The 72089-nt window shown below is 41.3% G+C and overlaps 1 protein-coding gene and 4 pseudogenes across 1 annotated transcript; 3 read left to right on the top strand and 2 right to left on the bottom strand.

Moving 5' to 3' along the window:
• Window positions 1-7983: 7983 nt before the first annotated feature.
• LOC141141178 (exostosin-1 pseudogene) lies at window positions 7984-9890 on the bottom strand (annotated as a pseudogene).
• A 1257-nt stretch (window positions 9891-11147) lies between these two features.
• Window positions 11148-19163, bottom strand: LOC141141179 (exostosin-1-like; annotated as a pseudogene).
• Window positions 19164-19823: 660 nt separating this feature from the next.
• LOC141141180 (serine/threonine-protein kinase SBK1-like) lies at window positions 19824-22692 on the top strand (annotated as a pseudogene).
• Window positions 22693-34538: 11846 nt separating this feature from the next.
• Window positions 34539-37012, top strand: LOC141141181 (serine/threonine-protein kinase SBK1-like; annotated as a pseudogene).
• Window positions 37013-47471: 10459 nt separating this feature from the next.
• Window positions 47472-50875, top strand: LOC141141182 (serine/threonine-protein kinase SBK1-like). Its single transcript, XM_073628878.1, has 3 exons — window positions 47472-47589; window positions 49165-49367; window positions 50036-50875. Exons 1-3 carry the CDS (start codon window positions 47472-47474, stop codon window positions 50873-50875), a joined length of 1161 nt encoding a protein of 386 aa, XP_073484979.1.
• The last annotated feature ends 21214 nt before the right edge of the window (window positions 50876-72089 follow it).

Raw genomic sequence — 72089 nt, forward strand, 5'->3', positions numbered from 1 at the left:
CCTCAGTCTGGCCCCTCGAGTCTGAAGGATAATAAATTGGTCCTTTGTTTAGAAATTTTGAAGACCCCTGGTTTAGATAGCTTCTACCCTTTTGTTTTAAAGCACACAGCTAATGCTGGCCATACATTATACAATTTTCTTGATCAATTTCCTTTAGATTTACCTTTAGCTATGTAGTGCAAGGGCCTGCCCGATTGCATACAAATTTAACAGGTTTATATTTGACGTTATATGGTTTTGGTAAATCTAAAATAAAAAAAATAAAAAAATTGTACAAGAAAAATTGGATATTGTTTGGCTGCCTTGAAAAAACAAAAAGCAAAAATTAGCTGCTCCCCAGTTAAGACAAAGCTGAGACAGTTTGACTCATATTTGTCTCCGCTTTGCCTCAACTGAAGTGCAGCCAGGCAACTTTTCCATTCCTGAGAGGTGTGAAAGAGAATAAAAAATTAAAGATAGAAGCTGATTGCTTGATGTGGGTAATGGTATCAGTTGAGAGGGAACATCTCAAACTGCCCCCAAATTTGTATCTATATATAATCTGAGGTATAGTATATCAACGGTTTGGAAACAAGCTGAATAATCAGATCCAGCTTTAACAGAACTCAAAGCCATTCATGGCCCAAATTTCAAAGTTACTTTTCCCATTTTTGTTGACATGGAGAAGGTTTTTCAAAGTTAGTAGAAGACCTCCATCTTCATGCTACCTACAATGGAACCTACCTTCACAACTGGGTACACTGAGGAAATCCCTGATCAAAGTCAATCAAGAGGCTGGGCCAAGGTACTTTAGGTAAAGTCCTACTCATAAAGGACAAGGTCACAGGTATGTCAAAGCAATTTTTTATTTTTTCTCCATGAAAATACGTGGTCAGCAGCTACAAATATTGTAGGACACTTACTGGTCCAGGGATCCGACGATGTTGGCACCCCTAGCCGGTTCGTCAATCAGCTTTGGGTTCACACTTTGGCATCTGTTGCGGCTTCACATCCTGTTTCCTACTTTGCAAGGGCGAGTCGCACTGCGCTTTCTGAATGGTCTTCTGAGAATTCTGTCGCAGAAGGCAGTGTGGGGCGGAAATTATGTAGATTGCCATGCGGATATCTCACCCAGAAGTGGGAAGGTGTACCTGTCAGAACCAGGTTCTCGCTCCCCCCAAAAAGTGCCTAACATGGCAGTGGAGGGGGGGTGCGAACGAGGAGCGTCCCCTTTTGGATGAAGTAATAAAACAATGCAAAAAAATTATTTTTTTTTAAGTGGGCAAAACAAAATATTACATTCGCTTTTTTTTTTTATTAACCAATTGCAGCCAACTAGTGGCGAGCTCCAAGCACAATATGAGCTTTCTGTAATTCTGCTAATAGCAGGCACCACATTTGTTTCTCTTTAGGTTTCCAGCACAGTATTTTAGAATAGAAGGGTAAAGTGTTTAAAGCCATCATACAAAAAAAAAAAAAAAAAAAAAAAAAGTTTGCTTATAGCAAATAGCCCCTGTCAGTTGTGAATGGAGTTTATCTGCTGCACAGAATTGCAGTCAATAAGGCAAATGGGTGGCAGGGGGAGGTTTGTAGCAGGATGCAGGGGGGGTTAGCCAAGGTCTTTGGCCCTGCTGCCTTCCTGGATAGGGGATAACCTAGTAGTCACAGAAAAGATAAAAGAAAAGGGTGCACCAGCCTTGTGCATTATCCCAAGATAATAAAAAAATTCAGTAATACTACTCAAACATGTGGTGAATAAAAAGCTTGTGAAGACTACTTGGATGTGGCAATCAGAGCTGACAGTCTCCAGAAAGCAGGAGGACCTCAGAAGCAATGCTGGCTGACGTGTTTCGAAGGAGTACCTTCTTCCTCAGAGTCTTCCCCAGAGGCCGAGGAAGAAGGTACTCCTTTGAAATGTGTCAGCCAGCTGTGGTTCTAAGGTCCTCTCTGATTTCTGGAAACTGTCGGCTCTAGGATTGCCACATCCAAGTGGTCTTCACAAGCTTTTTATTCACATGTTTGAGTAGTCTTTTACTGAATTTTATTTTTATGCACAAGGCTGGTGCGCCCACACCTTATACACACCACCTGAAATATAATTCTTTCCGTGTTCAAGTGCCCCTGTGGAAGACTTGTTAGTCGAAACGTGTCGGACCAGCACCTCCTGCTTCCCATATTGCCATTATATATTTTTATACTTCTTGTGATCACCTTTTTTTTTATGTATGGTATTTTATCTTCAATAAACCTACCTTGGTTCACTTACGCCATGTGGAGTAAATTTTTCTCTTTCCTCATGCTGGAGTATTAATGACCATCTTTGGACCACCTTCATTGTTGGACCGGTTTGGCAGCCGTTAAGCCTTGGAAAAACTCTCGTTTCAACTACCACCCAACCTCGTGCAGATTGGAGTTTGCAGCCTGCAGGAGACCGTCCAGTTTGGCATCACTACTGGGGATCTAGTACCCCAAAGCCTTATAGATGCACTGCCGTATGGTACGTGTGTCCAACTGATCCGGAAAGAGTACCCATTCTTCTATCAAAATGTCTTCCCCTGTTCATTGGTGCATTTTCTATTTCGGTTAAAGATTGAGGAGAAAGTTCCCTCACCATTGGACACTATACATGTGGACTTCTTTTTCCCCCCCTTTTTATGTTCATTGCTATTATTTCACAACACTGGGGTTTATTTTGACACTGGGGTTTATTTTGAAGTTATATAATATTGTTAATTTTTTGCACCCATCCAGCCTTCGTGATTGAGGCGTTTTGGATGCATACAGGTTTTGCACTTGTTTATTTTTTCATCAATTTTTAGTGGTACACTTATTGTTTGCACATGTATTAACTGCTTACAGCCAATTTGATTCAATCAAAACTTCTACAGACTTTCTGCAGTAATCGTGGGGGGGGCTCCGATTATGATTTTTAGAAGAGAAGTTCCTATTGAAGCTAGTGTGAAAAGTGTGCTGCCCTGATAACTGGCTCAGTCCAGAATAAGGGCAGTAGATGAAAGATTAATTCATTTAAGAGGCAATGGTCATAGTTTTAGTAGATACAAAATATAAAGACTTTGAAGTCAGCTAAAGTTTGAGGCCCCTTTTTATACCCATCTGCCCTTAAATTCGATCCACCTAAACAGAAGGGGAAGAATCCTTGTTTAGGGGATTGGATATGATTGATTGGAGGTAGGCAGTGAAAACAGACACAAGTCAGTTTATATCTACTGGTCCATAGAAATATGGACCATCTGATTAGGTCTGCCTGAAAAACCTGACAGGTGGACCTGAACAAAATGCCCATGTGAAAGGGCCTTAGCAACCAAGAGGGCATACAAAGTGGAGTTAGAGATTGCTCTGCAGGGTTTTATCCATTAGTCCTGTTCTAGTTTTCTAGCTCACTGGGGGACATTCACAAAAGCAGCCCCTCTCTAGCAACCCCCCAATGTGTACTATGGATAGATTCATGCATTACATGAATCTATCCACGGCTGCTGTAGCCACCCCATTCAGGCGTCCAGCCCCTTTTCAGGCACAAGGCGCCTGAAATACAGCAGCAGGGGGGTGTTTTTAAAGCACCTGATTAGAGCCATAGACCAATAGGCTTCAACAAAAGTGCACTGCGAGTGCAAACCATTGCGCTTGCAGTACACCCAGGTGTGTTAGCAAAGCAAATATTCATTTGGTTTGCTAACACAGAACCTCCTCTTAGCCAATCAGGAGGCTCGGATGTAATACCGGGCATGCGATTGGCTGAAGGTAGAGGCGATCATCCTACAGCTTGCCGCCTGACCCACCACAATGATGGGGTGAGTGCTGGGCAGACAGCGGGTGGGGGTGCACAGTGGCTGCATACTATGGGCACAGAGGTTGCAATTGATGGGGCACAAGAGTCTGCATATGATGTTTTTGTTTCAGTATTTTTCAGTTTGCCCCCCCCCCCCCCCCCCCAAAAAAAAATTTTGAGCACCAGTCGCCACTAGTAATACTGCATTTGATTCTTGCATTAGCAACATCAGAAAAATCCTTTGTGATATAGGCAGTATGATACGATACTTCTAAGGTTTCTGCACAGATGAAATGTAAAGAAGACTTGTTCACACTAGCAACAAGGACCATGGCTCCTCTGAAAAGTGATCCATGTTTTTCAAGGTGGGAGATTAGATATATCCATCTCTCACCGCCTCACCTCGTTTTAACCCCCTAAAAGCCAAACACATCCCTGCAACTATGTGCAAGTGGTGCAGTTGCAGCACAGCCCCATTCACCGAATAGTTTTATCAGTCATGACAGGGGCATGTGTATACCCCCAGCTGCTGCCTTTATAGCTAAAATGGTCATGTTTGAGGGGCAGTAAAACAGGCTCAACCATGGGATTTTACCACCTGACTACATGTGAAGCCCTTAAAAACATAAAACATGCAGTAACACTTGAGGAAAAAAAACCCTGATTTTGCTGTGCATGGTGCAGATCTGAGACCATACCCAATTTTCCAGAAGTAGGTTACCTGCTACTGTAGTGTGGTCTTTATAGAGACATATTGACATTAGCGGCAGATGTACACAGCAGAGTTGATTCATTTGAATTATTTCTGCTCTATGTGTATGCCCACCTTATGGTATAATGTAGCCTGTGACTTGGACCACATCATAATATGCCAACAATCACAGCTGCACAAATGTATCTCATAGTACAGTGGTCCCCAACCTTTTTGGCACCGGGTACCGGCTGCGTGGAAGAAAATTGTGGCAAGGCTTGGGGATGTAGGCACACGCGCGGGGGGGGGGGGGGGGGCTAAGCGAATTTCGCTGGCAATTTATCGGGGCAATAGCTGGTGTTCTGCTGTTGGTACTTCAATCATCATGGCACCATGGTTGGTATGGTGTCAGAATGAATGAAGCTCATTATTTCTTATATTACATTGTAATATAAATGAAATAGTTTAACTCATCTTAATGCAGAATCAGTTGGAGCCCTGAATGTGTCACTTTCCACGTCGCCTGCCACCAGATGAGGAATGCCACTTGCCACATCACCTGCCTGTGCCACCAGTTGGGGAATGCCATGTCACCTGCCTGTGCCACCGGTTGAGGAATGCCACTTGCCACGCTGCCTGCCACCAGATGAGGAATGCCACTTGCCACGCTTGCCTGCCACCAGTTGAGGAATGCCACTTGCCATGTCACCTGCCTGTGCCACCAGTTGAGGAATGCCACTTGCCATGTCACCTGCCTGTGCCACCAGATGAGGATTTTCACTGCATTGGTGACACTGGTTCAGTGATCGTTCTTGAGCGAGGGCAGGAGAGCAGAAATGCGGGGCAGGCAGTGAGAGGATGTCAAATGCCGCACCTCCGACATTCAGTATGCTGTGAAGGCAGAAGAGCGGTAATGCTAGGCGGGCAGGGAGAGATTACATCTCTCTAATCCCCGCCGACATTCCCCACGTTGTGAGGGCAGAAGAGCAGTGATGCTAGGTGGGCTGAGAGATGTCATCTCTGCTCGCCAGCCTGCTTCTCTCATTTGCCCGCCCGCTTTCGTCACCGATCCACCGGTGCCTTAAATGTCATGCCAGCGCCCGCGGCCCGTCTGCAAAGACGCTGTGGCCTGTAGTGAGCCACGGCCCAGGGTTTGACGACCCCTGCCATAGTAAACAGAGTTCACGCTGCTAAATAGACTTTTTTTTAACACTAATAGCTCCAATGTCCATACAAGTTGTCATCTGCCCCTGTCACCATATACCAGAGATTTGGGATTCTGAATGAGAGTAGTGCAAAGCTGCCAACACATAGGCTTAACCACCTTTGCAACCACATAACACGTGCAGCATCCAGGAAGTGTAATTTTATCATGGGCACCACTTGTGTTCCTCAGTTGCTGCTGGAAGAGCACTCCCAGCACAGAGCTGGCCGTTTGTGTCAGGCCTGGGTCTTCTACTAAAGAATGTATTTTGCAAGTTTTTTGGTGGTGGGTCATGTTGATTAGAAAAAAAAAAAAAAAAAAAAAAAAAAAAAAAAAAAACACAACCACTTCATAAATGAAACACACCACAGTGAACAGATTATTGCTTTACAAGTTATCAAAAATTAACTAATTTAGCAAAATGCATTAAGGTCTGAAAAGAAAAATTGAGGCCATTGATAAGTTTGAAGGGTCCCTCATAAGCATCACCAGGCCCGAATTGGCCATAGGGCAAATCAGGCACTTGACCAGTGGGCCGCACCTGCCAGGCTGCAAGTCCTTGCAGGGTCCAAGGCAGCTGGGCTGCTCTTTGAGCCCGCGCCGCTCATCCAGCCTCTCTGCAGCTGCAAGTTAAGCTCAGCTAATCGGCGCCAGGGGGAGGAGCTAGACACCTTTGGCTGCTCCACGGCCACATGGCGCCCGTATAGGTCAGCCGTCAGTGCTGGGGGGCGTGACTGCAAAGGGGGAGGAGCCAGAGCAGACACCTGTGACCTGCTGCAGACACCTTGGGGCAGGATAAACAGAAAATGTGAGTGCGGCCCCCCTGTAACCTGGATAGGAGGAGCAGCTGCATATAGAACAATCTTCCTCTTCATCTTCCTCCTGCAGTATTGGAATGTCTGCGAAAAGTAGAGTAGAAGCAGGCATTCCGAGACTGCAGGAGGAAGATGGAGAAAGATTGTTCTATATGCAGCCGCCCCCACTGCTCCTCTCCTGCTTTTCTCTGCTGCCCCTCGGGCTCTCCACCTCCCCATGCTCTCCACCTCGCCCCCCATGCTCTCAGCCCCCCAATACTCTCCGCTGCCCACCTGTGCTCTTGCCCCACCCCATGTTCTTAAGGTTCTTCCCTGTGCTCTCCATCCCCCCCCCCCCCATGCCCTTTCCTGGTCGTCCCACCACACACACAGCTGGGTTCCCCCCCCTCAGGGGATCTGTCAGGGTGGAGAGTGGGGAAGGTGCCAGTTAACATGTCATGGGCTGCTCAACCCAAAACGCCCAGGCCTATTTTTTGTCCCAGTCCGGGTCTGCTTGCCATAATCTGTGTGCTTTTACTGGTGAGATTACTTCCTGTCAAGGTAGATATCTCCTCAATGGAGGACTTAACACCCAAAGCAAGGTTCTAACACTTCCACACTCGCTATTTAAAAAACTAAATACACTTTGGATTGCATTGGGTTTTAATAGCTGGTTTCCATGGAGACCCATGATGCTCATACCTGGTAGTTCATTGTTGCTCTGCAAATAAAAAATGGTGGAATTCACCCTTGCAACTTATGTCAATCAAAAAAGGCACGTGGGTAAAAATGGTCAAAGTACCTGGGCTTGATTCAGCTATTATATATTTGTAACTGTGTTCTTAAGATGGCATTAAGCCTATATGTTTGCACCTTGATTGTTCAAACCTTCAGAATCTCAAATTTCTGGTATATGGCGAGAAGGATAGACCTAGGTTTTGTATAGTTAGTACTGTAAAGAGACGGAATCTGTAACATCTCATTTTCCAGTCCCATCATTGCTACTCAAGCACATGGCATGTAACTGAGTTTATCCCTAGCTGAGCAAATCCCAACTTTTGGGCTGGTGAAACATTGTTATTTGTCTTTTATTGTGTCTGGTAATGGCCCCCTGCTGCCATTTCTAGAGCTTTTAAGCCCCATACACACTGGCAAAACAGGAGACACTTAGCATATATATATATATATATATATATATATATATATATATATATATATATATACATACATACATATACATATACATATACATACACACACATATATATATATCCAACTTTCTGCCCATATGTATGTTGGACATGCATGCTGGAAAACCACGATCAGTGTTCTGGCAGGCAGGGTGCATCCCCCCACCCCCCCGTAGAACACAACAGCTCAGTGGGGGAGATCTCTTTACTAACCTTGCATGGTTAATACAGCGGCTCCGACTGCGTGTTTTTGTTTTTGTGCAACCCACGGAGTTAAAAGGGAAAATGAATAGTGTGCACCCGGCATTAACTTAAAATAAAAAAAGGGGGGGGGGGGGGGGAATAGAGGAGATCACACACCTTTTTTTAAAGAAAGATCTGAATAGTTTTTTTGTTTTATGAACAAAAATTTTAAACCTGCATACCAATCATTTCAAAAATTAAAATTAATGTTCCATAATTAAACTGTACACAGCCTAGTTTGAGACGTCAAAGATTGATTTTTTTTTTTTTTTTTATATATAAAAAGTCCAGTGCAGTGGATTCCGGTTGGCCAAAGTTTTGATTGTGAATGCTCTGCATTTCCTGGGTGGCTGGGGTTGTGTGCGTTAGCGGCGTGAGAACCGGCATCAAGAGCGGTGTGTTGGTGTGCTCTGGGCTGATGGCTCCCTCCGGTGGCAGTAGGTCTCAGAGTCATTCAATGTCCCAATATTTCTTTCAAAAAGAATGGACACCTGATCCTTAAAAAGCACTGGATCCAGTCTCATCTATGAGTGAATGAGCAGCATATAGCCAAACCAGCTGGCAAACTTATTCATACAAGTCTGTCTCTGGGCAAAGTGGTCAGGGTCGGCCCAACGAGAAGCTTTGGAGGTCTGTCCCATCATTGTTTCCTTGTACTACTTCTTCTGTGTCACTTTGATTGGTGGCAGCTTGGTGACGGCAGACACAAGAAAGTTTAAGATATCTTCACAATTAGCCAATTGGGCCACCATGTTTTTCAGACTGGCAGGCAGGTAATTACTGTAAAGATAGCGATAGTACCATGGAGTAGTCATCTATCACAAGTACTAACAGGAGCTGCCATTAGTCCACTTGGAAGTGTAACCCCACCGCTCCTTAGTGCGGTCACATAAGAGACTGCAAGCAGGATATCCCACAATCCTTTTTGGAAAGCTCTACCAAAAACTGTAAAGGCAAAATCCACCTCTGTTGTGGAAAGTAGTGTCTTCGTCAAGGCTGAGAACGGCGTCAGTCACTATGTTATCGTACGGCAGAAAATGGCTGCTCATCACCTTGCTCTCCCCTTCAATAACGATGACTGGCACGGCAGTGGCAGGCCAGCGGTGCTTGGCAGGGAGCGGCTTGTCAGTTCCACAAGACTATGATCTGAAGACATTACTGAGACTTGGCTACGGTGACCATCCGCTTTAAGATTGGCTGAGACTGAGAAACCAATGGTGTCAGTGTGGATGACTGTAGTAAACGTGGTAGAGGGTTTAATACCTAGATTAGCATAATAGGGGAAATCTCCCAGATGTGAGTACTGGGGCAGCACAAAAAGCCCTCCAGGATGCTTGTTCCATATTAGACTGTTGCGTGATATGTGCTTGAAGATTCTGTCCTGAATGATCTAGTGTTGTCAATACAATCTTCTCAGAGGAAAAATAGGCTTTCCCACAAAAACTGTCTGATGTCTAAGTGCAAGGATCCTATCGTGATGGATAAACCTGATTGTAGAAGGAATCTGTAATAACCTCTCATCCCCGATGACTGCCACCTGGCTCACCGATCACCGCCTGTCGCACCCACTGCCAGGCTAAAATAAATAAATAAATATATATAAATATATATATATAAATATATATATATAAATATATATATATAAATATATATATATAAATATATATATATATATATATAAATATATATATATATATATATATATAAATATATATATATATATATATATATATATATATATATATATATATATATATATATATATATATATATATATATATATATATATATATATATATATATTATGAGTGTGGTTTACTATATTCTTATACTTCACAGGAATCGGTCGCATCTGCTCCTGATGAGTGGAGAAACATCCACGAAATGGGCTGAGCTATACTTGATGCTACAGTGATATCCATTAAGTCCTGATGATGTCATCAATGTCAATTTAGTATTAAATAGTTCATACAATGTGATCACAGACCCAGTTACCGGGCATGTTGCCTTTGGCACTTGTAGTTTTACTCAGCATCAATTGCTCATTATGTATTTATCTTAACTAATGCGTTTTATATATACTCTTGCATCATCATAGGCGTGCCCAGGCACACCCTAACCGCCACGCACGCATATCACTGTGTGGTGGCGTCAGGCTTTTCTTTCAACTACCTCAGGTACTGCCCTGCACTTGCCGCGTTCTCCTGTCATCTGTAAACACAGAAGCAAGGTTTCTGTGTCAACAAATGACAGCGCTCCTCTCCCGGCAGCTGCCTGCACTGTACCCTTCACGTTCCCTGTCCCATGCCAGCGATAGCAGAAGATTGGGCTGAGGTTGTGCACATAAACGTTAGCCCGGCAGCAGCACCTTGTGAAGCCTGTGTCCTCCCTGCAGCCTGAACTCACCTATGGAACATGGCCGGATCTAGGGGGATGCTGGGGTGGGCTAGACACCCCCAGATTTCAGTTGTGCCTCCAGGCAATTTTCCTCTCTCATGGATGCTGTGTTCAGACAGGGTTTCGCATCGTCAATACCAGCAGAAGCTAGAACTACAGAAGCTATCACTCACAATGCCCAGCTTTTAGCCAGCACACGTGCCCTGCCGCCACCTCTCCGCTCCAACGTAGGAAAAGAGAGGGTTCAGTCTGCTCCGCCTCCTGCTCATATCTTTGTCTGCCCTGCCCACATCGAAATCCCCTGTGTGCAGCCAGTGTTGTGTGCCAGAGAAAGGGATGTGTGGGCGGGAGATTGGAACTGCAGCAGCTTCAGCTAGATTGTGGCTGCATGAATGATGTCTGAGCCTGCAGAGACCAGCCTATGATGAGTATTTCACTGAACTCTCCACATCACCCCCCTCCCCATCTGTGCCCCCTTCTCCCTGTCTCCCCCCTCCTCCCCCTCTTACCTGAACTCTGCACTCTATAGAAACTCTGCTCTCTATGCGCAACGCACACCTGCTCTCTGCACTCACAGCACACACCTAAACTCTGTAATTTATATGCAGCATACACCAGAAAGCGGCACTCGTGTGTTTGAGCTTTGGGGTGCACACCCTAATGCAACAGGCTGCGCACACCTATGATCATAATGAAATTAACTTTTCTATTTAATGAATTTAATAAAACATTTATACTCTTACTTTCACATTTCAACTGCTTCATCTAAAGTCCCAAATCTCCTGTTCATGTACTTGATATACAGGGATGGAGGCGCCTTACTGTGCCTCATTTAAAGTCCCAAACCCCCTCTTATCCTGGTTCAAATCACTTCAGAGAATGGTAATTCCCATCCATTACTTAGCATCACTGGAACACCTGCAGTCTGCAGAAATCTGAAGGATCCAAGCCTGCGGCCACGGGGGACCAGATAGAAAGTGCCATTGTGCAGCATTTCACAATAATCACACTTCTCATATTCAGCATTCATTGTCACAACGTGTGCCTTTGTGCTTCTGCCTGTCTTTTTCATGCTTGCAAGTAGTCAAGAGTACCATATCCTCCCCATTATGAACATGATATAAGGCATTCCTGGTGTCTGACCCTATCCCCGTCAAGTATCTTTTCCCTTTGAAGACCAACATGTACTTCCAAATCGGAGGGAGTGTTAAATCACAGAAACCCCCGTTCACCCCGTCCTGGGATGATCCTTAGAAAATAAGGGGATGGAAACATCAAAGTTGGGGCGGACGTTATCTGTGCTGATGCTGGCCTTGGCAAGCATGGCCTGGCCGATGTCGAAGTCCAAGTCTTCGGTGTAGTCTGGCCAGGTCCCAGAGTATAAATTAAAAATTAAATGGTTTCTACCGTTCCACAGGTTCAAGTTCTGGATCTTGGAGCAGAGGTTGTGGACGTACTGCGGGGACAGCTGGTCCCAGTCCAAGGTGTCCAGGCAAGCCTGGCTGGGGTCTGAGGTGTAGTACCTGGAGCCCTCCATGGCCGACAAGATGTTTTGGTAGCTCTCTGAAATCTTGTCCCCCTTCTGCTGTGGGTAGATGAACACCTTGAAGCCTTTCTGCTGGCACAGCGAACAGTTGAAGCAGGACTCCATGCGGCACTTTTTGCCCTTGTAGACGCTGGAGTTAGCGTCCCACTTCTGTCAGGGCAAGCCCTGGCTGTTGGAATCCTCGCCCTCCACCTGATCCCACTGGATGAAGGGCAGCAAGGGGTCCGGGAAGCATGGCCACAGATGGTAGTCGGCGCCCTTCCTGAGGTGGTCCCTTTTCTTCTGGCTCCTGGACGCCCTAAACTGCAACCCGCCGAGGTAGAAGAGTAGGACGGCACAGGTGCCGGCCGAGAGCAGGGTGAAGTAGCATTTTTTTGGCCTGTATATGTCCGGTATTGTGCCGAGAATGGTTTCCCTGTCTAAATCTGTTTCCCCTGGCTTAGTTGAAATTGGTACTCCGCCTCTCCAGCCCTCTGTACTGCTGCTCCTCCTACTACTTTACCACCGAATGCTTATCATCCTACCGCCCCCAAACCTATTTCGGTATAGACACTGGAATCTCTCTCAAAAAATATTGTGTAATCTAAAAATGTGGAAAACCTTTTAGTGGGCATTTTGTGGTACAACAGCAAATGACCAGATAATTAAATCGCTTCTAACTTTTTGCCAAAATCTCTGGATTTTTACAAAAGGCATTGAAGTCAGAGGGTAGATAAAAATGAAGGTGGCTTTAAATAGGGTTAAAGGGGCCCTCATTAGCCAAACTACTTCAGGAGTTCTTTCCTGCAGGTTTGTCCTTCTATAAAAAAAAGTTGTTTAGCATTAAGTGGGAGCACACAAATAAAAATCAGAACATAAATTGATAAGCTATAGGGAAAAAAACAGAAATCTTAATCTTATTCGTGACCCGCTATAGTTTTCCTGGGTCTATATAATGCAAATAAAGTGCTGTATGGAAGATTTACTAAACCAATCATAACTGGACATATAGGTTACTATAATAGTCATTTGTGCCTTGGAAACTACAAAGTATAGTACTCTCAATGCATCTTAGACATAGAAGCTCTGGAGCCAAATCCTCGAAATATCCTGTATAAAATATAAATTTACTGAAATGTATAGCCATTGATGAGACATCTAGTAAGCAGATAAATTTAGGTCTTCTCAATCAAGTTCAGTTTGCGATAGAAGGGCATGGGTGCGGCCACTAAGCATGTGGTCATTTCCCCTATTCCTTTAGGTCACAAATCTGTACCAAGCCCAGCTAGCTATTCAGATAATCACTGGTGTGTACACCATCTTCTTTGACACTTGTATTTAGACATTAAGTTCCCTCAGTTCATTAGAATTTCACAGCTTCCTCAATAATAGATCTGGTTTCACATACAGAAAACCCTCCCATCATTTACTTTTGTAATGGCAGATGGATAGCCTTTTACTATGATAAGATTGGGTTGGCAATATTCTCTGTACTAGCATCCCCCCCCAAATCTTACCCTTCACTCCCTCCCTCCCTCCCTCCCCCCCCCCCCCCCCCCCATGTAGAAGATTGGAAAATCAGAAGTAATGGGTCATTGACAGGTACTAGGACTGTCATGTGTAGGTAGGCATCTCCCCAATCATGCAAGGAAAGTGGTTACCAGCCATGTCCAGCCCCAAATAACGGTGGCCGGATATTGTAACTAAGTTTACAAAAGTTCGAGGGCTACCACTATGCTCTTGCAATGTGGAGTGTCACTAGGTTTAAATAGCATCTCATTTTTCTATAGCAGGGGAAAGAATTAAGTCTGCTCTTATAGGAGATATGGCTTTGGGCCAGAGATACTCACTATTGCCACTTAAAGTGGATGTAAACCCATGTCATCCTTTCTAAACTGCTGCGATAGGGGTTATCTATAAGGATATACATGCCTCCTGCATGTATCTTTACCTGTCAAATGTCTCCCCTCTGTTATTAGACCCGAAAAACTGCATATTCTGTGGGTGGGTCTGTTGTCTGGAGCTCGGTGGATGGAGTTATTATGTCAGTAGACTCCCCTCCCACCTCTACACTCCTTGTCAATATGCATTTTCTCCTGTGTATTTCTTATAAATAAAGGCAATAATAAAAGTCTTAAATAAATAGTTCCTTTAAATATTGCAGCAGCGCTTCATGTCCAAAACTCAAGGACACGCTTTCATATATAGTTCTTATGAGAAATTTTGCAGCAGTAGTGGGGATCAACAATAGCTTCAGCTGTGTTCTGTAAAGGGGGGGTCTTCCACCAAAAACTTTACCACGTGAGGGGAACCTCCCCAATGGGAATGCACTCACCAGAAATACAGCAATCAAGAGCCTTGGATAATAGTAGTTCTCCACCACTCCTAAACGACCACCAGATGTCAGGAACGCTCTATAGCTCCAGTAAAACATATGGGAGGAATTGAATGTCCACAGTGTAATATTGCTTAAAACGTTAATTCAACTAAAACATCCAAAACAACCCCCCATATGGATATGCGTACCAGAGAGTAATAAAATAGAGCAAATTGTAAAGTGCACTGTGCCTGTAAAATCTCAGTCCCCGGAAAGCCGTCAGGAGCGTTTGCTGTGTGCAACTACAGCGATATGCTTCCTGGCTCCTCCCTGGTCCGTGGAGCACACACACGTCACTTCCAATAGATCATGTCCCTTAGGGGGCGGGATGTGATCTACCGGAAGTGACGTGTGCGCTCCACGGACCAGGGAGGAACCAGGAAGCATATTACTGTAGTTGCACACAGCGAACGCTCCCGACGGCTTTCCGGGGACTGGGAGATTTCACAGGCACAGTGCACTTTACAATTTGCTCCATTTTATTACTCTGGTACGCATATCCATATGGGGGGTTGTTTTGGATGTTTTAGTTAAATAAACGTTTTAAGCAATATTACACTGTGGACATTCAATTCCTCCCATATGTTTTACTGGAGCTATAGAGAGCGTTACTGACATCTGGTGGTCGTTTAGGAGTGATGGAGAACTACTACCATTATCCAAGGCTCTTGATTGCTGCATTTCTGGTGAGTGCATTCCCATTGGGGAGGTTCCCCTCACGTGGTGAAGTTTTTGGTGGAAGACCCCCCCCTTTACAGAAAACAGCTGAAGCTATTGTTGATCTTCACTACTGCTGCAAAATTTCTCATAAGAACTATATATGAAAGCGTGTCCTTGAGTTTTGGACATGAAGCGCTGCTGCAATATTTAAAAGGAACTATTTAAGACTTTTATTATTGCCTTTATTTATATCTAAACCATTGAAGTAGCTGCTTTATTTGTTTAGACTACATCAATACCATTTGTGATTTAGTCCAGGGCGCAGAGTGATGTTTTGGTAGGCGGGCAATAGGAACATCTTTTATTCATATTTGTGTATTTCTTACACTGAACTTCTGCTATGATCTCTAACATCCAGTGAAAAGACAGGAAAGTAACCACATGACTTCAGCATGCCAAATCATGCTGAGGTGTGAAACAGCCAATCCTTGCAGAGCTGCTGAAGAAAGGAGTGGGGGAGGGAATTTAAAAATAATGCATGTCTCTTAGGCTAATGCACGAGATATGTAAATCGCCTGTCACTCACAGCAAGGGGGAGGATTTGACAAAGTTTCTCAAGATTTATCTCACGGAAAAAAAAAAAAAAAAAAAAAAAAAAAAAAAAAAACACACAACACATTTTCGGGTTTACATCGACTTTAAAAGGCAGGGGGTTCCTAAATGGGGCTATCCTTACATCTTTTGGCAATCAAGTGACAGGTTAAAGAAGCATGATTTTATTTGTTTAATTTTATTTAATATAAAAACTGTTTGATTCACTTTTGACTATCACCATTTTTAATAAGGTTTGAGCAGAGGTCACAACCCTCAACATGGAACTCTGCAAGTTAAAGTATTACCAGTTCATATGTTGGAGCTAGACAGCGTATTTGGGATACTTTTTCTCTCATAAACTTAATAAAACCCTTAATTTTATTTCCAGCTGCCCTGTAGAAGTAAATCCAAGGAAATCTCTTTTGAAGATGCCCCCCAATAGGAGAGATGCTTTTGAACCCCCCCCCCCCCCATATGAAAGGAATACTTGCAATTATCACTGCTAGTACATATGTAAAATCTATTACATTGTTTTGTTAAACTCTGCTTGCTAGTGGTTTCCATTTTGGATAGAACGGCAAGGAGTAGAAAATAAAAAACGCGATTAAGGAGAGTTCATTTGTTAAACCACACAGGAACCTCCCTGCATGGGCTTATTTATATCCAATGCAAAGCACAACTCAACCTCAGAATGGTCAAGGTCTAGATCGCATCATAGAAGAGTCCTGGGTACATATCTCTGGATAAGGTGTGACCTCACACCACTCTGAACCCTTCTATAAAGTCTGATGCTCTCCTGTACCCTCAGTCAATGGAAAAAACCTGTCGTAATGAGAAGGTAGCCTGGATCCTACAAGAGCCATTTTTCACAACCATGATAGAGATCTATCCATCCATCCATCCATCCAGTGTTGCCAACCCACTGAAGTGAAATTTACAAACGGCACCACTTTTTTACTGGCAAAAATCATGAAAATTACTGACAGATCCGCATTTTTTACTGGCGGTGCAAAAAAGTGCCTAAAGTTACTATTTTCAGTGCTAAACAGTGCAAGGATACATATTTGAACTATAAACATATAGCTAGTGCTATTAGCAATGTGTTTAAGCTAAACAAAAGTTAAAAAACATTTCTCCATTGACATGAAGGTTAGGTTACGTTACTATAACCCAGCTAGCACTAGGTTCCCTCCTTACATCAGAGTCTGCAGGGATCCCCCTTACAGTGAAAGGGAACTCTTATGTAAAGGGGAACGCTGCAGATCATGATCTAAGGGGGAACTCTGATGTAAGGGGAGGCTCTGGTGACCAGAGACCACCTTATATCAGAGTCCACTGTGTTCCCTTTACATCAGAGTTCCCAATTACATCAGGGTCCGCAGATTGAGTTCCCCTTTGCACTGTAAGGGGCAATCCTGCAGACTTTGATTTAAAGGGGAATGCCAGGAACTCTGATGTGGTGGGCACTCTGGTGACCAGAGGCCACCTTCCGCAGAGTGAATACACTAATGTAAGGGGAAACCTTTTTATCAGTGCCCCTTACATTATTGTATTCACTCCCCCTTATATCAGCAACCCCCCTAGACTGACTTGTCGGTGCTGTCACTGACCTCTCAGGTGCATCGTGCAGGGCTCAGTCAGATGGCTCCAGCTTGGTGGTTCTGGTTTTCCTATGGTCTCCTCTCCACAGTCCACACACAACTGACTTCTCCCGTGACCCCATGATCCCGGCGGCGCTCCCACTCGACTCCTTTCCCGACTCCCCCTCAGAGACTGCAGACATGATGTAGGAATAGGTCAGAGCACAGGCTGTGCTGTGGGCACAGGAGATGGTCAGAGCACAGGCTGTGCTGTGGGCACAGGAGATGGTCAGAGCACAGGCTGTGCTGTGGGCACAGGAGATGGTCAGAGCACAGGCTGTGCTGTGGGCACAGGAGATGGTCAGAGCAGAGGCTGTGCTGTGGGCACAGGAGATGGTCAGAGCAGAGGCTGTGCTGTGGGCACAGGAGATGGTCAGAGCAGAGGCTGTGCTGTGGGCACAGGAGATGGTCAGAGCAGAGGCTGTGCTGTGGGCACAGGAGATGGTCAGAGCAGAGGCTGTGCTGTGGGCACAGGAGATGGTCAGAGCAGAGGCTGTGCTGTGGGCACAGGAGATGGTCAGAGCAGAGGCTGTGCTGTGGGCACAGGAGATGGTCAGAGCAGAGGCTGTGCTGTGGGCACAGGAGATGGTCAGAGCAGAGGCTGTGCTGTGGGCACAGGAGATGGTCAGAGCAGAGGCTGTGCTGTGGGCACAGGAGATGGTCAGAGCAGAGGCTGTGCTGTGGGCACAGGAGATGGTCAGAGCAGAGGCTGTGCTGTGGGCACAGGAGATGGTCAGAGCAGAGGCTGTGCTGTGGGCACAGGAGATGGTCAGAGCAGAGGCTGTGCTGTGGGCACAGGAGATGGTCAGAGCAGAGGCTGTGCTGTGGGCACAGGAGATGGTCAGAGCAGAGGCTGTGCTGTGGGCACAGGAGATGGTCAGAGCAGAGGCTGTGCTGTGGGCACAGGAGATGGTCAGAGCAGAGGCTGCGCTGTGGGCACAGGAGATGGTCAGAGCAGAGGCTGCGCTGTGGGCACAGGAGATGGTCAGAGGCTGTCACTTCTGTCCCTCACTGACGTCCTGCCGTGGCCGGACCCGGTAACATGGCTCCTCCTGCTCGCCCCGCTGAACCGCCGAGAACTGAAGAACGAGCGGCGGCCGGCGGCTTCTGTTTAAAAATGGCGCCAGGCGGCGTCATTACATTACTGCGCATGCGCCGGCCTGCCGAGCTCGTACGATCTCTCCCGAGTCCTGCAGGCTTTGGAACAGCGCATGCGCAGTTGCATGGCCGGCCCACAGCCATATTTTTTACGGGCACCGGCTGCCCGTAACGGGCATTCACGGGCGCCCCGAAAATGGGGTGCTTTTTACAGGCTGCCCGTAAATTAACGGGCGGTTGGCAACACTGCATCCATCCATCCATCGTTTTGGACAGAGTGGGGAAAAAAGCCACACACTTTAGAACCACTGTCAGTCTGTTATTGCTGTCTGCACCCTGTCGGGAAGATTTCCCTTCAGCTCTTTGTGTAAGATTAACCATCAATTGATCTGGTGACAGCTGTACGATTTTAGCCATTTTTTTAATAAGACAACCAAAGAGGACTATCCCCTGCAGGATTCAGACAAATACCTGATAGGAGTTCAAATATACACAAAAATTGAGGTTTTAAATTGTATTTACATTTGCTATAAAGCCAAAGTACAGCTATCTCATCAGCCATTTTCAGCCAAAGATGTTTTCTTCAAACCTGATAAAGATCCACAAACCACTTTCTCTGAAAAAAAAAAAAAAAAAAAAAATTATGTCTCCATTTTAAATCAACCAACCCAACAATTGCGATTGAAAATTGAAACCTGTACTAAAAGATTTGTAGACTGAAATTTTTGCTCCAAGAATTATTTCCTGGGCACTGACCCCTGAACAAGCATGCAGAAAGCCAAAGTCAAGTCTGAACTCTTGATATGCATACTTGTTCTGCCTCAAACTAGGAAAGCCAATGGGTTACCAGCCTTTACTAGCATATTCTAGAGTGGATGGCAGACACTCTTTAGGTCCAAGCTTGTGGAATGCTTGATTTGGGCATATACCAAAATTGCCATCATGGGTTAATGAGTGTTTTGCCCCAAAGAAACATTTGACCATGGTTTATAAAAGGTGCTTTACCCTCTTCACAACCAAACTATAAAAAAAATAAAAAATTAAAATTAAAGCAATCCTAGACCTCCACAAAATGACAAATTATGCATAGCAATAAAAATACAAAGTAAAATTCAGGTTAACCATAGCAACCAATATTTTCCATTATCCCATCAAGGGCAGGGACCGAGCCATTTAGTGGGACTGGACTAGTTAGTGTTAATATAAATTGGTTTTCTGTTGAGTCTGTGGTCATCTTTGATCTCTTAAAATGGACAATTCAGAACATGGTTTCTTTATACATAGTGGATTTGGATACTGTTGGAAGTAAACATCCCTAGAAATTTAGTTTTCTGCAACTTGCCCACTGCTGTTTTTAACTTGCTGCAATACTGGGACTAGTTATGTGACATGGGCACCTAGGGCTGTAGGATGTAAAAGTTGGGAGCATTTCCCTGCTCCAAACAAGTTGCTACATATAGCATCCCTTACAATTACAGTACATGGGAACATGCGCTTGCAGTCAGCATTTTTTTAACATATCTTAGAAAATTTAAAGCAGTTTGTCAGTTTTGTCTCCTGGAGAACAGCCAAAGTTGGTCTCTGCTTGTCTCAGCTACAGAGCAGCCAGCTTTTATATTTTAAATTTCTAAGCTGTGTAAAAATAAGATAAAGAAAAGGAGCCGATAACTGGTGCCATTACCCACAGCAAGCTGAGAAAGCTCATCAGTGACCCCCATTCTTTTTTACCAAGGTATAGCATAAAAAGGGTTTAAGAGTTTTCATTTAAGGCTGAACATCCAGACCCAGCTTCAATAAAACTCAGATGGCCATATTTTAAAGTTTCATTTTCAATTTTTCATTGACACTTGAAAATGTGTTTTCAAAAAGGTAGAAGACCACCACCCTCCTGCACCCTACAATGGAACCTACCTTCACAAAGGTTTACGCCGAGGAAATCCCTGATCAATATCAAGTTATCAAGAGGCTGGTTCAAAGGTACTTTTGGTGAAGTCCTACTCATCCAGGACAAGAACACAGGTATGTAAAAAAGCAAAATTATAACATTTTCATGAATAGGAAAAATGTTACAGGTTTAATTTTCCTTATAATGTTCAGTTCTTAAATATAAACATTTTGTTTACCTGATACAAAACTTATTTTAGCATCTTAGATAAATCACTTGCAGTCAGCTAGTGATAGGTCAAGCAAAAGGTTTCCTTTTAGACAAGGACATGACGTATGTAAACTAGCTTCCTAGAAAGCTTAGCACAGCAAGCCTTCTAAGTAGAAAGTTGAACTTGTGTTGCATATTTCTAGATGCACCATATAGTAAACCTGTCTTCAGTGAACATTTGACTGATCTAAACCATCAATTTATAAGCTTTCAAATTTTCCAAAAAAAAAAAAAAAAAAAAAAAAATTGATCAAGACACTAGGCTCAATAGGAAATTTATTGGACTTGGATTACCCATAGTATCCAGCAATCTTGAAGTTCAGTGATATGGGGCTGGTTTGAACATTGAAGAATACAAACTGGAACATAAAAACTGATCTTTCAGACCCTGCATTACCCCACTTATTTTAGCCCCCCGCCAAAAGAGCAAAAAAAAAAAAAAACAAAAAAAACAAAAAAAAAAAAACCTATATATATTTATCCTTCTCATTTGTAGCATAGTATGGCAGAATAGAGCAGTAAAGCATTCGCCATGGACAGCAAAAACCATTTATACGATGTTCCTTCAAGTCCGGTTTATGACCCGATTGTTAATGTGTCTCATTTGTGTTAAGGTAAACCAATGGCTGGGAAATTAGTGAGGAAGGACAGGATCAAGCAGAAAGCATGTCTAAGGGAACTCTCCATGTCCATCTCTGTCAAACCACCAAGGCATTATAACCACCTATCCAATCTTCATTGAAACCCTGGACCATGATCTTATGACCCAGGAGCTGGCTATAGGTGGAACCCTACATGACCTCATTGAGCCTCAGGTGAGCCAATTATATATTTGGTTTAGTGGGTCTCATAACTGGAGACAAAAAAAATAACATAAAAAAATGTTGCTGAAATCAATTGATAGGGTTACTTCTACAGAAAGAAAACGCTCTTATTGCCATTGTCAACTCCAGTGTTCTACTCTGAATTAAAATTAAATTACCCCCATCTTTAACTTCAAGAGGGTCTTCTAACAATCAGGTTACTGTGAAAGTGTCACATCAACTAGCTCAACCCAGAATTAGGGAAGCAGATTGACAATTGAATATGAATAAGCCTAAGTTTTAGTAGATAAAAATGACAGTTGAAGCTAGCTAAAGCTAGACTGACCAATAAGTCATACAAAGTGGAATTTGAGAAAATGTTCAGAACTTCCCTGTTTCCATCTATTACAGTCCTGTTTTTTGCAAGAACATGAACGTCTTGCCCAGGTTTTAAACTTAAAACTGCATCACTGTTATCCCTAAATATACGATTTATTGCATGAAATGTGACAGCTGAACAAGTAGGAAAAAGTTCATGTAGATTGCTTTTAGGCCATGCAACACATGCACACCTCAGTTATGTAAACTGACCCTTTCATGAAAGTTGCATGTCAACATAGCAAATTCTTGCAGAACAATTAAAGTCAATTAACATTAACTAGGTTTATACTCCATGTGATTTTGAAGTGTCTCATAAAAGTTTTACTTTTTCAGGTAGGAATGTCAGAAGAAATGGTAAAGCTCTGTGCAATACAGCTGGCCAGGGCTCTGGATTTTATGCACAGCAGAGGATTAGTGCACCAAGACCGTAAGCCAGACAATGCCCTGCTCATGGACAAGGAATGTCACACAATCAAGTTGTGTGACTTTGGCCTAACTGAGACCATTGGCAGCATTGTCACTAAAATGTCCCATATCATCCCCTATATGTCACCAGAGCTGTGTGCTTTGAAGAGAAATCAGTACTTGGTCATAACTTCAAGTGTAGATTTCTGGGCTTTTGCAGTTGTTTTCTTTGTTGCTCTAACGGGAAACTTTCCCTGGAAAGAAGCTATGGCAGAGGATATTCTGTACCAGGTCTGCAAGTTCTGGCAGAAGAGTGACAATCTTTCCTCCACCAGCTCTCTGGGGGAAGTTCACAAAAGAAGCCCTGATGATGTTCAACAAATTCTTTGCTCAGGACCCAATCTCTCGAACCTCTGTTCTTTCCATCCTAAGCTGTACTCTCTATACTTGGAGAATTGAAGAATTCTACCAGGAGGTAGTGACAGGCAGAAGGTGGCACTGAAGAAATTGAATTTGTTATCATACAGGATCAGGAACTCACAGAGCAAGGTGGCAACAACACTGGAGAATTTGAATGTATAATCATACAGGACCAGGAATCTACAATGGAAGGGGAAGACAACCTTGAAAGGGTTCATTTTGTGATCATACAGGAGCAGGAACTCAATGCACTGTATCCAGAAATGGACCCATGTGACCCTGGCCCAAATGTGATTTCAGAAAATTAAGCTTTTTGTTGGTTTTGGGTTCAGAAGTTGAAATTCCTTAGAATCTCTTAACTGGTCTTCTAGAAATAAGCTTTTGGGCACCAAATGCCAAAGGGGATGAGTCTGGGACCCTGTGTGCTCTATGGATATCAGTACGGTTTTGGTTTCTGATTGGATGTTACAATTGAAGTTAATACATTTGCCAACATTTTCAGAGCTTTACTGGTGTTGTGCAAATATTTAGTAATGCTTTCCATGGATAAAGCCAAACTACAGCCCAAAAAAAAAAAAAAAAACCTGCACACAACTTTTGTACAGAGGATTAGAATTACTGGCAGGTTTTACCAACGGTCTTCCTGTCCCAGTGACCACCTCTCTGGGAGTGTTAAATCTTTGTAATTTCTGCATGTTTTTACGTTTTAAAAAAAAATAAAGAAGCTTAAATAAAATCAACTCTGAACAAAATGTTTAACTGCTAAAAGCCTCATGAAAAGGTTTCATCTCCACTTCAAATGGCCCCTTTTTTCCTGTGATATAAGAGACTGTCACCAACTTTGGAAGCACAACAAAGTTATTTGAAATACTTGTTCTGACCCCCCCCCCATTCACTTGCATCATGCTAGAAGAATTAGACTACAGCCCTCTGCTCTTCTGGGTGTGTCCAATTACCCTGTGCTGCCCCAGCTTCTCTTCCTCCAACCCTCACCCCCCCACATTGCCATGTATGCAGCTGCCAGGGGAGGAGCAAAGAGGAATACTATAGAGTGGCTGGTCACATTGCTTGCAGGGAGATGCCATCTTGGATGTATTCTCCGGCTTTTAGATCTCCACAAGGAAGCATTTTACATGCAAGCATGCATAAAATACATTAAATGCACATAATCTTATGGAATATTGTTGAAGTTAATGGGATTATGACTGTCTCTTTAAAGACTGATAACCTGTGTGAAAATTTATATGCAATTTATGGTTCCAAATGTTATATTTCAGAATACCACATTTGGCACCTAATATAGTGAGGTAAAAAAAAAATTCTTGCGAATTATACAATCTGACACTTAAGGTTTCTGCACAAATGAAAACCAAAAGTAAAAAAAGACATAATACACAGTAAAGCTTTAAGAAAAAAAAAAAAAAAAAAAAAGAAAAAGATTTGTTCGGCTGATCATTGTGCAGACAACTAATCTCTTCTCACTTTTCTAGTTAGTATCACCGGCTAGAAGATATCCTATAAAAAAAAAAAAAAAAAAAAAAAAATCAAACCCATTCTTATTGGTGGCATATGAAGATGTATAAAAGCAGAGTGGATTTTTATTTTGTTGCTCCATGTAGCTTATGCCAACCTTACAGTACAACAGAACCAGTCCATCACAGGCTACAAAATGGTACACCAACAATCATAGCTGCACATATTTCATAGCAACAGATAGGAATTAGCTCAGCTGAAATCAAAGCCATATAGAAAAAGCATGTTAAAAATGGTTTTATAAGTGCAAACACACGCACACCCCTTAGGAGCAGATAGATACATGGTTGCCATTACACAACTCCTCCCCTCTATTTTATGAGGCAAGGGAGATAAGAGATGCATTCGCATTCATGGCCTATGGCGACAGTGCTGCTACGCGAGTGAGTTGTCACTAGGACAGGATGCATTCTTGACAAGATCACCAGGTAAAAAAAAATAAATAAAAAATGAAGGGGGGGGGGGGGGGGGTTGTCTTACATTTTAGGGCAGAATTATAAAAAGCAGTAAATCTATATTTTTAAATTACTGCAGGCATGGATTTTCTGGTACATGTGTTCTGAATTAAAGTAACGGATTTACCTGCCTAGATAATGTCACATTAACTGCTAAATATGCCCCTTTAAGAATTAGCACAGAAGGAAGAGCATTCTTTATTAAATAAGGCTGTATTTGTATGCTTCAATAGGAAATATTCTCTTAAGGAAGTTTTGGGCCAAGTTTATCCATTCACGTGTAGCTGGTTTTCCCCTTGACTGCTATGAACTTGCACGTATAGAACAAAAATGAAAGTTCTTTCATATTTTGCCTGGGATCAAAGTATTAAATTATCTGAACAAATCAATTTAAGAAACTTTAGAAGTGTAGAAATTTTGAAATTAAAGTGGGGTCCCACCCCATCCACATTTGGATATTTTTTTTTTTTTTTTTTCACTTACCTCTAAATGCCTGTTGCTAGGTGGTCCCTCGTAGTCTGCCTGTTCCTTTGCCTGGGCTGGTGACATCACTTCCCCCCAGGCACAGGAAGGGCTCTGCTCCCTCCCTCCTGTCAATCATCTGGGACCCAATACAGGTCCCAGGTGATTGAGCGGCCAATCACGGCGCGCGGCGCCGCTCGCGCATGCGCAGTGGGTGCCAGGCTGTGAAGCCACAGCCCGGCGCCCACAGTTGAAATGCCGACGAGCGGAGGGGGGGGGGGGGGGGGGACGAGCGGGGCCTCGATCCCCCGCATCGCTGGACCCAGGGACAGGTAAGTGTCCAATTAAAAGTCAGCAGCTGCAGTATTTGTAGCTGCTGACTTAATATTTTTTTTTTTTTTTTTGACAGCCCCCCTGGATGGAACTCCTCTTTAAGTACTTTTGGGCAGGAAGAGGATTTATAGCAGAAACAAAGTAACAGGTATATACAAGTATTAAAACTGGATCAAAGTGTTCTTAATGCAGAGATGGTATTCTCATCCAGCATTTTTTCTTTTTTATGTAGTGGTTACAGGCCGAGTACTGAGCAATAGCAAATACAGTCATTTACATTGTAGTTTAAAACAATACAAGCATTCTTAAAAGGTACTGGTACTTAGATTGTCAGAACAAAGCGGCTTAAAATGTGGCATATAAAAAAATTGCACATTATGAATCTGAATGGGTTCAATTTGATTGGATCAGGTTACAACACATTGAAAAATGTACCCCCTATTAAAAAACTTATTGGGGTTCTGTCCATCTACATAAGGGGGTAAGGCTTAAGAGCAGCGATTAGGAATCTACATGGCCCTGATGGGCCCATTGTCTTATAGGACCCCTATGTGGAGGCACAGGCTGCAGTGTATCTGCCCCAAACAATGTCATTTTTAAATATTAGCATCGCTCATACCAGGTGTTTGATTTTAGCCAAAGATGAAGTTATTGACCCCATATTTTTGAATAAAATGAAAGTTAAAATATGGAGACAAAAAAAATTGGAAATTTAGAGACCTGCTCAGAAGGACCTACTTTGACATGGTGGCAGGCTTCATATCTCTGGCCAAAACCTCTTTACTAAGGTAAAGAATAGGTTACCACTACTGACTTTTATAAGAAATAAAAAAAATCTGCTGGGTTACAAATATGTATGCTCCAGGAGGTGTATGCTACCTCGAGGTAAGTGTAAATTACTAGCAGCAATCCTGGCCTAGCGGGAGCTTGGCAGCATTGTCCCTTCAAGGTCACGCATCCCATATAAGTCACCGGAACTGTGTGCCATGAAGAAAAAGCATTTGGTTCACTCCAAGTGTGATACCTGGGATTTTGCAGTTGCTCTAACTGGGAACTTTCCCTGGAAAGAAGTTGTGGAAGATGAGATTCTGTACCAGGTACACAAGTCCTGGCAGAAGAGTGAAATGTCATTCCCCCACAAGCTCACAGGGGGACATTCACAAAAGCAGCCCCTCTGTGTACTATGGATAGATTCATGCATTGCATTTATCTATTCCACAGCTGCTGTAGCCACCCCCATTCAGGCGTCCAGCACCTGAATTACAGCAGCGGGGGGTGGGGTGGGGGGGATGTTTAAGCACCTGATTAGAGCCACAAACTAATGGGCTTCACAAAAGGTACACTGCGAGCGCAAACCATTGCATTCACAGTGCACCCAGGTGTGTTAGCAAAGCAAATGAATATTTACTTTGTTAACACAGAACCTCTCAGCCAATCAGGAGGCCTGGATGTAATACTGTGCACCCGATTGGCTGAAGGTGGAGGCAATCCCATTGGCCGCCATGCAGAACAGTAAGAAGAAATGCATGGAGGAGTCCTGCATCCACCGCCATGCTACTGTCCGACCACCACAATGGGGCAAGTGCTGGGCAGAAAGCTGGTGGGGGGTGCACGGTGGCTGCAATTGAAGGGGAACAAAAGGCTGCATATGAGGTTTGTTTCAGTATTTTTCAGTTAGTTTGTGCCCCATAAATTTTGAGCACCAGTCGCCACTGGTAATACTGCATTTTCAACATCAGGAAAACCCTTCGTGATATAGGCAGTATGATACTTCTAAGGTTTCTGCACAGATGATAGATATGCCACTGCCTCACCTTGTTTTAACCCCTTAAAAGCCAGACCACAGCCCCGCAACTATGTGCAAGTGGTGCAGTTGCAGCACAGCCCCATTCACCCCCTCACCAAATAGTTTTATCATAGTCATGAGTATACCACCAGCTGCTGCCTTTATAGATAAAAAGGTCAAGTTTGAGGGGCAGTAAAACTGAGGCTCAACCATGGGATTTTACCACCTGACTACATGTGAAGCATTTAAAAACATAAAACATGCAGTAACACTTGAGAAAAAAAACCCTGATTCTGCTGTGCATGGTGCAGATCTGAAGCAATACCCAATTTTCCAGAAGTGTACTACCAGCTACTGTAATGTGGTCTTTATAGAGATATATTGGCATTAGCGGCAGATGTACAGAGCAGAGTTGATTCATTTTAATTATTGCTGCTCTGTGTATGCCCAACTTATGGTATAATGTAGTCCAAGTCACAGGCTACATCATGGTATGCCAAAAATCACAGCTGGACAAAATGTATCGCATAGTAAACAGAGTTCACTCTTTTTTTTAACAAAAATCTATTAATCTAATAGCTCCAATGTCTATACAAATTGTCATCTGCCCCTGTCACCATATACCAGACATTTAGGATTCTGAATGAGAGTAGTGCAAAGCTGACAACACAGAGGCTTAACCCCCTTTGTGACCACAACACAGGTGCAGCGTCCAGGAAGTGTACTTTTATCATGGGCGCCGCTTGTGTTCCTCAGTTGGTGCTGGAAGAGAACTCCCAGCACTGAGAGCTGGCTGTTGGCGTCAGGCCTGGGTCTTCTACTAAAGAATATATTGGTGGTGGGTCATGTTTATGGCAAAAATAAAACAAAAAAAAAAAAAAACAAAAAAACTAAAACAAAGACACACTTCATAAAAAAAGCCTGCCACAGTGTACAGATTATTGCTTTTTTAGCAAAATGCATTAAGGTCTGAAAAGATAAAAATTGAGGCTTTTGATAAGTTTGAAGGGTGCCTCATAAGCATCACCATTTGACCCTATATCACACACTACAGTTATCCCTATAGGCCATAAAGCTACAGCCCATAGATAAATCACGTTTCCATTCAGTCAGCAGGTCAAAGCAAAAAACTTGTATCACTTTGGGGGAGGGGGTATACAACTAGATCTCAAAATAAAAAGTTTAGATTAGAATATGGACCATGAAATTTTTTTGTTAGTACCGATTGAAGAGGCAGGGGTCGCTAACCAGTTAGGGAGTAGACCCCTCAACACAGAGGTCTTTGACCACACCAACATATGAACTGGGAATATTTGCAGGTAGAGTTTAAATTAAGGTACTGTTACAGAGAAAGGTTAGGTTTTGCTTGCACAAAAAAAAAAAAAAAAAAAAAAAACACAACACCTCTTAAAAGATGGTATCCAATAGTACTAGTGGGGTGATTGTGGCAAGGGTATGGAGAGATGCCAAGCAATCCATAGGAGAAAAAAAAATAAAATAAAACCCACACCATTTTGGCAAGAGTTGCACAAATTAGGTATAGTTGTAATCAAGCAAGTAGCCCTCTTCAAGGTGTGATCACCACTCTCAACCAATTTGTTCTCGTTTCCCCTGTCCTTTGAAGTCCCTCTATTTTTTTCTAAAGAGTCCTAGTAACTCCAGGGGTCCATTACCTGACACAAGAAAAGCTAATTAACTGAAGTTTACACCTGCCCAGCAGACAGAAAACACCCAGAACTATGAAAAACCCATTATATGAATGCTAAGTAACGCTTAAGTAGTGCTTAAGTAATGCTTAAGTAACAATGGTGATGGAAATGTAAAACAGGGAACCATTACAAATTCTGTCTCTTTACAGGGTAATGTCTACACAAAAGTAAGTCTGCCTCATCACCACATACCATACATTTGTGATGCTGAATGTTTTAACAATCCAAAGCTTGATTGAAAGAAAAACCAAAAACACACCACACCCAATAGAGTCCAGGCACATTTGTATAATTAAGCTGGCCATAGATGGCCAAAAACTAGACAGTTTCAGCAGGGACTGGTCAAATTTTGATGGCTAGGGAAGGGGTGGACATATGCCTTCTGACTTGGTTCGCCCTCTCCCTTGTGGGTCTCCTTTCGGAGGAGCCCCACCTAGTACTTGGGTGGGTCCGTTTCGGCAGACCTTACAGAGAACGGGGGTCCGCCTGGTTTCAGCCAAGTGTGGGGCCCCCCTAAAAATCCATACCAGACCCTTAACCGAGCATGCAACCTGGCCACAGGAAAAAGACAAGAGCGCGCCCCCCTCCTGAACCGTACCAGGCCACATACCCTCAACATTGGGAGGGTGCTTTGGGGTAGCAGCCCCCCAAAGCACCTTGTCCCCATGTTGATGGGGAGAAGGGCCTCATCCCCACAACTCTTGCCCAGTGGTTGTGGGGGTCTGCAAGTGGGGGGCTTATTGGAATCTGGAAGCCCCCTTTAACAAGGGGACCCCCAGATCCCTGCCCCCCCTGTGTGAATTGGTAATTGGGTACAAATGCACCCCTACCAGTTCCCAAAAAAAAAAAAAAAAAAAAATAAAAAGTGAAAAAAAGGTTAAAGACAAGAGGCGGTTTTTGACAATTCCTTTATTAATTTTTTCTTTCCCCGCTTCTTCCTCCATCTTCTTTCTTCGGTCTTCCTTCGGTGTTCTTCCTCCTTAGTCCTCCACACAATCCGCCTCAGTGGGAGTCTTCCACTGTGTGACGCGTCTTATATAACGGAGGGCAGGGCCACCCGGTGACCCCACTCCCCTCTGACGGACAGGGACTTCACCTATGGCTTTCCTGTATAGTCAGAGAGGCCGGGGTAACCCGTTTGTGACTCCACCTATGGAGGACGAAGTGGAGAAGAAGCCGCAGGAAGAAGCGGGGAAGAAAACGAAGGAAGAAGAAGAAGACTGAAGGAAGACCAGAAGAAAGCTGGAAGAAAAAAGCGGGGAAAGAATAAGAAATAAAAAAAAAAAAAAAAAAAAAAAAAAGGTATTGTCAGTCTTTAACCTTTTTGACACTGAAATGGTAGGGGTAAATTTGTACCCCATTACCAATTCAACAGGGGGTGGGATCTGGGGGTCCCCTTGTTAAAGGGGGCTTCCAGATTCCGATAAGCCCCCCGCCTGCAGACCCGCACAACCACCGGCAAGGGTTGTGGGGATGAGGCCCTTCTCCCCATCAACATGGAAACAAGGTGCTTGGGGGGGGGGGGCCGTTAACCCAAAGCACCCTCCCAATGTTGTGGGCATGTGGCCTAGTGCGGTTCAGGAGGGGGGGTGCTCTCATCCCCCCCCTCTTTTCCTGCGTCCTGCCAGGTTGCGTGCTCAGATAAGGGCCTGGTATGGAATTTGGGGGGGGGGGGGGGAACCCCACACTTTTTTATTTTGGTTCAGGGTTCCCCTGTGGGGAAATCCCATGCCATTTTTATCAATTAACTTATGTGTATTGCCGGACCGACAATTCATTATAGCCGGCGCTAGCACTTTTAAAATGACTTTTCTCCCCCTTTAGAAATGTAATTTTGCACTCGGACTGTTCTAAACACAGGAAACATGCGCCACTTTACAGGCATACTATAGACACCCCCCAGGTACGAAATTTAAAGGAATATTACACTTTTCTCGTTTCACTTTAAGCATTAAAATCACTGCTCCCGAAAAAACAGCCGTTTTTAAAACTTTGTTTTGCACTGCTACATGTCCCCTGGGGCAGGACCCAGGTCCCCAAACACTATGACAATAACTTGCATATTAACCCTTAAAATTAGCACTTTTGATTTCTCCCACAAACTTTTAAAGGGTGTTCTGCAGCTTTCAAATTTGCCGCGAACACCCCAAATTGTTTGTTTATTCGGCGAAGGGGCGAATAGCCAATGTTAGAGTTGAACTCATGTTCGACCCAAACATAAAGTCCATCCCCATTTACCAGCCGTGTCCAGCCTTTGACTATAGTATAAATAGCATCTCATTTTTCTATAGCAGGAGAAAGAATCAAGTCTGCTCTTATGGGAGATCTGACTTTGGGCCAGAGGTACTCACTATTGCTACTTAAGGCAACGGTTCCTAAATGGGGGTATCCTTACATCTTTTGAGTATAGGAATCAAGTGACAGGTTATAGAACCAAATTTTTTTTTTTTAATAGAAAAAGCAAAAAAGTGTTTTAGTTTCACTATTGACCATCACTATTTTTAAAAAGGTTTGAGTAGAGGTCACAACCCTCAACATGGAACTCTGCAAGTGAAAGTATTCCCAGTTCATACGTTGGAGCTAGCCAGTGTATTTGGGATACTTTTTCTCCCATAAACTTAATAAAATCCATAACTTTATTTTTAGCTGCCCTGTAGAAGTAAAGCCAGGCAAATGATCTTTTGAAGAAGATCACCCCCAATAGTTGAGATGCTTTTGAAAACCCCCCACCCCCCTCATGAAAGGGATACTTGCAATCACTGATAGTACATATGATAAATTTATTACATTGTTTAGTCAAACTCTGCTTCTTAGTGGTTTCCACTTTGGATATTATGGCAAGGAGTAGAAAATAAAAAGCGATTAAGTTAATTCAGTGAGTTCAAATTTGTTAAACCACACAAAGGAACCTCCCTGCATGTTTCTAACCAGGCTGGTTTCTTACAGCTCCTGGGCTTATTTATATCCAATTCAATCACAACTCAACCTCAGAAAGATCTAGATACCTGCAATAGCATCTTAACTACTTATGCCCCAGACCATTTGGCTGGCAAAAGACTACAGCACTTTTTGCGATTTGGCACTGCGCCGCTTTAACTGACAAATGCGCGGTCGTGCGACGCGGCTCCCAAACAAAATTGACATCTTTTTTTCCCCACAAATAGAGCTTTCTTTTGGTGGTATTTGATCACCTCTGCAGTTATTTTGAAAAAAAAAAAAAAAAAAAAATAAAAAAATAAAAAAAAAACCAGCAATAAGCGTTTGATTGGTTTGCGCAAAAGTTATAGCGTCTAAAAACTAGGGGATAGTTTTATGGCATTTTTATAAATTTTTTTTACTAGTAATGGCGACGATCTGCGATTTTTATCATGACTGCGACATTATGGCGGACACGTCGGACAATTGTCATTTTTTACAGTGATCAGTGCAATTAAATTGCACTGATTACTATAAAATGACACTGGCAGTGAAGAGGTTAACCACTAAGGGGCTAGGGAAGGGTTAAGTGTGTCCTAGGGAGCGTTTCTAACTGGGGGGGGGGAGAGCAGAGAACAGTGACAGTGTCACTAGGCAGAACGGGGAGATGCTGGTTTACATTAGCATCTCCCCGTTCTTCCTCTCCGTAAGACGATCGCGGGTAACCTCGCGGACATAGAGTCTGCGGGACCCGCGGTCGGACTCACGGAGCTTGCGACAGGCACGGTGGCAAATTCAAAGGGACGTACAGGTATGCACCCATTTGCCTGTCCGTGCCATTCTGCCGATGTACGCTGGTTGTTAAGTGAATAGAGGAGTCCTGGGTGCATATTATCGCTGGATAATGTGTCACCTCCCACCACTCTGAACCCTTCTATAAAATTTTATGCTCTCCTGGACCCTCAGTCAATGGAAAAAACATGTCGTAATGAGAAGGTAGCCTGGATCCTACAAGAGCTATTTTTCAACCCAATTAGCAAGCCTAAAGTGATTTTCTCCACTGCAGGACAAGGATTCTCCATCCAACTGAGCTCATGTTACTGCATTCCCAGGTAAGTCACTGTCATTCCAGTTACACAACACCCCCCACAACCACCAGAAATGGTGACCTTTTCCCTCTGTAAAGAAGCCATTCACCTTTCACAGCCATGTTATGTACTGGTATATATAAGGCCAAAAACCTCCAGTTTTGGGGGGGGGGGGGGGGACCACGCACCCCACACACTTTAGAACCACCATCAGTCTGTTATTGCTGTCTGCACCCTGTTGGGAAGATTTCCCTTCAGCTCTTTGTGCAAGATTAACCTTCACTTGTTCTGGTGACAACTGTAAAATTTTAATCATTTTTTGTTAAGACACCCAAAGAGGAGGACTATCCCCTGCAGGACGCAGACAGATATACCTGATGGGAGTTCAATTATCCCTCTACTCAATCCAAAAAAAAAAAAAAAAAAAAAAAAAAAAAAAAAAACTTTTGGCTTCATATATAAGGTTTTTCACATGTAAATAAAAATGGAGGATGTTTTAATTGTATTTACATTTGCTAGAAAGCCAAATTACAGCTATGTCAGCCATTTTAGGCCAAAGATGTTCTCTTCAATCCTGATAAAGATCCACAAACCGGTTTCTCAAAAAAAAAAAAAAAAAAAAAAAAAAAAAAAAAAGTCTCCATTATAAAGTCAACCAACAATTGCTATTGAAAAAATGGAAACCTGTACTAAAAGTTTTGTAGGCTGAAATTGCTGCCCTAAGAATTCTCATTTCCTGGCTTCAAGGTTTCTTGGCCACTGACCCCTGAACAAGCATGCAGAAAGCCAAAGTCAAGTCTGAACTCTTGATATGCATACTTATTCTATCTCAAATTATGAAAGCCAATGGGTTACCAGCCTTTACTAGCATATTCTGGAGTGGATGGCAGACTTTAGTCTTAGTACTCAGATACCCTTTCAAACAAACACTCTTTAGGTCCAAGCTTGTGGAATGCTTGATTTGGGCATATACCATGATTGCCATCATGGGTCAATGAGTGTTTTGCCCCAAAGAAAACATCTGACCATGGTTTATCAGGTGCTTTGCTCTCTTCTCAACCAAACTATATAAAAAAAAAAAAAAAAAAATTATATCAATCCTAGACTTCCACAAAGTGACAAATTATGCATAGCATTAAAAATGCAAAGTAAAATTCAACCAATTATGTTCCATTATCCCAGCAAGGGCAGGGACTGAGCCATTTAGTGTTAATATAAATTAGTTTTCTATTGAGTCTGCAGCCATCTTTGATCTCTTAAAATGGACAATTCAAAACATGGTTTCTTTATACATAGTGGATTTGGATACTGTTGGAAGTAACATTCCTAGATAATTAAATTTTTCTGCAACTTCCCCTCTGCCGTTTTTTTTTCAACTTGCTGCAATACTGGGATTTGTTACACGACACAGGCACCTAGGGCTGTAGGATGTAAAAGTTTGAAGCATTTCCCTGCTCCAAACAAGTTGCTGCATATAGCATCCCTTACAATTACAGTACATGGGAACATGCGCTTGCAGTCAGCATTTTTTTTTACATATCTTAGAAAAATTACAGCAGTTTGGCTTTTCTCCAGGAGACAAAACTGACAAAGTTGGTCTTTGCTTGTCTCAACTACAGAGCAGCCAGCTTTTATATTTTCCATTTCTAAGCGGAATAGAATAATATATATTTAACTGGTGCCATTATCCAGAGCAAGCCGAGAAAAAAAATCAGGGACCCCCATTCTCTTTACCATGGTATAGCATAAAAAGGGTTTAAGAATCTTCATTTAAGGCTGAACAATCAGAACCAGCTTCACTAAAACTCAGATGGCCATATTTTAAAGTTTCAATTTCTACTTTCATTGACATTTGACTTTTTTTTTTTTTAAAACAAAGTTAGAGGAAGACCGCCACCCTCCTGCACCCTACAATGGAACCTACCTTCACCGTTTACGCTGAGGAAATCCCTGATCAATATCATGTTATCAAGAGGCTGGGTCAAGGTACTTTTGGTGAAGTCCTACTTATCCAGGACAAGAACACATTTAAAAAAGCAATCAAAATTTTCATGAATAGGAAAAAAGCTACAGGTTTAATTTTCCTAAAATTCAGTTCTCAAATATAATGGTTTACCCGATACAAAACTTTAGAATTTTAGATTAACCACTTGCAGTCAGCTAGTGATAGGCCAAGCAAAAGAAGGTTTCTACAGAAAGTTGACAGTCACATGACTGCAAGGCGTACCCTTCCTTTTAGACAAAGACAAGCCATATGAAAACTAGCTTCCAAGAAGGCTTGCTGTGCCAAGCTTTCTAAGTAGAAAGTTCAGCTTGTTTTGCAGATTTATAGATGCACCACCATATAGTAAACCAGTCTTCATTGAACATTTGAGTGATCTAGAACATCAGTTTATAAGCTTTCAAATTTTCAAAAGAAAAAAAAAAATCCAAATAAAAATGGATCAAGACACTAGACTCAATAGGGAATGATAATTTATTGGACTTGGATTACCCATAGTAACCAGCAATCTTGAAGTTGTCAGCGATATGGGGCTGGTTTGAACATTGAATACAAACTGGAAAAAAAAACTGATCTTTCAGACCCAGCATTATCCCATCACTTATTTTAGCCCCCTGCCCAAAGAGAAAAAAAAAGTCTCCTTCACATTTGTAGCATAGTATGGCAGAATAGAGCAGGAAAGCATTCACCATGGACAGGAAAAACATTTATATGATGTTCCTTAGAGTCTGGTTTATGACCCGATTGTTAATGTGTCTCATTTGTGTTAAGGTAAACCAATGGCTGTAAAATTAGTGAGTTAGGACAGGATCAAGCAGACAGCCTTTCTAAAAGGAATTCTCCATGTCTATCTCTGTCAAACCACCAATCCAATCTTCACTGAAACCCTGGACCATTATCTCATGACCCAGGAGTTGGCTATAGCTGGAACCCTACAGGACCTCATTGAGCCAATTATATATTTGGTTTAATGGGTCTCTTATAAAACTGGAGACCAAAAAAAAAAAATTGTTGCTGAAATCTATTGATAGATTTACATACTTCTATTTAAAATTACAATTAAAATTACCCCCATCTTTAACTTCAAGACGATCTTCTAACAATCAGAGGTTACTGTGAAAGTGTCACATCAACTTGCTCAGCACAGAATTAGGGAAGCCGTTTGACAATTGCATATGAATAAGCCTAAGTTTTATTAGATAGAAATTACATTTGAAGCTAGCTAAAGCTAGACTGACCAAGAAGTCATACAAAGTGGAATTTGTTATAATATTCAAAACTTCCCTGTTTCCATCTATTACAGTCCTGTTTTTTGCAACACCACGATTGTCTTGCCCAGGTTTTAAACTTAAAAAACTGCATTACTGTTATCCTTAAGTTTACGATTTATTAAATGTGACAAATGAAAAAGTAGGAAAAAAGGTTCATGCAAATTGAGCCAAATTGGGCCAGTCGACTCATGCACACCTCAGCTGTGTGAACTGACCCTTTCATGAAAGTTGCATGTCAACATAGCAAATTTTCTTGCAGAACAATTAAAGTCAATTAACATTAACTAGGTTTATGTTCCAGGTGATTTTGAAGTGTCTCAAAAAAAAAAAAAAGTTTCTTTCAGGTAGGAATGCCAGAAGAAATGGTAAAGCGCTGTGCAATACAGCTGGCCTGGGCTCTGGATTTTATGCACAGCAGAGGATTAGTGCACCAAGGAATGTCACAATCAAGTTGTATGACTTTGGCCTAACTGAGACCATTGGCGGCATAGTCACTAAAATATCCCACATTATCCCCTATATGTCACCAGAGCTGTATGCTTTGAAGAAAAAAAATCAGTACTTGGTCATAACTCCAAGTGTAGATTCCTGGACTTTTGCAGTTCTTCTCTTCATTGCTCTGACGGGAAACTTTCCCTAGAAAAGCTATGGCGGATGATATTCTGTACAAGGTCTACAAGTTCTGGCAGAAGAGTGACAATATCTTTCCTCCACCAGCTCTCTGGGGGAAGTTCACAAAAGAAGCCCTGATGATGTTCAACAAATTCTTTTCTCAGGACCCAATCTCTCGACCCTCTGTTTCCATCCTAAGCTGTACTCCCTATACTTGGAGAATTGAAGAATTCTACCAGGAGGTAGTGACAGAGGAAGGTGGCACTGAAGAAATTTAATTTATCATACAGGATCAGGAACCCAGAGCAAGGTGGTTGAATGTTTAATCATACAGGACCAGGAATCTACAATGGAAGGGGAAGACAGCCTTGAAAGGGTTCATTTTGTGATCATACAGGTGCAGGAACTCCATGCACTGTATCCAGAAATTGACCCATGTGACCCTGGCCTAATTGTGATTTCAGAAAATGAAATTTTGGGTTCAGAAGTTGAAATTCCTTAGAATCTTTTAACTGGTCTTCTGGAAATAAGCTTTTGGGCACCAAATGCCAAAAGGGGATGAGTCTGGGACCCTGTGTGATCTATGGATATCAGTACGGTTTCAGTTTCTGATTGGATGTTGCAATTTAAGTTGCTACATTCGCCAACATTTTCAGAGCTTTACTGGTGTTGTGCAAATATTAAGTAATGCTTTCCGTGGATAAAGCCAAACTACAGCCAAAACAAAAAAAAAAAAAAACAACTTTTGTACAGAGGATTAGAATTACTGGCAGGTTTTGCCAACTGTCTACCTGTCTTAGTGACCACCACTCTGGGAGTGTTAATTTTTTTTAATTTCTGCATGCCTTTAAGTTAAAACTTAAAAAAAAAAAAAAAAAAAAAAAAACAACCTCAAAACGTTTAACTGCTAAAAGCCTCATGAAAAAGTTTCATCTCCACTTCAATAGGCCCATTTTTTTCCTGTGATATAAGAGACTGTCACCAACTTTGGAAGCACAAAAAGTCAGTCATTTGAAATTCTTACTTGTTCTGACCACCCCCCCAACACACACTTATTCACTTGTATCGTGCTAGAAATATTAGACTGCTGCAGGGAGAGTCAATTGCCTACCACAACTTTTCTTCCACTTTGGTCACAGCTGTCTGCTCTTCTGGGTGTGTCCAAGTAACCTGTGCTGCCCCAGCTTCTCTGCCCCCAAACCCTCACCCCCACCCCCACATAGCCATGTATGCAGCTGCCAGGGGAGGAGCAAAGAGGAACACTATAGAGTGGCTGCTCACATTACATCCAAGATGGCAGCTCCCTGCAAGCATTCTCTGGCTTTTAGATATCCAAAAGCAAGCATTTTACATGTAAGCATGCATAAAAATACATTAAATGCACATAATCTTATGGAATATTGTTGAAGATAATGGGCTTATGACTGGGTCTCTAAAGACTGATAACCTGTGTGAAAATGTATATGCAATTTATGGTTCCAAATGTTACATTTTCAGGAGAATACCACATTTGGCACCTAATATAGTGAGGTAAAAAAAAAAATAAAAAAGTCTTACATTTTAGGGCAGAATTATAAAAAAAGCAGTAAATCTATTTTTAAATTCCTGCAGGCATGGATTTTCTGGTACATGTGTTCTGAATTAAAGTAACGGATTTACCTGCCTAGATAATGTCACATTAACTGCTAAAAATGCCCCTTTAAGAATTAGCACAGAAGGATGAGCGTTCTTTATTGAATAAGGCTGTATTTGTATGCTTTAATAGGAAATATTCGGTTTAAGGAAGTTTTGGGCCAAGTTTATCCATTCACGTGTAGCTTGTTTTCCCCTTCAATGCTACAAACTTGCGTGCATAAAACATGAAATCAAGTTCTTGCATATTTTGCCTGGGATCAAAGTATTAAATTATCTGAACAAAATCACATTTTCTAAGTTTCTCATTTAGGAAACTTTAGAAGTGTAGAAAATTAGAAATAAAGTACTTGACAGAAAGGGGGAGGTATAGCAGAAACAGGTATATATACACACAAGTATTAAAACTGGATCAAAGAGTTCTTAATGCAGAGATGGTATTCTTATCCAGCTTTTCTTTTTTTATGTAGTGGTTACAGGCTGAGTACCCAGCAATAGTAAATAGTCATTTACATTGTAGTTTAAAAATGATATAAGCATTCTTAAAAGGTACCGGTACTTAGATTGTCAGAGCAAAGCAGCTTAAAATTTGGCATATAAAAAAATTTCACATTATGAATCTGAAGAGTTTCAATTTTGATGATGGGATCAGGTTACAACAATGAAAAATGTACCCCCTTTTAAAAATCTTTTATTGGGGTTCTGTCCATCTACAGAAGGGGGGTAAGGCTTAAGAGCAGCGATTGGGAATCCACATGGCCCTGATGGGCCCATTGTCTTATAGGACCCCTGTGTGGAGGCACAGGCTGCAGTGTATTTGCCCGAAACAATGTCATTTTTAAATATTAGCATGGCTCATACCACGTGTTTGATTTTGGCCAAAGATGAAGTTCTGACCCCATATTTTTTAATAAAATGAAAGTTAAAAAAAAAAAAAGTTGGAAATTTAGAGACCTGCTCAGAAGAACCTACTTTGACATGGTGGCAGGCTTCATATCTCTGGCCAAAACCTCTTTATTAAGGTTAGGAATAGGTTACCACTACTGACTTTTATAAGAAATAAATCTGCTGGGTTACAAATATGTATGCTCCAGGAGGTGTATGCTACCTCAAGGAAAGTAAATTGTAAATAACTGGCAGCAATCCTGGCCTATCTGGAGCTATTGGCAGCATTGCCCCTTCAATGTCACATATACGTCACCAGAACTGTGTGCCATGAAGAAAAAGCATTTGGTTCACTCCAAGTGTGATTCCTGGGATTTTGCAGTTCCTCTTACTGGAAAGAAGCTGTGGAAGATGATTCTGTACCAGGTACACAAGTCCTGTCAGAAGAGTGACAATGTCTTTGTCCCCACCAGCTCACTGGGGGACATTCACAAAAGCAGCCCCTCCCTCTGTACTATGGATAGATGTGTGCATTGTATGAATCTATCCACAGCTGCTGTAGCCGCCCCCATTCAGGCATCCAGCCCCTTTTTGGGCACAAGGCACCTGAATTACAGCGGGGGGGCATTTTTGAAGCACCCGATTAGAGCCATATAGACTAATAGGCTTCACTGCGAGCGCAAACTATTGCGCTCGCAGTGCACCCAGGTGCTTTTGCAATGCAAATTAATATTTGCTTTGCCAACACAGAACCTCCTCTCAGCCAATCAGGAGGCCCGGATGTAATACTGGGCACCCAATTGGCTGAAGGTAGAGGCAATCCCATTGGCCGCCATGCAGAACAGTAATTAGACATGCACGGAGGAGTCCTGCATCCATTGCACTGCTACATCCCACAGCTTGCTGCCTGACCCACCACTTAATGGGGCAAGTGCTGGGCAGACAACGGGTAGGGGGTGCAGGGTGGCTGCAATTGATGGGGCACAAGAGGCTGCATATGATGTTTTTGTATCAGCATTTTTCAGTTTGCACCCCAAAAAAATTTGAGCAGTCGCCACTGGTAATACTGCATTTGCAACATCAGGAAAACCCTTTGTGATATAGGCAGTATGATACTTCTAAGGTTTCTGCACAGATGATCGATATGCCACTGCCTCACCTTGTTTTAACCCCCTAAAAGCCAGACCACAGCCCTGCAACTATTTGCAAGTGGTGCAGTTGCAGCACAGCCCCATTCACCCTCTCACTGAATAGTTTTATCAGTCATGACAGGGGCATGTGTATACCCCCCAGCTGCTGCCTTTATAGCTAAAAAGGGCAAGTTTGAGGGGCAGTAAAACTGAGGCTCAAGCATGGGATTTTACCACCTGACTACATGTAAAGCCCTTAAAAAAAACATAAAACATGCAGTAACACTAGAAAAAAAAATAACCCCCCCCACACACACTGCACTTATCCCTATAGGCCATAAGGCTACAGCCCATAGATGAATCATGTTTCTATTCAGTCAGCAGGTCAAAAAAAACAAACTTATATCATAAAATCACTTTAGGGGGGGCTATACAACCAGATCTCAAAATAAAAAGTTAAGATTAGAATATGGACCATTAATGTTTTGTTAGTACCGATTGAAGGAGGCGGAGTCACTAACCAGTTAGGGAGTAGACCCCTCAACACAGAGGTCTTCGACCACACCAACATATGAACTGGGAATATTTGCAGGTAGAGTTAAAATGAAGGTACTGTTAGAGAAAGTTTTTGCTTGCACACAGGAAAAAAAAAACCTAACACCCCACACACCCTGTCTGAAGCTACCTTGTATACTAGAATACAGACACTTTACGCTTACTTTCAGCTTTACTGTTTAAGTAAAGCCAAGCAATTAACCTCTTGAAGATAGTATCCAATAGTACTGGTGGGGTGATGATTGTGACAAGGGTATGGAGAGATGCTAGGCAATCCATAGAAGTCAAAAAAACACCCACACTGTTTTGGCTAGAGTTGCACAAATAGGTATAGTTGTAAGCAAGTAGCCTTCAAGGTGTGATCACCACCCTAAACCAATTAGATCTTGTTTCCCCTGTCCTTTGAAGTCCCTCTATTTTTTTTTTTAAAAGAATCCTAGTAACTCCAGGTGTCCATTACCTGGCACGAGAAAAGCTAATTTACTGAAGGTTGCACCTGTCCAGAAGATGGAATACCTATGAAAAGCCCATTATATGAATCCTGTATGCATAAGTAACAATGGTGATGGAAATGTAAAACAGGGAACTATTACAAATACTGTCTCTTTACAGGGCTAATGTCTACACAAAAGTCTGCCTCATCACCATATACCATACATTTGTAATGCTGAATGTTTTAACAATCCAAAGCTTGATTGAAAGAAAAGCCCAAACACACCACACCCAATAGCTGAGGCCAGGCACATTTGTATACTTAAGCTGGCCATAGATGGAAAAAAACTAGACAGTTTCAGCAGGGACTGGTCACATTTTGATCCACATGTGGTGGCCCAGCTTAGCAGAAGTCAGTCAATAGATCGACTTGTCAAAAAGGAATATGGGAAAAGTCTCTGGAACAGCAGCGGAGGATTAATGTATTCTGGAGCAGAGTCCCACAGTCAGAATTCAGTATCCTGATTGGAGTATTCCTCCATCTCACTTGTGAATGAATACATTCAAGAGAAAAAAAATAAATAAAATAAACCCCCACAGGGCCAGCTTTAGACTTTGCCATGTTCACCTACACATGGTTTTAATTAACATTAGTTGTGGGTGGGGGAATCCTAATTTTTTTGAAAGAGCAATTAACTAGGATTGGAAATCATGGGGCTCCATGGGAGTGTGCTTAAAGCTCAGCCCCATCCAAAATATTTTAGAAGTTTGAAAATTATGGAATGGTTAGATCTTTGCCCAGGTGGTTTGTCTATTGAGGAGATTATCCTTAAATTCCCATCAATGTAAAAATCTCTGCAAATGGGGACAGACAATGCACTTCGGAGTGCAAAGAAACGTTAGAACACGTTTTCATTGTAGCCCCTGCCTTCTTGTAAAGAAATCAGAAATGGAGCATATCTGCAGAAAAGTAAAAGCCTGATATCAGTACAAAACTAAAAATATTGTCTGGAGTAGGGTTGCCACCTGAGCCCTTTAAACCCGAAAACATTACTCAGGTTCTGTGGCCAATTAAGGCGATACTCACTTAGTGCCTTACGTTCCTTAAATTAGCCTCAGAACCTGTGCAATTCATATGTGTTTAGGTTTAAAGAGATGACATGGCAACCCTATTCTGAAATGAGATCTAAGATACTAAAAAAGTGGATTTTAAAGACTGATTTCTGATTAAAGTATAGAAAATCCAGACAAATGACAGGATTGGGTGCATATAGTTCTATATTGTTATGTAATCTAAAAAATGTGGAAAACCTTTTAGTGGGCATTTTGTGGTACAACAGCAAATGACCAGGTAAATCGCTACAAACTTTTTGCCAAAATCTCTGGATTTTTGCAAAATGCATAGAAGTCAGAGGGTAGATACAAATGAAGGTGACTTTAAGTAGGGTTAAAGGGGCCCTCAGACTAACTACTTCAGGAGCCCTTTCTTGCAGGTTTGTCTTTTTTTTAGAAAAAAAAGTTGTTTAACATTAAGTGGGAGCACAGAAAAAAATCAGAACATGCATTGATAAGCTATGGGAAAACAGAATTCTTAATCCCATTCGTGACCTGCTACTGTTTTCTTAGATCTATATAATGCAAATAAAGTGCTGTATGGAAGATTTACTAAACCAGTCATAACTGGACATATAGGTTACTATAATAGTCATTTGTGCCTTGGAAACTACAAAGTATAGTAATCTCAATGCATCTTAGACATAGAAGCTCTGGAGCCAAATTCTCCAAATGTCCTATATAAAAAAAATATAAAAATTTACTGAAATGTATGGCCATCGATGAGACATCTAGTAAACAGATAAATGTAGGTCTTCTCAATAAAGTTCAGTTTGCGATAGAAGGGCATGGGTGCAGCCACTCAGCATGTGGTCATGTCACCTCTTCACGTCAAAAATCTGTGCCAAGCCCAGCTAGCTATTCATATAATCACTTGTGTCTCCACCATCTTTGACACGCATGTTTAGACATTGTTAGGTTCCCTCAGTTCATTAGAATTTCACAGCTTCCTTGACAATAGATCTGGTCTCACATACAGAAAACCCTCCCACCATTTACTTTTGCAATGTCAGATGGATAGCCTTTTAGCTGTGATAAGACTGGGCTGGCAATATTCTCTGTACTAGCATTTCCCCCCCCCCCCCCCCAAATCTTATCCTTGACTTTTCCCATGTAGAAGATTGGAGAATCAGAAGTAATGGGTAAGTGACAGGTACTAGACCAGGGGTCTTCAAACTGCGGCCCTTCAAGTGTTCAGGAACTACAATTCCCATCATGCCTACTCATGTCTGTGAATGACAGAGTTTTACAATGCCTCATGGGATGTGTAGTTCTGCAACAGCTGGAGGGCGGCAGTTTGAGGATCCCTGTACTAGACTGTCATGTGTATGTATGCATCTCCCCAATCATTCAAGGAAAGTGGTTACCAGCCATGTCCAGCCTTTTACTGTAGTAACAGACATAGCCCCAAAAAAAATAATGGTGGCCAGATATTGTAACCAAGTAAACAAATATCGGAGGGTTACCACTATGCTCCCCCAATGTGGAGTGTCACCAAGTTTAAATAGCATCTCATTTTTCTATAGCAGGGGAAAGAATTGGAGTCTGCTCTTAGGGGAGATATGGCTTTGGGCCAGAGGTACTCACTATTGCTACTTAAGGCAGGGGTTCCTAAATGGGGGTATCCTTACATGTTTTAAGGGAATCAAGTGACAGATTATAGAATCAGATTTTTTTTTAATAAAAAAAAAAAAAAAAAAGTTTTAGATTCACCATCACCATTTTTAATAAGGTTTGAGCAGAGGTCACAACCCTCAACATGTTACTCTGCAAGTGAAAGTATTTCCAGTTCATATGTTGGAGCTAGCCAGTGTATTTGGGATACTTTTTCTCCCGTAAACTTAATAAAATCCTTCACTTTATTTTCAGCTGCCCTGTAGAAGTAAAGCCAGGCAAACGATCTCTTTTGAAGATCGCCCCCAATAGGAGAAATGCTTTTGAACACCCCCCCCCCCTCCATGAAAGGGATACTTGCAATTATCACTGATAGATTTTACATGTGTACTATTACATTGTTTAGTCAAACTCTGCTTCTTAGTTTCCACTTTGCATATAATGGCAAGGAGTAGAAAATAAAAAAAAATTGATTAAGTTAATTCATTGAGAATTCATATTTGTTAAACCACACAGGAACCTCCCTGCATGTTTCTAACCAGGCTGGTTTCTTTATCTCCAATTCAATCACAACTCAACCTCAGAATGGTCAACATCAAAATACCTGTATTAGCATCATAGAAGAGTCCTGGGTGCATATCATTATCTCTGGATAAGGTGTGACCTCACACCACTGACCCTTCTATAAAGTCTGATGCTCTCCTAGACCCTCAGTCAATGGAAAAAAACCTGTCGTAATGAGAAGGTAGCCAGGATCTTACAAGAGCCTTTTTCCAACCCAACTAGCAAGACTAAAGTGATTTTCTGCCCTGCAGGACAAGATTCTCCATCCAACTAAGCTCAAGGTTACTGCATTCCCAGGTAAGTCACTGTCATTTGAGTTACACAACACCCCCAACAACCACTAGAAATGGTGACCTTTTCCCTCTGTAAAGAAGCCATTCACCTTTCACAGCCATGTTATGTATATATAGGGCCAAAAACCTCTTCAGTTGGACAGTTTTTAGAACCACTGTCAGTCTGTTATTGCTGTCTGCACCCTGTTTGGAAGATTTCCCTTCAGCTCTGGGCAAGATTAACCTTCACTTGTTCTGGTGACAACTGTAAATTTTTAGCCATTATTTTAAGACAACCAAAAAGGATGACTATTCCCTGCAGGATGCAGACAGCAATAACTGATAGGAGTTCAAATATCACCTACTCAATCCAACACCAAGAAAAAAAAAAAAATCTTTTGGCTTTATATACAAGGTTTTTCACAAGTAAATAAAATTAAGGGGTGTTTTAATTGTATTTACATTTGCTCTAAAAAGCCAAAAACAGCTATGTCAGCCATTTTAGACCAAAGATGTTCTCTTTAATCCTGATAAAGATCCACAAACCGGTTTCTCTGGAAAAAAAAAAAAAAAAAAAAGTTTCAAAGATTTTGTAGGCTGAAATTGCTGCCCTAAGAATTCTCATTTCCCAGCTTCAAGGTTTCTGGGCCACTGACCCCTGAACAAGCATGCAGAATCCAAAGTCAAGTCTGAACTCTTGATATGCATACTTGTTCTGCCTCAAATTATGGAAGGCAATGGGTTACCAGCCTTTACTAGCATATTCAGGAGAGGATGGCAGACTTTAGTCTTAATACTCAGATACCCTTTCAAAACAAACTCTTTAGATCCAAGCTTGTGGAATGCTTGATTTGGGCATATACCACATGGGTCAATGTGTTTCGCCACAAACAAACATTTGACAATGGTTTAAAAGGTGCTTTGCCCTCTTCTCAAACTATATATTAAAAAAAATAATAAATATAAATTTTTTTTTTTATTATTTATTATTTCTAGACCTCCACAAAATGTATTTTTAATGCTATGCCTACTTTGTCAAAGTAAAATTCAGGTTACCCATAGCAACCAATTCCATTATCCCAGCAAGGGCAGGGACTGGACTACTTATTGTTAATATAGATTAGTTTTCTATTGAGTCTGCAGCCATCTTTGATCTCTTAAAATGGACAAATCAAAACATGGTTGCTTTATATACATAGTGGATTTGGATACTGTTGGAAGTAAACATCCCTAGAAAATTTAATTTTCTGCAACTTGCCCACTGCCCTTTTTTTAACTTGCTGCAATACTGGGACTAGTTACATGACATGGGCACCTAGGGCTGTAGGATGTAAAAGTTGGGAGCATTTTCCCGCTCCAAAACAAATTGCTGCATATAGCATCTCTTACAATTATAGTGCATGGGAACATGTGCTTGCAGTCAGCATTTTTTTTTCACATATCTTAGAAAATTTAAAGCAGTTTGTTTTTTCTCCAGGAGACAAAACTTGACAAAGTTGGTCTCTGCTTGTCTCAACTACAGAGCAGCCAGCTTTTATATTTTCCATTTCTAAGCTGTGTAAAAATAAGAAAGGAGCTGATAACTGGTGCCATTACCCACAGCAAGCTGAGAAAACTCAGTGACCCCCCATTGTTTTTTTTACCATGATATAGCATAAAAGGTTTAAGAATTTTTAATTTAACCGCTTCAGCTCCGGAAGATTTTACCCCCTTCCTGACCAGAGCACTTTTTGCGATTCGGCACTGCGTCACTTTAACTGACAATTGTGGTCGTGTGACGTGGCTCTCAAACAAAATTGACATCATTTTCCCACAATTAGAGCTTTTGGTGGTATTTGATCACCTCTGCGATTTTTAGCGCTATAAACAAAAAGAAGAACGACGATTTTGGGAAAAAAAAAAAAAAAAAAAAAAAAACACACCCCCCCCCCCCCCACACACACTTTTTTACATTTTGCTATAATAAAATATCCCCCAAAAATATATAAAAATTTCTCAGTTTAAGCCGATCGTATTCTTCTACATCTTTTTGGAAAAAAAAAATTTAAGTAATAAATCGTTTGATAGGGGATAGTTTTATGGCATTTTTTATTAATAATTTTTTTTTTTCACTAGTAATGGCAGAGATCAGCGATTTTTGTGACTGCAACGTTATGGCGGACATTTGACACATTTTTGGGACCAGTCATTTATACAGCGATTGGTGCGATTAAAAATGCAGATTCCTGTGTAAATGACACTGGCAGTGAAGGGGTTAACCACTAGGGGGCGGGGAGGGGTTAAGTCAGTACTAGGGAGTGTTTTCTAACTGTAGGGGGGGATGGGCTAGCTGTGTCACTATGCTGATCACTGCTCCCGATGACAGGGAGCAGGGATCAGTGACACTTGTCACTAGGCAGAACGGGGAGATGCTGTTTACATTAGCATCCCCCCGTTTGTCCTCTGAGGCGATCGCGGGTATCCCCGCGGTGATAGAGTCCGCGGGACCCGCGACCCGACTCAGAGCTCCCGGCCGGCGTGCACGCAATGGCACGACAGGGAATTCAAATGGACATACCTGTAAGTCCATTTGCCCAGCCGTGCCATTCTGCCAACGTACATCGGTGTGCGCCTGTTGGGAAGGGGTTAAAGCTGAATAATCAGACCCAGCTTCAATAAAACTCAGATGGCCAGATTTTAAAGTTTCAATTTCTACTTTTCATTGACATTTGAAAATGTGTTTTGAAAAAGGTAGCGGAAGACCACCACCCTCCTGCACCCTACAATGGAATCTACCTTCACAACTGTTTACGCTGAGGAAATCCCTGATCAGTATCAAGTTATCAAGAGGCTGGGTCAAGGTACTTTTGGTGACGTCCTACTCATCCAGGACAAGAACACAGGTATGTAAATAAGCATATATAAAATTTTCATGAATAGGAAAAAAAAAAAAAAATGTTACAGGTTTAATTTTCCTTATAGTGTTCAGTTCTCAAAAGAGTTTTGTTTACCTGATACAAAACTTAATTTTAGATTAACCACTTGCAGTCAGCTAGTAATAGGCCAAGCAAAAGAAGGTTTCTACAGAAAGTTTGTCTCACACACACGACTTATAAGGTACACCCTTCCTTTTAGACAAAGGACATGGCGTATGTAAACTAGTTTCCAAGAAAGCTTGCTGTGCTAAGCTTTCCAAGTAGAAAGTTAAGCTTGTTTTGCATATTTATAAATGCACCACCAGGGCTTTTTTTCAGCCGGAACTCACCGGAACTGCGTTCCGGAACCCCTGGCAGCCCTCTCCTCTCCTCTCCTGGGAGTGACATGTCTGCTGTCTGCAGGATCATCAGATTCATGTCTCCCGTCCCTGCAGTTGCCCGTCTCACTCACACACAGCAGAACGAAGCTGTCTCCACCCCCTCCTCCTCATTCAGCTCTGTATACACAAGAGGGGGAGCAGGAACACGCGCTGACTTCAGGTCTGTACAAACTTTTCTATGCTTTATAGATAGACCGGGAGGAGGGAGGAGAGTGGCTGGGATTGGGAAGGAGGAAACTAAAACGATGTACACTTGGAGTGATTGGGGGGGATTAGGAGGACATGTGCTTTGGTATGAGAAAGGAAATATGCCAGAAATCAGTGTGGGATTAATTTGAAACCTGACAGCCCCTTCCAGCACATTTCCACCCCCCCCCTTCCAGCACATTTCCACCCCCCCCTACCTTCCAGCACTAGCCCTCTCCTCTCCCCCCCCCCCCTTCCAGCACTAGCCCTCTCCTACCCCCCCCCCCCCCCCTTCCAGCACTAGCCCTCTTCCCGCCCCCCCCTTCCAGCACTAGCCCTCTCCCCCCCCCCCCTTCCAGCACTAGCCCTCTCCCTCCCAGATGTTCTTCTCAGAGGGCATGATCATGGCATCTGGGACCCCGATAGATGGAGGACATTTACCTTAGAGCCCACACTAGCTCCTGCTTGACAAGTTAGTGAAGCCTAGTGCCAGAACTTGTTCCAGCACTGGGCTCCAGGACTCATGGGACGCTGGGATTTTGTTTAAATCTCAAGGCCCATTAAAACTGGGACAGTATGGAAGTTTGAATTTGGATTAGAAAGGGGGAAAGGATTTGTGTTTGTGGGGGAAAAGTTTGTACTGGCAGGGGGGATTTAGGCGGGAAGATATGTGATGGAACTGGGGAGAGGTCTTGTGTAGGAGGGGCTTGGAGGAATGAGGACAAGGGGAGAGGAATTGTTCCAGGGGAACATGTTGTGCTGGAAGGGAAGATTTGGGGGAGATATTTTTGCTGGGATGAGGAGCTGTGCTGGCATATGGATTTGTGGGGTGGAAGGAGATTTGTGCTGGGAAGGGGGATTTTTTTTTTTTCTTTTGAGAGGAGAGCTGGGGGGGGGGGGGGGGGATGGAGTGTGTATGATGTTCCTTCGAGTCAGGTTTATGTCCCGATTGTTAATGTGTCTCATTTGTGTTTAGGTAAACCAATGGCTGTGAAATTAGTGAGGAAGGACAGGATCAAGCAGAAAGCCTTTCTAAAGGAACTCTCCATGTCCATCTCTCTGTCAAACCACCAAGGCATTATAACCACCTATCCAATCTTCATTGAAACCCTGGACCATTATCTCATGACCCAGGAGCTGGCTATAGCTGGAACCCTACATGACCTCATTGAGCCTCAGGTGAGCCAATTATATATTTGGTTTAGTGGGTCTCATAACTGGAGACAAAAAAAAAAAAAAAGTTATTGCCATTGTCAACTCCAATGTTCTACTCTAAAATACAATTAAATTACCCACATCTTTAACTTCAAGAGGGTCTTTTAACAATCAGAGGTTACTGTGAAAGTCACATTAACTTGCTCAGCCCAGAATTAGGGAAGAAGTTTGACAATTGCATATGAATAAGCCTAAGTTTTAGTAGATTGAAATGACATTTGAAGCTAGCTAAAGCTAGACTGACCAATAAGTCATACAAAGTGGAATTTGAGAAAAATGTTCAGAACTTCCCTGTTTCCATCTATTACAGTCCTGTTTTTTGCAAGAACAGGATTGCCTTGCCCAGGTTGTAAACTCAAAACTGCATCACTGTTAACCCTAAATATACGATTTATTGCATGAAATGTGACAGCTTAACAAGTAGAAAAAAAAAAAAAAAAAAATGTTCGTGCAGATTGCTTTTGGGCAATTCAACTCATGCACATCCCAGTTGTGTGAACTGACCCTTTCATGAAAGTTGCATATCAACATAGCAAATTCTTGCAGAACAATTAAAGTCAGTCAATTAACATTAACTAGGTTTATGTTCCATGTGATTTTGAAATGTCTCAAAAGAAGATTTTCTTTTTCAGGTAGGAATGCCAGAAGACATGGTAAAGCGCTGTGCAATACAGCTGGCCTGGGCTCTGGATTTTATGCACAGCAGAGGATTAGTGCACCGTGACCTTAAGCCAGACAACGTCCTGCTCATGGACAAGGAATGTCACACAATCAAGTTGTGTGACTTCGGACTAACTGAGATCATTGGCAGCATTGCCACTAAAATGTCCCATATCATCCCCTATATGTCACCAGAGCTCTGTGCTTTGAAGAGAAATCAGTTCTTGGTCATGACTCCAAGTGTAGATTCCTGGGCTTTTGCAGTTCTTCTCTTCGTTGCTCTAACAGGAAACTTTCCCTGGAAAGAAGCTATGGCGGAGGATATTCTGTACAAGGTCTACAAGTTCTGGCAGAAGAGTGACAATCTCTTTCCTCCACCAGCTCTCTGGGAGAAGTTCACAAAAGAAGCCCTGATGATGTTCAACAAATTCTTTTCTCAGGACCCAATCTCTCGACCCTCTGTTCTTTCCATCCTAAGCTGTACTCCCTATACTTGGAGAATTGAAGAATGCTACCAGGAGGTAGCGACAGAGGCGGAAGGTGGCACTGAAGAAATTGAATTTGTTACCATACAGGATCAGGAACCCACAGAGCAAGGTGGTGAAGACACTGGAGAGTTTCAATGTATAATCATACAGGACCAGGAATCTACAATGGAAGGGGAAGACAACCTTGAAAGGGTTCATTTTGTGATCATACAGGAGCAGGAACTCCATGCCCTGTATCCAGAAATGGACCCATGTGACCCTGACCTAATTCTGATTTCAGAAAATGAAACTTTGGCTTTGGGTTCAGAAGTTGAAATTCCTTAGAATCTTTTAACTGGTCTTCTGGAAATAAGCTTTTGGGCACCAAATGCCAAAGGGGATGAGTCTGGGACCCCGTGTGCTCTATGGATATCAGTACGGTTTCAGTTTGATTGGATGTTGCAATTGAAGTTACATTTGCCAACTTTTCAGAGCTTTACTGGTGTTGTACAAATATTGATTAATGCTTTCCGTGGATAAAGCAAAACTACAGCCCAAAAAAAAAAACAACTTTTGTGCAGAGGATTAGAATAACTGGCAGGTTTTGCCAACTGTCCCAGTGACCACCTCTCTGGAAGGGTTACATTTTTGTAAATTCTGCATGCCTTTAATCTCTTGCCGACCGCCTAACGCAGATATACTGTGGCAGAATCGCACAGGCAGGCAAAATCACGTATCCGGTAAGTGATCTGTCTCCCGGTGCCCGAGGCAGTCGGCATCGTTAGGGGAGCGATCAATGCTGAGGGGGAGGCCACTCATTCGTGGCAACCCCTTCGCGATCGCTCCCAACGAATGAAAATCTTCCTCTAATGTAAACAGCGACTCGAAGAGAGATGACATCACTTCCTCTGCCGGTATTTTTCATTCCAGCACCGAGGAGAGAAGACATCCAAGTAAGTGCACCAACACCACATGTACAGTAGAACACTAAGCACAATTTTCACCCCCCCATACCCCCTGTCACAGTGATACCAACAGCATTTTTTTTTTTTTTTTTTTTTTTTTTTTACACTGATTGCATTGGTGTCAGTTTGACAGTTTTAAGTGGTAGGGCAGTTAGTGTTAACCCCTTTAGGTCTAGGATACCCCCCCTAATAAAAGGTTTAACCCCGTGATCACCCCCCCCCCGTCGCCAGTGCCACTAAGCGATTGTTTTTCTGATCGCTGTATTAGTGTCACAGGTGACGCTAGTTAGGGAGGCAAGTATTTAGGTTTGCCGTCAGTGTTTTATAGCCCCAGGGACCCCCCCATCTACTACCCAATAAAAGGTTTAACCCCCTGATCGCCCAGCAGGGATACAAGTTAGGTTTTAGGGTCAGATAGGGTCTGCGTTGCTCCAGGCAGCATCAGGTTAGTGCCAGTACCTCTAACACCCTCGCTCGCAGCATACACCTCCTTTAGTGGTATAGTATCTGAATGGATTAATATCTGATCAGATCTATACTAGCGTCCCCAGCTGTTTAGGGTTCCCAGAAACGCAGTGTTAATGGGATCAGCCCAGATACCTGTTAGCACCTGCGTTTTGCCCCTCGGCCCAGCCCTGTCCAGCCCACCCAAATGCAGTATCGATCAATCACTCACTTAGAAAAACACTAAACACACATAACTGCAGCGTTCGCAGAGTCAGGCCTAATCCCTGCGATTGCTAACAGTTTTTTGATAGCGTTTTGATACAGTCGCTGACAGTCAGGAGCTTTTTTGCCTGTGAGTCTCACTAGTGTACCCCTAAATTTAGAGCCCAAAATGGCAAATCGAAGGTACACTAGTGAAGAGGCCTACATGTTTGAGCATGACAGATAGATGAGTGGTTTCCTCTTCACTGTCAGATTCAGGCTCAGAATACGATCCTGTAGACAGCGGCTTCATGACAGATAACTGACGGAGTTGTGGTCCCTGCCAAGGTCAGGCGTACCATACCCCAAACTTCTTCGGTCGTTGATATGCAAGAACCGCAGGTCCCTCATATGGAGCAGAGCAGTACTAGCGCCGCTATTCCTTCCGGTGAACTGGCAAGCACCAGCGGCCTAGTACACCCTGGTCATACATCCAGCACTGCAGTATCACGTGGTGAGTCCCATAAGTGCAGGTCAAGCTGGTGAGGTAGCAAGCACAAGTAGTGTCCCTATGTGTGTGGATGCGCTGCTTCCATCTAAATACGCTTATATCCTGTCTATAAAGTGCAAACTTATTCCATATACAACCTAAGATCATATGCAATCAATAAAGATTTTTTTACATATCAAAAATTATAAAATTTATAAAATTTATAAAAGTTCAATAATTCAATAATGTGTGTCACATAATAGCAAAGTCTCCCAGTGATGCGTTCAAATCTTCTGTCAATTGCCGTGATTGGCGTGCGCTTATAATAATACAATGTGCTAGTGACTTAGTGCTCCACCTCCACCTGTGAGATTGGCCACTCACCGGATATTCCTTTAAAACTACACCTTTGGTTCATTCATGGGGATAACCACTCCACTCAAAGGGAACTTCAACAGATATAATTGGACCATAATGTTCCTCATGAAACATGAATAAAAACGATCATCGCGCAATACCGTTAATACTGTTTATTATAAACACAAAGTAAAAACTGTGCACTCACATTTATGTGTGCCCCCCAGCCGGCACAAAGCTATTCCAACAGTTAGGGACGGATAGGTATAGCCACCTAGTTCGCCTATGTGTGCTGTGCGACCTCCGTTCCTCCCCTCTTGCCTGTTCGCGTCCTCACCAATCCCGTTCGTATTGGATCACGTGGGTATGTATTTCCCAGCAGCCTCTACGCGTTTCGCAATTTGCGTCATCAGGAAGCTGCTATTTGGTTGGTTCCTGTTCTATTTATATTAAACATGGGCGGAAGTGCCCCTGCCGCCATCTTGATTATGGGCATTCCCTTACATTGCTCTCTAGTATGACTTCCTCCCACTTGTCGCCATTTTGACTGTGGGTATAAGCCCATTCTTATAGTTGTATGTTGCGCATACCCTTTTCCTTACTCTATCTTATTATTGCGATTTGATTCCTAATGTCCTGAAAATGTATGGATATATTCACAACTACCCCCTCCCCATCTGTTGGAGAGGCTTTCACATGAAATTAAATCTTTTGGCCCTTGGGTTATGTGACATTTAAAACATTTAAAACATCCTAATACATGTTATTACGCATCTATTGTTACTAGATTTACAATATGAAACAGCAAAAAAACTTCCGCATTACTTTATTTTAGCAGAATACCTGTACACCCCTATCCTTTATTAAATTTAGTCATTAGCCTATGGTTAGTACTTAAAACTATCTTAGTTACCAAGAGAAGATGTTTGAACTGCTAACATTAAAAATTAAATGATAAAAATAGGAATAAAAATAAAAATAAAATTAAAATACTAATGAGAAATAAATGAAAAAATAAAACAATAAGTAAGAAATAATAAATGAAAAAAATGAAAAAAATGAAAAAATTGAAAAAATGAAAAAAATAATAAAAAATAAGAATAAAATTAAAAATAAGAATGAAAAAAATGAAAAAATGAAAAAATGAAAAAAATGAATAAAAAATAAAAAGTAAAATATAAAAAAATAATAAAAATATAAAAATAAAAATAAAAAATAAAAAATAAAAAAATAAAATAAATAAAATATAAAAATAAAAATAAAGAATAAAATAAAAAAATAAAAAAAAAATTGAAAGAAATAAAAAAATGAAAAAATATAAAAAATGAAAAAATGAAAAAATGAACATAAAAAATGAAAAAATGAAAAAAATGAAAAATTATGATTAAAATAAAAACCTCTATTTTTAGCAATTCCTTTTTAGTAATCTTCTAAAAAGCAATTTATATCAATCTCCACGTTTAACCCCTGTGGCCTCATCGTGTCCAATTTGAATATCCAGTGGGTTTCATTCTTTGAAACTTCCCTTTTCATGTTGGTGTTTCTCCAATTACGTACTACTCTGTCTATTCCATAAAATTTCAAATGTTGGGGGTTTCTATTATGTACCTCTCTAAAATGCTTTGATACGCTATGGTGTTTGAATCCTTTTTTGATGTTTCTGACATGTTCACCTATTCTTACTGATAGGGCTCTAGTTGTTCTGCCCACATACTGTAATCCACAACTGCACTCCAGTACATATGTAACATGGGTACTACAACATGTTATCAACTTATCTATTTTATATGCTTGCTCTTTGGTGTTTGACATAAAACTTGTGATTTTCCTATCATTCTGGTTAGTAGATCTGCAAGCTTTACATTTCTTGCATCTAAAAAAACCTTTCTGGTTAAAAAGTGTTGAGAAATCTTTGGGGGGGTCTGGCACATTTTTTACTATTTTGTCTCTGATCCTTCTTGCTTTTCTATATACAAACAGATATTCTGATAGACAGGTTTATAGACAAGGGCTACAAAAGAAATGTACTGGAGAATATACGTTCAAAAGTGGCTAATATGGACAGGGAACTAATCCTGAGTAGCAAAGTAAGAAAACACAAGCAGGATAATAGCATACCGTTCATCACGGGATTTAATACACAATACAAAAAATTAGAGGATATCATAAAGAAAAATTGGTCGATCATCAGCAGTGACCCACAATTAAGTAAGGTATTACCCCGGAAACCAACATTTGTATATAGAAAAGCAAGAAGGATCAGAGACAAAATAGTAAAAAATGTGCCAGACCCCCCCAAAGATTTCTCAACACTTTTTAACCAGAAAGGTTTTTTTAGATGCAAGAAATGTAAAGCTTGCAGATCTACTAACCAGAATGATAGGAAAATCACAAGTTTTATGTCAAACACCAAAGAGCAAGCATATAAAATAGATAAGTTGATAACATGTTGTAGTACCCATGTTACATATGTACTGGAGTGCAGTTGTGGATTACAGTACGTGGGCAGAACAACTAGAGCCCTATCAGTAAGAATAGGTGAACATGTCAGAAACATCAAAAAAGGATTCAAACACCATAGCGTATCAAAGCATTTTAGAGAGGTACATAATAGAAACCCCCAACATTTGAAATTTTATGGAATAGACAGAGTAGTACGTAATTGGAGAAACACCAACATGAAAAGGGAAGTTTCAAAGAATGAAACCCACTGGATATTCAAATTGGACACGATGAGGCCACAGGGGTTAAACGTGGAGATTGATATAAATTGCTTTTTAGAAGATTACTAAAAAGGAATTGCTAAAAATAGAGGTTTTTATTTTAATCATAATTTTTCATTTTTTTCATTTTTTCATTTTTTTCAATTTTTTTTCAATTTTTTCATTTTTTTCATTTTTTATGTTCATTTTTTCATTTTTTCATATTTTTTCATTTTTTTATTTCTTTCAATTTTTTTTTATTTTTTTATTTTATTCTTTATTTTTATTTTTATTTTTATATTTTATTTATTTTATTTTATTTTATTTTATATTTTTTATATTTTATATTTTTTGTGATTTTTTATTGTTTTTTATTTTATTTTTTATTTTTTATTTTTTATTTTTATTATTTTTTTATATTTTACTTTTTATTTTTTATTATTTTTTTCATTTTTTTCATTTTTTCATTTTTTTCATTCTTATTTTTAATTTTATTCTTATTTTTTATTATTTTTTTCATTTTTTCAATTTTTTCATTTTTTTCATTTTTTTCATTTATTATTTCTTACTTATTGTTTTATTTTTTCATTTATTTCTCATTAGTATTTTAATTTTATTTTTATTTTTATTTTTATTCCTATTTTTATCATTTAATTTTTAATGTTAGCAGTTCAAACATCTTCTCTTGGTAACTAAGATAGTTTTAAGTACTAACCATAGGCTAATGACTAAATTTAATAAAGGATAGGGGTGTACAGGTATTCTGCTAAAATAAAGTAATGCGGAAGTTTTTTTGCTGTTTCATATTGTAAATCTAGTAACAATAGATGCGTAATAACATGTATTAGGATGTTTTAAATGTTTTAAATGTCACATAACCCAAGGGCCAAAAGATTTAATTTCATGTGAAAGCCTCTCCAACAGATGGGGAGGGGGTAGTTGTGAATATATCCATACATTTTCAGGACATTAGGAATCAAATCGCAATAATAAGATAGAATAAGGAAAAGGGTATGCGCAACATACAACTATAAGAATGGGCTTATACCCACAGTCAAAATGGCGACAAGTGGGAGGAAGTCATACTAGAGAGCAATGTAAGGGAATGCCCATAATCAAGATGGCGGCAGGGGCACTTCCGCCCATGTTTAATATAAATAGAACAGGAACCAACCAAATAGCAGCTTCCTGATGACGCAAATTGCGAAACGCGTAGAGGCTGCTGGGAAATACATACCCACGTGATCCAATACGAACGGGATTGGTGAGGACGCGAACAGGCAAGAGGGGAGGAACGGAGGTCGCACAGCACACATAGGCGAACTAGGTGGCTATACCTATCCGTCCCTAACTGTTGGAATAGCTTTGTGCCGGCTGGGGGGCACACATAAATGTGAGTGCACAGTTTTTACTTTGTGTTTATAATAAACAGTATTAACGGTATTGCGCGATGATCATTTTTATTCATGTTTCATGAGGAACATTATGGTCCAATTATATCTGTTGAAGAAGTTCCCTTTGAGTGGAGTGGTTATCCCCATGAATGAACCAAAGGTGTAGTTTTAAAGGAATATCCGGTGAGTGGCCAATCTCACAGGTGGAGGTGGAGCACTAAGTCACTAGCACATTGTATTATTATAAGCGCACGCCAATCACGGCAATTGACAGAAGATTTGAACGCATCACTGGGAGACTTTGCTATTATGTGACACACATTATTGAATTATTGAACTTTTATAAATTTTATAAATTTTATAATTTTTGATATGTAAAAAAATCTTTATTGATTGCATATGATCTTAGGTTGTATATGGAATAAGTTTGCACTTTATAGACAGGATATAAGCGTATTTAGATGGAAGCAGCGCATCCACACACACAGCACCTGTAGTATATCTCTATGAGAAGTTTTTTTGGATGCAGCAGCTAAGGCAATTACAAGTAAAGTAATTAGGAGATTTTGTTTTTGGTTTTGCGCCGGTGACACACACACACACACAAGTAGTGTCCCGCTGCCACCAAGAAGACAAACAGGCCCGTCGAGCCCATAGTGCCCTTCCTGCTGCATTCGCCAATCCTAATTGGGAACCCACCACTTCTGCAGCACCCATACTTCCCCCATTCACTGGCCACCCCGGCATTCAGGTGGAAACAGTTGATTTTACGTCACTTGATTTTTATTAGCTGTTTTTCACCGAAGATTTCTATAGATCTATTGTGGACCAAAGCAATTTGTACGCTGGTCAACACATTGCCACTATTCCTCAGTCCTCCCTTGCCAGAGATTAGAGACCAATTATGCTCTCCAAATTTAAGCTCTTTCTGGGCCTTTCCTTCAACATGGGCATAACTAAAAAGAGTTGCGGTCATATTGGTCCACTGACCCAATTCACCATATGCCTTTGTTCTCTGCCTCCAAGACCAGGGCACGATATGAGCAGATATTGCGGTTCATACACTTCAATGACAATGAACTGTCGTCCTTGTGGAGACTCTGGATAAGATCAGCTCTACAAAATTCTGGCCCCCCGTAAACCACTTCAACCAACGTTTTGCAGACTTGTTTACTCCCCATCAAGTTGTCTGCGTTGATGAGTCCCTGATTAAGTTTTCTGGCCGCTTGTCATTCAAACAGTACCTTCCCAGCAAGCGTGCCAGATACAGGGTCAAGATGTATAAGCTCTGTGACAGGGCCACAGGCTATTCATGTAGTTTTATGGTTTACGAGGGAAGAGATAGTCACATAGAGCCGACAAACTGCCCTGACTACATAGGAAGCGCTGGTAAGATTGTGTGGGACTTGGTGTCACCCTTCTTTGGAAAGGGGTACCACATATGTGGACAATTACACGATCGTGCCACTTTTTAGTCACTTGTTTGATCAGCAGATTGGAGCATGTGGCATCGTGTGACCTAAGCGCCGGGGCTTTCCCCAGCAGCTTGTAGATTCCCGTCTTAGGCTGGGGGAGAGCCTGCTTGAAGTGGAGGGATAATAACAATGTTTTTGTTCTTACCTCCCTTCATTCAGACACGACGGTCCAAATTACTACGGCGACTGGTGTTGTGGAGAAACCCCTCTGTGTCCACAAAAATAACCAACATATGGGAGGGGTGGACCTTAACGACCAGTTGTTGGCGCCATACCTACCTGCCCGTAAGCCCAGGCACTGGTACAAGAAAGTGTCTGTTTATTTCAATTGGCTTTGCTGAACGCTTATGTGCTACACAGAGCTTCAGGACAGACGGATCCTTCCTTAAATTCCAGGAAGAGATAGTCAGAGCCCTTCTGTTTCCAGACAGTGCTCCACCTCACCTTCTCCAACCAAATGCAGTAAGCCGGCTGCATGAGGCATTTTCTTTATATCCTCCTGAGTACCCCTACCCAACGAGCCCCCCCCCCCCCAAAAAAAAAAAAGGGGATCGTGTCTGCAGCAAGCGGGGTTATAGGCGTGACACCCGCTATTGTCCCTCCTGTCCTACCAATCCTGGTCTTTGCCCCCCCCCCCCCGTCTTCCATGTTTTTCTCTGGTTCTCCTGTCCCAACAGGGAACCTGAGAATGCAGCCGGTGATTCAGCCAGCTGACCAGAGACCAGAATGGCTCCAAACATCTATGGCCTAAGAAACCGGAAGCTATGAGCATTTCATGACTTAGATTTCCCTGGATGTAAACAGCGCCATTGGGAAATTGAGAAAGCATTTTATCACACCGATCTTGGTGTGGTCAGATGCTTTGAGGGCAGAGGAGAGATCTAAGGTCAAATAGACCAGTTTTTTTTTTTTTTTTTGAAAAAAAGCACCCCTGTCCCCCCCTGCTCTCGCGCAAAGGCGAACGCAAGCGTCAGTCTGGTGACAAATGTAAACAGCAATTACACCATGCATGCGAGGTATCACCGCGAAGGTCAGATTGAGGGCAGTCATTTTAGCAGTAGACCTCTTTGTAAATCTAAAGTGGTAACTTGTAAAGGCTTTTAAAAATGTATTTAGTTTGTTGCCATTGCACGTTTGTGCGCAATTTTAGAGCATGTCGTGTTTGGTAGCCATGTACTCGGCCTAAGATCTTTTTATTTCATCAAACATTTGGGCAATATAGTGCGTTTTAGTGCATTAATAAAAAAGTGTGTTTTTCCCCCAAAAAAATTCGTTTGAAAAATCACTGCGCAAATACTGTAAAAAAAAAAAAAATTCTCATGTAAACAAAAAAAGTGTCAGAAAGGGCTTTGTCTTAAAGTGGTTAGAAGACTGGGCGATGTGTGACATAAGCTTCTAAATGTTGTGCATAAAATGCCAGGACAGTTCAACCCCCCCCCCCCCCCCCCCCAAATGACCCCATTTTGGAAAGTAGACACAAAAAGCTATTTGCTGAGAGGCATGGTTAGTATTTTGCAGCTCGTTTTTGAAAATTAAGACTTTTTTTTTCTATTTTCAAAAAAGCCTTAATTTTCAAAAACAAATAAGAGCTGCAAAATACTAACCATGCCTCTCAGCAAATAGCTTGGGGTGTCTGCTTTCCAAAATGGGGTCATGGGGGGGGGGGGGGGGGGGGGGTTATGCCATCTGGGCATTTTATGGCCTTCAAAACTGATAGGTAGTGAGGAGTGAAATCAAAAATGGACACCCTTAGAAATCCTGAACGCGGTGCTTAGTTTTCAGGGCCCCGTACGCAGCTAGGCTCCCAAAAAGTCCCACACATGTGGTATCCCCATACTCAGGAGAAGCAGCTAAATGTATTTTGGGGTGCAATTTCACACATAACCATGGCATGTGTGAGCAATATATCATTTAGTGACAACTTTTAGAAAAATCTATATATGTTATTCAATCACTTGGGACAAATAAATTTATTCAATGGGCTCAACATGCCTCAGCAATTTCCTTGGGGTGTCTACGTTCCAAAATTGGGTCATTTGGGGTTTTTTATATTCTGCCCTGCCATTTTAGCACCTCAAGAAATGATAGGCTGTCATAAACTAAAAGCTGTGTAAATTCCAGAAAACGTACCCTAGTTTGTAGACGCTATAACTTTAGCGCAAACCAATAAATATACGCTTGAATTTTTTTTTTTTTTACCAAAGACATATGGCCAAATACATTTTGGCCTAAATGTATGACTAAAATGGAGTTTAGTGGATTTGTTTATAACAAAAAGTAGAAAACAATTTTTAGGTCTTTTTCCGTTTATAGCGCAAAAAATAAAAACCGCAGAGGTGATCAAGTACCATCAAAAGAAAGCTCTATTTGTGTGAAGAAAAGGATGCAAGTTTCATTTGGGTACAGCATTGCATGACCACGCAATTAGCAGTTAAAGCGACAGTGCCAAAAATTGTAAAAAGTGCTCTGGTCAGGAAGGAGGTAAATCCTTCCGGGGCTGAAGTGGTCAAGTTTCAAAAACTTAAATAAAAAAAACCTCTGAACAAAATGTTTAACCCCATTTTTCATGTGATAAGAGGCTGTCACCAACTTTGGAAGCACAAAAAAAAAAAAAAAAAAAAAAAAAAAGTTAATTTGAAATGCTTACTTGTTCTGACCCCCCCCCCCCCAATATTTATTCACTTGCATCATGCTAGAAAATAGATTACTGCAGGGAGAGTCAATTTCCTACCACAACTTTTCTTCCACTTGGACACACCCAGAAGAGCAGATGTCTGATCAAATGACCCTGTGCTGCCCCAGCTTCTCTGCCCCCCAACCCTCACCCCCCTACAGAGCCATGTATGCAGATGCCAGGGGAGGAGCAAGGAGGAATACTATAGAGTGGCTGCTCACATTACATCCAAGATGGCAGCTCCCTGCAAGCCTTCTCTGGCTTTTAGATATCCACAAGGAGGCATTTTACATGTAAGCATGCATAAAATACATTAAATGCACATAATCTAATGGAATATTGTTGAAGTTATTGGCTTATGACTGGGTCTCTTTAAAGACTGATAACCTGTGTGAAAATACATTTGTATGCAATTAATAGTTCCAAATATTATAAAAATTGTTAGATTATTATTCCAAATTCATAATTTGGCACTTATAGGTGTTATATTCATGGCAAGCTTGCAAAACATATTTGGTTTTATGATTAATCATAATAAATGGAGTATTTGTGAATGACCTTGATCAATTGATTTTACATGATTCCTCATCTAAAGCCAAGCATTGCTGGATTTTTCTGGTGTAGCCAATTTGAGTATGACATTTAAAAAGGTATCTTGGTATAGAATGAATATAGAAGACAAAAATGGACACGTGTCTATGTATCTAAAGGAACATAGATTGTGGATTATATCCTGTTAAGTTAGTTTGTAATCTCAAAGTATTAGTATATAGTTATTTAATGTAGTTAAAGTTTGGTAATATGTGTTCATATTATGTAGATGTTTGGTTAGACGACATTACATGATCAGCACATTACTTCAGGTATGGGGTGTTACATGTGGGCTTGTCAATCATTTGTCATATGAATGAGTTAGAATCTTCTTTTGGATAGCATATTGCTGAAGTTAGCAGAAATGAATGTGTGCCATACAAGGTTCTAAGTTGGTGTGAGGTTATGACATTCACCTGTAACATATAAAGCCAATGCTTCCATATTGTAGGTCAGACACACACACAGCCACTAGGATAGATGACACTGACAAGTTTAGACATCTGTCAATTCTGCCAGAAGACAAAGAACGTCATTTCTTGCTTCTTCTTGGACACAAGACAGCATGGAGACAGGAGGGCAGCATCCATGAAGCACACATGCCTTCATAAGCTTATTACAGCTTTATAACTTTTTATTCCATTTCATATATTTTTACCCACACTGAAATGAACTATTATACTTTTTTACATTGTATTTATGCCAACTGTGTGACAATAAACACTTTGTTTAATCCAGTTTGACTATCAATGCTATTCATCCGAAAATGCCTCTGAGATACAAGAATATTACATATTAATATTCTTCAATAATATTTCAGGATAACAACCACATTTGGCACCTAATATAGTGAGAAAAAAAAAAAAAAAAAAAAAAAATCTTGAGAATTAAACAATCTTACACTTAAAGTTTCTGCACAGATGAAACCGAAAAGTAAAGACAATGCATATAGTAAAGCTTTTTAAAAAAGGAAGATTTGTTCTGCTGATCACTGTTCAGACAACTAATCTCTTCTCACTTTTCTAGTTAGTATCTCCGGCTATAAGCCTATAAAAAAAACTTTTATTGGTGGCATATGAAGATGTATATAGTAGAGTGGATTTCCATTTTGTTGCTCAATATAGGTTATGCCAACCTTACAGTACAACATAAGTCCATCACAGGCTACAAAAATGGTACACCAACAATCACAGCTGCACATATTTCATAGCAACAAATAGGAATTAGCTCAGCTGAAATCAAAGCCACATAGATAAGCATGTTATAATATTTGTTTTAGAACTGCAAAACACACACCTTAGGAGTAGATAGATACATGGTTGCCATTACATAACTCCTCCCCCTATTTTATGAGGCAAGGGAGATAAGAGATGCATTTGCATTCATGTCCTATGGCAACAATGCTGCCACGCGAGCAAGTTGACACTCTAGGACAGGATGTATTTGATAGTATCACCAGGTGAAAAAATTGAATAAAAAAAAAAAAAGTGGCGTGCCTTACATTTTAGGGCAGAATTCTAAAAGGATTATATTTTTTTTTTTTAATTATTGCAGGCATGGGGTTTTTTGGTACATGTGTTCTGAATCAAGTAATGGATTTACCTGCCTATATAATGTCACATTCACCGCTAAATATGCCCCTTTAGGAATTAGCACAGAAGGATAAGCGTTCTTTATCGAATAAGACTGTATATACACACACACACACACACACACACACTTTAATAGGATATTCTGCTTAAGGAAGTTTTGGGCCAAGTTTATCCATTCACGTATAGCTTGATTTTCCCCTTGACTGCTACAACCTTGCATGCATAAAACACGAAATAAAGTTCTTCCATATTTTGCTTGGGATCAAAGTATTAAATTATCTGAATAAATCAAATTAAGTTTCTCATTTAAGAAACTTTAAAAAAGTGTAGAAAATTAGAAATAAAGTACTTGGACAGGAAGGGGAGGTATAGCAGAAACAAAAGTAACAGGTATATAAAAGTATTAAAACTGGATCAAAGTGTTCTTAATGCAGAGATGGTATTCTCATCCAGCTTTTCTTATTTTTTTTATGTAGAGGTTACAAGCAGAGTACCCAGCAATAGTAAATACAGCCATTTATATTGTAGTTTAAAACGATACAAGCATTCTTGGTCCTCAGCTCCTGTTCTCAGTGCCCACTAATAGGCCAGGTTTGCAGGATAACTGAAATACATCACAGGTGATATCATTTGCTGCTCAGCGATTGCAGTATTCTAGTCTGCATCTCCTCAAGGTAATACTTAAAATCTGGCCTGTTAGTGGGCCCTGAAGACAAGAGTTGAGAACCACTGACTTAGAATGTCAGAGCAAAGCAGCTTAAAAATGTGGCATCTAAAAAAATTGCCCATTATGAGTCTGAATAGGTTCAATTTTGATGATTGGATCATGTTACAACACAACGAAAAATGAACCCCCTTTTAAAATAAAAAAACTAAAAAAACAAACTTACTGGGGTTCTGTCCATCTACAGAAGGGGGTAAGGCTTAAGAGCACCGATTAGGAATCTACATGGCCCTGATGGGTCCATTGTCTTATAGGACCCCTGTGTGGAGGCACAGGCTGCAGTGTATTTGCCCCAAACAATGTCATTTATAACTATTAGCATGGCTCATACCAGGTGTTTGATTTTGGCCAAAGATGAAGTTAGACCCCATATTTTTGCATAAAATGAAAAGGAGTTAATAGGTCAAGACAAAAAAAAAAAAAAAAAAAAACCCACACATGGAAATTTAGAGACCTCCTCAGAAGGACCTACTTTGACATGGTGGAAGGCTTCATATCTCTGGCCAAAACCTCTATTAAGGTTAGGAAAAGGTTACCACTACTGACTTTTATAAGAAACAAAAAAAACTGCTGGGTTACAAATATGTACGCTCCAGGAGGTGTATGCTACCTCAAGGAAAGTGTAAAAATTGTAAATAACTAACTGGCAGCAATCCTAGAGTTGCCATATACCTTCTGAGATTCAATTTTCTGACTCCCATGACAACCTACATTTAGACTCCACTTATTCTTAACTCATTAGGACCCCCCTAAAAGTTTGAGGCTGATGCAGACTTATGGGACATATCGAGATGGAGTTCTACTTTTTAGTTTACTAGTATCAGCTCCTGGATATCTGGCATGGTTGTGGGTGGATACAGGTTGCTCCCAGCCATTGGTGGGAAAGTTACAAGAGGATACTGGGTTCTCCTGCTATCAGCAGGGTGGTATTGATGGCACGTGGAAGGAGGAGGATCAGCGTTCCCAGCCAATCAATGAGACCATGTCACACCATATTCCCAGCTATTAGTGGAATGGTTCCAGGATGATACTGGCTTCCCCAGCTATTCATAGCACACATGAGGGAAAACATTCAAGAGTGCTCCCAGCCATTGGTGGGTCTATGTCTGACTGTAGGTCATAAGAGTGGTTCAAACTGTGCACCAATCGACCTGGGGATTCATTAATGCCAGGAGGAATCCATATTTGTCCCAATTTGACAATGAATAGTCCCTACATACAAGTCCTTCAGTGGGCTTTGTTTTTAGGCAATATTCCAGAGTTAGATTGGTTCACATCTTACAATAGCAAGCAGAAGAATATTCTCACAAGGAACCTAGGCTGGCAAGTCTGGGAGATGCTCTGACAGATTATGGTTTGAAAAACCTCCCCTATACGGTTATCTTTTGGCCTTATGTTTGTTGGCTAGAGCAATGATTGAAACATTACCTTTTTAGCATGTCACCCTTGTTTATGGCTAGTTTTCCAAAACATATGCTGCCATGAAGTTAGGAAAATAGAAAAATCTACCAAATACTTATGGAGTCTACCAGTAAAATAACATTTTATAACAGGATGGGTACCTGCCCAATGTCATGGGTAGGCTAGTTATGGATCTTAGTGTAAATCTACCTAAAAATACATGGAGTGGAATCCTATGGGGTAGGAGCAAGAAAAAAAAAAAAAAAAAAAAAAGTCTACCCAAAAAGGAGGCATGCATGGAGTCTACCAAAGGGAAAAAAAAAAAAAAAAAAAAATCCTCCTTTGCGGGAAATCCCTGGTGTGCCTGGCAGTCCACACTGCTCTACTAAAAACTGACCACACTAGGCAGGCGATCAAAGCATGGTCAGTTCTCTAGCTGCACTGGGAACTCAACCTGCTCTCCACGATCAGGCTTCCATTCACATGCGTGCGCCCCAACCTCCCTCCCCACAGCCATTTACTGTGAAGTTGTGTGCTACAGTTTCTCCTCCCCCAACTCTGCCCTTCGCTGTGCAAGGAGCTTAGAGGGTAAGTGAGGACAGAAAAATGTTTTCGGACACGAGGCCCAGGTACCATCTAATTCGGCCTAGAAAGGTTTGAAATGGATCCGGTTAGCCTGGCTTGCCCCAGTATAGGATATTCCCTTTGGAGCTCAGCACAGGACATCTTTACACGTCCAACACCCAAGACACTGAAAAAACAGGTATTCCTGTAAGGGGAGGGATTGTATAGTAGTTGAACTTCCTGTTTAGGGTGTGCCAGTGGCCAATCACCTAGTGATACCCTATATAACCCATCAGTAATTAATGAGGCTCTGTGTCCCGTGATGTAAGAGAAAGAAATACCTGTTTTTATACCTATACGGAATTTTGTCTATTTCTATTTTATTAGAAATGGGTTGTTTTATAAGGTGAGGGTTATTTGATAGGAAATTTTCCATTTTTTTTATAACAAAGAATTTAAGGTTTTTACAGCATGCACACGCATTTCTGTAGCTATAGACATGGTGGGTACATTTATCTTCAAGGTTTACAATAGGTGGTACTGAAATCTCAGCTTTTTCCTGTTTACAACTGCAGCACAACAGCCATAAGGAAAAAAAAAAAACCCATACCCGACCTATTTTTTGCCAATGTAACAGTGCATGTGTATTCACTTGTGCGTTAAAGGTTGAGGAGCATGGTTTACTAAATGAATGTTGGGGCCATTGAGAAATTAGGATACACTGCTTGAATTGTAGCCAGTTTCTACTGAATTGTCTGAAATTAAAGATCCCAGACAGACCCACAACTTTCCACTTGAGAAACCCAATTGTTGACTGGCAGACAGGCCTCTATTTGCCAAGTGTCAACGGTTGTAGATTTAGCTTCTGCTTACATTACCAGTGCAGTACAAAGAGTAGTAAAACTTGCTGAAAAGCGAGCAACTACCAAAATGTACCCCCAGGCTATGACACAGGAAATTAACTGAAGCACAGGAAATTCATTACAGCAACAATGGACAAATAAAGCATATTCCACAATGCTGATGCATGCTAGAGGAATACCAGAAGGCTACCTGACATGGTGAATGTTAGATTTGTGCACAATGGAAAGATTGATTTTGGTTCGTTGTCATTCTGTTACGTTAATACGTTTTCAGATCATTCGTTATTCGTAGAGTGTCAATATTAGTTATACTGAATCTCGAATCCATTCGTTATAAGCGCTATACTTTTGTTTGCATTTGTTGAAATTCATTATTTATGTATACATTTGTGATAATGATTCGTAGTTTGGAAAGTCTTTTGTTTATTTTAACACACACACACACACACACACACACACACACACACAATCTCTTCTCCTATTCTCATATACAATACAACACCCTTCTCACTCAGTTCTCAGGAATGCACTTTGCCAGTAATCCAACCTCCAGCACAAAATTAATCAGCTGATTGGACTAAGATTTACTTTGAGTTGACCTTTTGTTTCATTAGACCTTTAACGAATTACCTAATCATGTCGAACTCATTCATTATATCCTCTATAATTTTTCGTATTCGTTGAAATTCGTTATTTTTTATTTGGACATTCGGATGCATCCGAATGTCCGAAAGATGCAAAATTCAGCTGAATTTCGATTTGTTCCGAATCAAATTTGCACAAGCCTAGTGAATGCATATGCACAGACTTTATATATTTTTTTTTTTAAATAAGGATCGAGTGTCAGATAACTGTCCTGAAGGTATCTGAAGAAGGGATCCAGGTTATCCTGAAAGTTTGTATCTAACTTTTTTTTTTTTATTTATGGTACTTATATAGCGCCATCAATTTACGCAGCGCTTTACATATACATTGTACATTCACATCAGTCCCTACCCTCAAGGAGCTTACAATCTAAAGTCCCTAACTCACATTCATACATACTAGGGACAATATAGACAGGATCCAATTAACCTACCAGCATGTCTTTGGAGCGTGGGAGGAAACCGGAGTACCCGGAGGAAACCCACGCAGGCACAGGGAGAACATGCAAACTCCAGGCAGGTAGTGTCAGGGTTGGGATATGAATCAGCGAACCTTCTCACTGCTAGGCGAAAGTGCTATCCACTACACCACTGTGTAATATTAGCAGATAAAGGGTACCACGTTAAACTCCAAACTCTGTTAGTGGTTAACATAATATACCATCTATACTTGAGTATAAGCAGAGTTTTTCTGCACTTTGTGCTGAAAACACCCCCCTCGAGTCAAGCATTTTTCTGCAGCAGAGAATGACATTTTCCGAACTGAATTAGGGGCCCCTAGGGGCCAAGAACCCTAAATTTGGTGTGCAAACCCAGTGGAACTAGCACTACAACATATCCAGAGGTTTCCTAGCACCAGGAGGCCCCGAAATAAGAGGCCCCAAAGTCGATTCAGAAATTGTCACTCTGCTGCAGAAAAGTGCTTAACATGCTCAGAACTGATTTGTGGCCACTTGGTGCTAGGAACCCCAGCTTTGGATATGTTGTAGTGCTAGTTCCACACCAAATTTGGGGTTCCTAGCACCAAGTTGCCCCGAGATACGGGGCCCCAAATTCGGTCAACTGTCCATCTGCAGCAATGTCATTTCAGGACCCTTTGGGTCCACAGACCCCAAATTTTGGCTGCAGCTAGGGGGCATCTAGGAACCCTTAACTACCGAGTTTGAAGTTCGGGGGATCTATGGCTGCAAATGGGCATTGTTGACCCCCTTTTCCACTTACAGTAGCTGCGCATTTCTCACCCTAGGCTTATACTCGATTCAATAAGTTTTCCCAGTGTTTTGTGGTAGAATTAGGTGCCTCGGCTTATATGGTATTGGTCTACTACTTTCGACAGAAAAGTCATTCAGATTCTAGGTTTAACCAGGACTAGAAGCTACAATTGTAAATTAAACTGTAAAGCCACCTGTTGGTTCTACTACAAGTTAAGTTTCTGTACTCAAACAACTAAACTTCAACAAAACAGTCAGGCCAAGTCAAACCACTCTTTTGATAACAGTTGCAGTTTTGGATATACTGAAGGGTTAGGCTAGCCATGCATATCTATTATTCAGCCCTACGGGCTGAACCTGGTAGATCACCCTAAACAATGAATGGACAAATCTACACTGTCTGCTAATGTATACAAACAGCTGCAAAAATCAGACTGCCAAAATAGCAACATCTGATTGTATGCAGTCACAGTTTAGCCTACGTGTTTTAACCTTGCTCTGTTGGAATTTTTTTTTTTTTTTTTTTTTTTTTTTTTTAAATCAAGTCAGGGGGTGCTGACAATTTAGCAGGAATCAACCAAGATTCCAACTTTGTACGGCTAGCTTTGAAACTAAAGTTTAGGTATGGCAATTTTTACATTAATACATTAGAGTATAAAGCAAAGTATAGTACAGTAGGGTTTAAAAGTATGCATGTGCCATACTTGTGGAATGTCCACAGAAACTCAGTCACTGTAGGTAGTACAGGGATAGCAAATATCCTTCATGTCCTGTACTGAGCAGCTGCGCACCTTTGTGAACACAGAAGTCACTTGCTTGGCACTTTGTATTTTTGCACTGAATGCAAAGCATTCACAGATCAGAGGATGGACAGTGACATCACAATCTCTACCTCATCCAATCTGAACACTTTGCGTTCATTGGGAAAAACTGAAGGCTGCCTGTGCAACCTCCTATGTTCAGTAAAGAGTAGGGCTTCTTCTAAAGCGATCCCACAGGTATGGCATATATACACATACAATTATTGGTCCAAGCTGGACCAATGTAATTATGCAACACTTACCATACCTGAAAAGTCAGCTTTAGGTCCCCAGCAGGTATTACTCATATTTGGCCTTATTAAATAACCCTTCCTGTTTATTAAAGCTTAACAAAAATAGTGTTCTGTTGCAGTGTTTGTCACAACTATAGATTTGCCATCACTTCTGGACCCAACAGGCTTTAAATGGGATATATCACTAATAAAGTCACAAGCAGTATTCAATAAACCCATCAAAGAAAGTGCAGAACAGTTTAGTAGCTACAGTAAATAGGTCAGACAATAAGAAGGTAACAGGAGATGGTTTCTCATCATTTTACAACTTGGCAGAGGTGGTGTACCTGGAGACGTCCCAGCAGAACAGGCTACATCCTCTGACGAAGGTAGCAAATGTCTGCGTGTGGCGTGATGGACATATCTGGTGGCTTGGCATATTCCGCCCGTAAAAAGAGGATTGGATGCTGAAGGTTTTTTGAGGGCTCTTGGAGGGATATGTTTTCACCATTACAGGCTCGCAGTGTATAAGTCCTCGGCATTTTGAAAATATAACCTGAAAAAAAAAAAAAAAAAAAAAAAAAAAGTTGATTTTAACATAAAGACACGTTCAACTTCAGCTCATTCAAAAAGCACAGGAAACTGAATATGGGCTACCACAAACAAACATTCTACAAGCATTAGTCTTACCAGTTTCCAAAAAAAAAAAAAAAAAAAAAAAAAAGTCCTGTAGAGTAATCAACTAACAAAATAACCAACAGTGCATGGTGGAGTGTTGAAAAAAAATTGTAATTATAATTGCTCAGAATCCTTCATCACACCCTTAAGATTTTACACTCACCAGAAACCAGGTGAAAATCAGCCTTAAACTCCGCAAATAAGCAGACCTCCTTCAGTCATTCAGTTTCCAGCCAGTGAAGACCAGCCCTACAACACATTCTGATTTTAATTTTCAATATACAAGTTAACGTAACAAGTTCCAAACCGTGATTATGAAAAATTGTGATGTTAGCGAGTTCATGATCTCTCAGGAAGCAATTCATACACAAGCCCAGCTGTGACAGGCAACATTTAAATGAACAACATTACTATCATCCAAGCTATGAGGTTTTTTTTTAAGTTACATTGAGATATGCTAGGGCAAACTTGTTAGGATATGTCAACACCCCAAGACTCCAATCAAGCCACGCAAATACAGAGAAGTACCTAGTTCAAATGGAATCCCAGCATTAATGACAGCTGCACAAAGCTTTTCTTCAAAGTGCAGGAATAGGTTGTCCAAATAAAACACATCTTTCTGCATCAGATAAAGTAGAAAAAAAAATTATTGAAGGCTTTGACTAATGGATCATTTTGGAGTTTTGGAGTTGGGGGTAGACACACATTCAGCAACAAAAGGATTGACAATCAGGCTAACTTGGTGTTCATGAATGATAGCTCAACTTTTTATTAAAGTCCAATTGCCATTGTCTGCTGTCGAGTGCAGCGGTTTGCTCTCTCCATTGGAGAAATCATTTCAGATAGTGATGGGGGGGGGGGGGGTCAAATAAAGAATGCATAAGGATTTTCTACCAACAGAAATACCCGAGTCAAATCAGACAAGCATTTGAACTAGTTTCAGTACCATTACTGATACATGCCATTTTCAGGTGGTTCCAACTACCAACCACTTTGACAACCTGTTAGTGACAGGTTTTTAAAAGTAAAAAAAAAAAAAGTTTGTTTTAAAGTGTGGAGAGGGATTAGAACACCTGTCAGTTTTTATTACAGTCTGTGCCCCCTGTTAAGGTGACTCATCCTCTCCATTTGTCCTGATCATCATTATTAAAAGTAAAAAGAAAATCCCCAATTTTTTTTTTTTTTTTACAAAAGAGCCCCCACCTATTTACTGGGGGCAACCTAAAATTTTGGAATCCTCCAATGGGGACACTAGTTCTGGTGATTGGGGGTCACCAAAGAATTCCCTCAATTTGCAGGGATTTCCTCTCACTTACCATTTGGCTATGGGACAAGTGAAAGGAAATCTCCACAATGGGACAGATAGCAAATAAAAATCTCAGGGGGTTTATAACCCTGCCTTGCCCTGTCCAAAATGGGGAAAAAAAAAAAAAAAAAAAAAAAGTTTTGCCTATAGTTCCACTTTAACCACTTAAGCCCCAGACCATTTGGCTGGCCAAAGACCAGAGCACATTTTGCAATTCAGCACTGTGTCGCTTTGACAATTGCGGTCG

Source organism: Aquarana catesbeiana, linkage group LG04 (assembly GCF_042186555.1).
Source record: "Aquarana catesbeiana isolate 2022-GZ linkage group LG04, ASM4218655v1, whole genome shotgun sequence".
Lineage (NCBI taxonomy): Eukaryota > Metazoa > Chordata > Amphibia > Anura > Ranidae > Aquarana > Aquarana catesbeiana.

Excerpts from the sequence above, each read along its gene's own strand:
- LOC141141182 (XM_073628878.1), top strand. The coding sequence starts at position 47,472 with ATGGAATCTACCTTCACAACTGTTTACGCTGAGGAAATCCCTGATCAG. Across the intron at positions 47,590-49,164 it reads CATCCAGGACAAGAACACAG|GTAAACCAATGGCTGTGAAA; the intron begins GTATGTAAATAA and ends ATTTGTGTTTAG. Across the intron at positions 49,368-50,035 it reads ATGACCTCATTGAGCCTCAG|GTAGGAATGCCAGAAGACAT; the intron begins GTGAGCCAATTA and ends TTTCTTTTTCAG.